We start from the raw sequence: 72089 nt of genomic DNA, 5'->3' as shown, positions 1-72089 counted from the left end.
CTCTCTCTCTCTCTCTCTCTCTCTCTCTCCCCCTCTCTCTCTCTCTCTCTCACATAGGGAAAACATGGCAGGGACACGAACTCGGGGTGACAAACACAAGAGGACAATCGCAGCTGGAACAAACTCAGAAGATGGAGTGGAACAGGAAGACTGGATGAAGGGAGTAATCCAGCAAATGCAGGATCAATTCAGTGAAGGACTGAGGGTAATGAAGGAGACAGTAGCCAACCTGCAGGATGAACTAAGGGCAGCAAAGGAGGAGATAAGATGCCTAAAGGCAATTCCTCCGCAATACCAGACACAAACCATACCTCAGGGAGATGGGAATGATATTGTGGAGGGGACCTCCACAACTCAGCTCTCATTTGCTGAAATGCATAAAAAGATCCCTGAAGCTAGGTCTGCAGTTAGGGAAGTTGCCATGGAAGTGACTTCCTCTCAGGAAGCAGCTAGATGTACTAGCCGGCTGATAGAGAGAAAAAGAGCAGTAGTAGTAGCAGGCATTAAAGAGCAAACAGAGACCAGCCCAAAGGAGGAGAGAGACAAGGACAAAAACGTAGTTACCGAGATCCTTATACAGGTAAGGATGGAGGGAACTGACCAAAATGTTGAAAAGGTTTTCAGGGTTGGAAAGTACAACAAGGACAGAGACTGAATGATAAAGGGTGGTATTCACGAGCGAAATCACAAAAGAGGAACTGTTAGCAAGGAAGAGCCGTCTAGCAAATGTACAAAAGTTAAAAAAAGTACTCCTGCAGAGGGATATGACAAGGGAAGAGAGAAAGCAGGCAGCAGATGCGAGGAAGGAGCGCAGGGAGAGAGAAAGGAATCTGAGTACCACAACCACGAACCCTACATTCCCAGAGGGGAGTAGGGAACCCTCCTCAAACAGTGCAACAGCCACAGGGAGTGGGGCACCACCCCCACCTTCTACCCAACAGACACCCAACCTGCCCCATCCCCTGTCAGCCCCCACTAAGTACCCACCTAGGGCACCCTTCCCCCACCCACCCCTCCTCCCACTCACACCCCTCCTCCCATTCACCCCTCTCCCCAGGACCTCCCTTCTCCCCGACTCCCCAAGCCCTCCCTTCTCCCACATGCTCTCCCGTCCCTCCCACTCCCAAGCCGTCCGTTCTCTCCCCGCCCCCCTAAGCCCCCACTCTCCCCCACCTCACCTAAGTTTTCCCCTCTCCACCACTCCCCTTAACCCTCCCCTCTTCCTCACCCACCTCAGCCTTCCTTTTCCCCCCACCGCCCCCTTAGCCCTCCCCCCTTTTCTGCCCTCAAGCCCTCCCAATCTCTCCCATCCCCCAAAGTCTCCCCCCCCCATGCTCCCCAACCCTCCCCCTCTAACCCCCCGAACCCTCCCTCTCTCACTCTTCCCCCTAACCCTGCCCCTCTCACTCTCCCCCCTACCCTCCCTCTCTCACCCACCCCCTACCCTTCCCCACTCCCCCACCCCCACCAAGCCCTTCCTCCTCCTCCAGTCTCCCTGTACCAGATCCTCCCAGCTCCCACTCACCCCAGATCCCACAGGTCCCCCCCAGAGGAGACACAGAAGAGAGTCCATTTCAGGATGATGTACTCGAACATAAATGGGATCACAAGCAAGACAAGTGAACCAAGGGAAACAGCACAAGAAGTGAACACAGATGTAATCGAACTCACTGAAACAAACCTCTCTGGAATCATAACGAATGCCGGGTTTCCCCAGGAGTACACAGTAATAAGGAAAGAGAGGGAAGGTAGGGGAGGAGGTGGAGTGCCCCTACTCATGAGAAATGAATGGAGTTTTAAGGAGATGGCTATCCCGGGCTGTGAGGGGTTTCAGAGACTACATAGCAGGCACCATGACAATGGGAGGACCAAGAATAGTAGTAGCAGTAATATACAACCCTCCATCAAATGACAGAAGAACCAGTCAAGAGCAGGAAAACAACAACATGGCAGTTAACACTATAATTGAGAGGGCAGCCTCTGCTGCCTGTAGAAATAGATCCCACCTGCTAATCATGGGGGACTTCAATCACGGAAGGATTGACTGGGAGAACAAGGAACCGCATGGAGGCGAGGATACGTGGAGAGCCAAACTATTGGAGGTGGTGACTAGAAACTATTTAACCCAGCTATGTCAGAGAACCCACAAGGATGAGAGGAAATGACGAACCAGCTAGACTCGACCTAGTCATCACTCTGAACGACTCCGACATAAGAGAAATCGGTTTTGAGGACCCAGTAGGAATGAGCGACCACAGTGTACTGGTGTTTGTGTATCTGATTGAAGAAGGGTTAATTGAACTCGAGGAGGGATACCGAAACTAAAAGATTAGCCTACCGAAAGGGAAACTATGAGGAGATAAGAAAATTCCTAAAAGATATAACATGGGAAACAGAGCTCAGGGGAAAAACGGCACAAGATATGATGGACTACATCACGCAGAAGTGCAAGGACGCAGCAAACAAGTTTGTCCCAGTTCAAAAGGAAAACAGTGAAATGAAGATGAGAAACCCATGGTTTAATCAGAGATGTAGGCTAGCTAAGCAGCAAAGTAAAAGGGCATGGAGAAACTATTGGAATAACAGGACACTTGAGAGCAGAGAACGATACCAAAATGCCAGGAATGAATATGTCAAGTTGAGAAGAGAGGTAGAAAGATAATACGAAAAATGGCATTGCAAGCAAGGCAAAGACTCAGCCTAAATTGCTGCATAGACAACATCAGGAGAAAAACAACAGTAAAGGAACAGGTTATGAAATTAAGGAGATGGGCAGAAGGATTCACTTCAAAGGACAAGGATGTGTGTGAGGAACTGAATAAGAAATTCCAGGAGGTCTTCGCCTTAGAACAAGGAGAAATTCCAGAGATAAGAGAGTGAATAGCTAACCAGGATCCCTTGGAAGTGTTTGAGATTATCAGTGGGGAAGTAAGGAAGTGTTTACTAGAGTTGGATGTGGCAAAGGCTGTAGGCCCAGATGGAATCTTCCCTTGGATACTAAAGGAAGGAGCAGAAGAACTGTGCCTACCACTCTCCATTGTGTATAACAAATCACGGGCAAAAGGGGAACTGCCAGATATTTGGAAAGCAGCTAACGTAGTCCCGATATACAAGAAAGGGGATAGACAGGAGGCACTGAACTTCCACTGAACTAGGCCAGTGTCCCTAACCTGCATACCATGCAAGCTGATGGAGAAGATTGTGCGAAGAAAGCTAGTGGAGCATTTGGAGTGAAAGAACTTTGTACCACAGCATCAACATGGGTTCAGGGATAGCAGGTCCTGCCTCACAGGGTTACTTGAATTCTACGACTAGGCAACAAAAATAAGACAAGAAAGAGAAGGGTTGGCAGAGTGCATATTTTTGGATTGTCAAAAAGCCTTTGATACAGTACCACACAAGAGGCTAGTGAAAAAGTGGAGATGCAGGCTGGAGTGAAAGGGAAGGTACTCCATTGGATAAAGGTGTACCTAAGCAACAGGAGACAAAGAGTCAGTGTGAAGGGTGAGGTCTCAGATTGGCGAGACGTTTCAAGTGGAGTCCCCGCAGAGGTCAGTCCTTGGACTTATACTGTGTCTGATACATGTAAATGATCTCCCAGAAGGTATAGAATAGTTTCTCTCAATGTTTGCCGATGATGCAAAAATCATGAGGAGGATTGAAACAGAGGATGATAGTAGGAGGCTACAAGATGACCTAGACAGACTGAGTGAATGGTCCAACAAACGGCTGTTGAAGTTCAACTCGAGTAAATGCAAAAGTAATGAAACTAGGCAGTGGAAACAGGAGGCCAGACACAGGATACCGAATAGGAGATGAAGTACTTAATGAAACGGACTAGAGAGAAAGATCTAGGAGTTGATATCACACCAAACCTGTCTCCTGAAGCCCACATAAAAAGAATAACGTCAGCGGCATATGCGAGGCTGGCTAACATCAGAACAGCGTTCAGGAACCTGTGTAAGGATTCATTCAGAATCTTGTACACCACATATGTACACGACCACCACATCCTGGAGTATACGGCCCCTGTATGGAGCCCGTACCTTGTCAAACATAAGAAGAAGGTGGAAAAAGTATAAAGGTATGCCATTAGACTATTCCCAGAACTAAAAGGCATGAGTAACGAGGAAAGGCTGCGGGAAATGCACCTTACGACACTGGAAGACAGAAGAGTAAGGGAAGATATGATCACAACCTACAAAATCCTCAGGGGAATCGACCGGGTAAACAAGGATAAACTATTCAACACTGGTGGGACGCGAACAAGGGTACACAGGTGGAAACTGAGTACCCACATGAGCCACAGAGACGTTAGAAGGAACTTTTTCAGTGTCAGAGTAGTTAACGAATGGAATGCATTAGGCAGTGATGTGGTGGAGACTGATTCCATACACAGTTTTAAATGTAGATATGATAGAGCCCAGTAGGCTCAGGAATCAGTACACCAGTAGATTGACAAGTTGAGAGGCGGTACAAGCAAGTAGATGTATAAGCAAGTAGATGGGGGTCGCCATGGGTTCTCCCCTAGGTGTCCTATTTGCGAACTTCTACATGGGTACCATCGAGCAAAAAGTCTTAGTCGACATGAACTTGAAACCGGCCATATACTGCAGGTATGTTGACGACATTTTTACACAGGTACCTGATGTCAGACATCTGCAGGAGCTGATGGAGGCATTTGAGCAGAATTCTGTGTTGCGTTTCACTTACGAGATGGAGAAGAATGGGAAGCTGCCCTTGCTAGATGTAACAGTCATGGAAAAGAGCGGAGGTTTCCACACTGCAGTCTACACTAAGGAAACAAACATAGGAATGTGCCTAAATGCCAACAGTGACTGCTCAGAGAGGTACAAGAGGAGTGTTGTTAACGCTTATGTCGACCGTGCTCTCAGCCACAGCTCAGAATGGAAGCAAGTCGACGAAGAACTCTGTAGGGTAAGGACAGGTACCTAGTCAACAACGGCTACTCCAATAATTTCGTCGAAGACATCATAAGAAGGAAAGTGAAAGGCCATGCAACCTCTGAAGAGACAACTAACACAACACCTATACCCCCTATTAGACTATTTTACAGGATCTTCTTTTCCAAAGCTCATAAAACAGAGGAAAGGGTCCTGAAAGATATTGTTAATAGAAACGTTATCCCTACAGACAAAAATCAGAAGATACAACTGACGATTTACTATAAAACCAAAAAAATGGCCAGCCTACTCAAGAGAAATTCTCCAGACACAAAGCAGAACGCTTTAAAAGAGACCAACATCGTCTATGCCTTCAAATGCCCTCTTGGGGACTGTAAGCCTCAAAAAACTCAGTATATAGGCAAGACAACAACATCTCTTTCCAGGCGATTAACGATGCATACGCAACAGGGTTCCATTAAGGAACATATAATCTCTTCCCACAACCAAACCATCACCAGAGAAATCTTAGCAAACAACACAGAAATCATCGATAGATATAGCGATAGCAGGCGGCTTGACATCTGCGAGGCACTACACATCAAGAAGTCAACACCAGCAATCAACAGCCAATTAATGCACAACTATATTCTACCCACTTCAAGACTCCGCTCCAATATAGAAACATCAAGAAATATAGGCCAATAGGCCCTCTGCAATTACTTCCATTCTTACGTTCAATACCCATTGTTTCGTGTTCTATCCTGTGTTGAAAGTTTTGTTCACCTCATCCAAAACTGTTGTAACATATCACCTCACCCAAAATGCGTGTATAAAATGAAAAATGAAAGCTGTTTAAATCATAGCATAAGTAAGAACTCTGTTTAGTGTTTGCAGGTAATAGTTGTGTCTGTATAAACTAAAAGTCTTTGAAAATGTAATAAATGTTATTACGAAACGCGTTCAAGTGTCGCGTCAGACTAGAAATAAAATTGAATTTCGGAGAATTGATTTTTCAATTACCATCAACAGTGAAAAGAAACATAAGCAAGATCGAGAAAATTCGTGTTAGAATTATCAATCTTACTTTTTCGGTCATATTTTAGGCAAATCGGGCCTTGCATAGTAGGCCAAAAAGTGCGTTCTGGCTACTAGGTACGACATATATATATATATATATATATATATATATATATATATATATATATATATATATATATATATATATATATATATATATATATATATATATATATATATATATATATATATATTTATAAATATATATATATATATATATATATATATATATATATATATATATATATAAATATATATATATATATATAAATATATATATAAATATATATATATATATATATATATATATATATATATATATATATATATATATATATATATATATATATATTGTGACGATAATCTCCTTCAAGAGATTGAGCCTGCTCTTCCCTCCAAAAGACGTCGATATAAACATCTATATAAAACAAGTATGGAAGAAATATCCAACAACGACAACAACATCTCCAAGGTTTGCCAGAGAGCAAAACGTATGCAGCCAGGAACACCTGCTCCACCTCATACCGCCAAACTACCTGTCTTGTCGCCTGCTCATCGCTGATTGGCTACGGGTCCAGCTGCAACTGCACTCCACCCACCATACTACTTGATGTCTGGGGCTGCCACGACCTCAGTCTTCAGAATATCCCGTGCTTTCGACAAGTTAACACGTCTCGTTGGTAGACTAAGCCCCAGGCTTACGTGTACTAAGAGAAGTGATAGCTTGAAGCCAATATTCCGTCACCTATTTACTTTGTTTGCCATAAACTTGTTATTTGCTCACTTGTCTTAACGTAACTTTTCATTTTGCCATTTGATTATTATTATTACTTTGATTGATTTTATTATACGAATTTGTATGTCCATTTTATTCATGTTTTGCTTTCTTTAACGTAATTAAAATTTCATTGTTAAAATTTACTTGTGTTTTGTGTGTCTTCTCCTTACCTTACCACAGACGAAGTTCCAGATTTTCTATTTTTTTTTGTTTCTATGTGACGAGGCCATACCCCTAGCTTTTGAACAGCCGAACACCAACGCATTACCGTCACATATTATATGGGGGCCTGTCCTAGGAGCTTCACTCAGGTACTAGTGCCAAGTGGTAATTTATGGTAAGCGTATTTAACTTTGTTAACGTAGCTTTTACTATTTTTCATATTCAATTTCATTTTTTATATGGTGCGGTGTATTGTGCATTACGAGAGTAGCATATGGTGAAGGTGAGACAACTTTGGATTACGTGGTGACTGTAGGCCGCAGTCATACTCTTAATTGGTCATCTCTCCCTCCGTGTTATTACTCGTGTTTACCATCTTTGTCCCTTGGATATTTCTCATTTTTGACAGATCATCATATTGGTACCCTGGTACTGTGGTCTGCCCGGGGTCAAGTGCACCCAATCTTCTGCAATCTGACTGTAGGAGGACAAAGAGGGCCATAGTTCCTCTAGCTCGAACTTTAGTTGCTGAATTGGGACCTCAGCAGCAGTTCTCGTCACCAGTTGACACCTCGCACCCCTACACGTCAGTCAGAGATGATGATACATACAACGGTAGGGAATTAGCTTACTTTTTCAGAGCACAAAAGTTCGCTAATTCTGTAAGTATCATACTAATTCAGTAGGAAAAACTTGCTTTATGTCCTATAGAGACTTGGCAAGGTATGCCTACATCCTTGGACTACCAATTTTACTTTTGAGGCAATTAACTGTTTCATTTGTTTTCGAAACTCTGTTTCATTTGTTAGTAGGATTTTCTTGCCCTTATCCTCTTACATGAGTACCGGGTACAAGATTTCCTGCGCCCTTGATTTAAATTAATCATTTAACATCTTTTACTTATCTTTAATTGTTAAAGATCCCACAGGATAGGTATCAGTTGCCACGTTGTCCTGTTTCTGACATTCACTATAACTGAATATTCGTGTATATTTATTTGCTAATTTCACCATGTTTCGTCTCCAAGCTTTCCGTGCAAATCCAGCAGGTGAAATAGGGACTTTAAGTCGTGCCAAGAGGACTGAATTACAAACTCTTGCACATGAGTATCAACTAGAAGTTCCCTACCAAGCCAACAAAAATGACCTACACAACTTGTTGCTGGATCACTACTTAGAGCAAGGTAAGATAGACTCTGAAACTCATGAAACTTACTATATTGCAGATAAAACTGATTTGGCGACGATGAAACTCAAACTAGAGCTGGCCAAGATTGAACGTGAGCAGCAAAGAGAAGCAGCTGCCATAAGAAAGGAAGAACAAGAACGTGAAACTGCTTTGAGGAGAGAAGAACAAGAACGCGTAGCTGCCTTGAGGAGAGAAGAACACGAACGTGAGGTCGCATTACTCCGTGAACGTGAACGAGTACAGCTTGAAACCAAACAACGCGAGTTGGAGATGCAACGCGAACATGACAAGCAATAAGCGACTCTGGCTCTAGAGTGTCGTCAACGCGAAATCGCCTTGGAAACTTCACCCTTCACTCAACGCCAGCAAGCTACTGCCAATCTTCCCGTCAGTTTTAATATATCACATGCAAGTAAGTTAATGCCATCCTTTGTAGAAGCAGAAGTTGATGTGTTTTTCACCACCTTTGAAACCCTTGCTAATCAACTCAGTTGGCCTGTCGACCAATGGGCCACCCTTCTCAGAGTCCATCTTACAGGTAGAGCTGCAGTCACACTCAGTACTCTGGCGTCTGAGAATGACTACCAGACTCTGAAACAAGCAGTGTTGGACGCCTACCTCCTTTCCACAGAAAGTTATAGAAGGAAATTCCGTGACCACCTGAAGGCAAGTACCACTACCTTCCTAGAGTTTGCTAACACAAAACGGAGATATTTCATGAAATGGCTGGAAGCAGCACATGTCTCTACTTTTACAGAACTCGTCAACCTGATGCTTGTTGAAGAATTCTTGAGGCGTGTGCCGCCTCCTGTCCGTCTCTACTTAGCAGATAAAGAAGAAACCGACTACCTGAAGTGTGCTAAGTCGGCTGACACTTACAGCCTCATCCACCGGCTGACACCCGAACCATCCTCCAGTAAGAAGTCGTGGTACAGTTACGAGAAAGTGAGCACCGATCAAACTGGCTCGCAATTGTACTGCAAGTATTGTAGACTCTATGGACATACCATAGACAAGTGTGGTAAGTCTCAATACAAGGGAACCACTGACCCACAGAAACCCAAACCAACTCCTCCTAAGTCCGGTAAGCCTGTGATGAATGTTGGTGTTAATGTTAATGATCTTTCTCTTTTCAGTAACCACCTGTATACTGGAACTGTCTCTGCCAACGGTTCAAATCCGGAGGGACGTTTCAAATTGAAGATCTTGAGGGACACAGCGGCTCTTCAATCGATTATCTTGAAGTCGGCTGTGCCCAACATCGTCTACACCGGAGAAACTGTCTTCATCACTGACCTCACTGCTACCACTCCATACCCTCTCGCCAGAGTCCACCTGGATTGTCCCTACGTGAACGGAGAAGTCCAAGTCGCCGTCAGGGAAAAGCCTTTTCCCATGCCTGGAGTGCAACTTCTCCTAGGCAACGACTTGGCAGAAGACCTGCAACCGACCAACCTGATCGTCATGGACAAACCCCAGGTGTGTAACTCTGTGCCAATAAACCCTATTCTAGTGTATGTTCCAGCAGAGGTTCAAGAGAGTGATGAAGTTTCTCCTCCGGTTCTCGTGACCACCCGTGCACAAGCCGCACGTCCACAGCCAGCTGACTCTACTGCTACCGCTGTCCCTCAAGACCCTCAGAAACTACCCCCGCATCTGACCAAGTTGGAGTTCCGTAAGTTGCAGAGGGAAGATCTTACTTTAACACCATTGTTTTTCCAGGCTGAGACTCAACCCGACAGTATTCCTGGGTTCTTCCTAGAGAACGACTTGCTCTACCGCAGATATAGACCCAGTAAACTGAAGGAGGAGGACGATTGGGCCAACATCGAACAACTTGTGATTCCTACCAGCCTGTGGCCCACTATTCTACACCTGGCCCACGGAGCACTCTCCCACTACGGCTTCAACAAGACTTACCATGGAATTCGTCAAGACTACTACTGGCCAGGTATGGTAAATAGCGTCAAACAGTACGTAAAACAGTGTCATACATGTCAGATGGCAGGCAAACCGAACATCTCCATTCCCAGAGCGCCACTGATTCCCATACAGGTGCCTGCGGAACCTTTCCACAGACTCATAATAGACTGTGTTGGTCCTTTACCTCGGACCAGTTCAGGTAACGCCTATATCTTAACCATCCTGTGTCCTACCACCAGATTTCCCATAGCAGGTCCAGTGAAGAACATCACGGCTGCTACGGTTGTAAAACATGTATTGAAGATCTTCACTCAATACGGATTTCCCAGGGAGATTCAGAGCGATTGTGGTACCAACTTCACCAGTGATCTCTTCAAAAGGACACTGGAGGAGTTCAACATCAAACAGGTATTGTCCAGCCCCCTATCATCCTGCTTCACAGGGTTCTCTTGAACGTAGTCATCAGACAATCAAAGCACTCTTGAAAAAGTTTTGTAGTGAAACCTCTAAGGATTGGGATAAGCAAATCGACCTTATAATGTGTATTTACAGAAGTCTTCCCAATGAGTCCCTAGGAGTATCTCCTTATGAGATGCTCTACGGCCGTAAGTGCCGTACTCCCCTTAAGGCTTTCAAAGACTCTCTCCGAGATGCCACCTTCAGTGAGCATCAGAATTTGCCCCAGTTTCTTCAAAACCTTCAACACATTCTAGAGAGAGTCCACCGCTTTGCCCATGATAATCTATTGAAAGCCCAGGAGAGGATGAAGACTCATTACGACCAGACCAGCAAAGTAAGAAAATTCAAGCCGGGAGACTTCGTCCTAGCATACTTCCCTATCCCAGGTTCACCTTTACAAAACAGGTTTTCAGGACCCTACCGCGTCAAAGAGTGCAGAAATAACAACAACTACGTTATAGAGACTCCAGATAGGCGGCGGAAAACCCAGCTGTGCCACGTCAACCTCCTGAAGCAATATAATGGTACTCCTCCCACTGTCCTGATTAACTGTTCTACCTTCACAGAACCCTACATCCACAGTGAGACCTTCCCAGCTTCTCCTCCCGAAAGCACTGACAAGGAGTCAGCGCTTTCTAATTCCGAAATCTTTAATGATCTTCCCAAATACTTTCAGGATAATAATAGTGCTCCTTTGCCATATTCTAATTCCACTCTCACCTCATCAGATAAGCCCTTCATCCTCCATGTCGACGCCAGTGGTACCGACGGTGGTGGTGTCGTGATGCAGCAACGAGGCGAGGAGAATACACCTGTCAGCGACTACTGCTACAAGGAACTACGGAACAATTGGCAAGGAGCTACTCTTCATCATCCTGAAGCTCCAGCACTTCACTCCACACCTGCAAAGTGCTTGGTCTACCATCAACACGGACCACACCACCCTACACCTCCTGCAGCACGCCCACTTCTCATCTCAACGTCTTCTACTATGGGCTTGATAACTGCAGAAATTCCACCTGGAGACACGCTATACCAAGATTCCAACAACATCTTAGCCAATGATCTCTCCAGAGTTTATGAAGTAGAAGCGACTCCATCTATTACTCCACCACATAACGACGTACTTCTTCCAGAACCGCAGGCTTCGGGGGAGAGTTGTGACGATAATCTCCTTCAAGAGATTGAGCCTGCTCATCCCTCCAAAAGACGTCGATATAAACATCTATATAAAACAAGTATGGAAGAAATATCCAACAACGACAACAACATCTCCAAGGTTTGCCAGAGAGCAAAACGTATGCAGCCAGGAACACCTGCTCCACCTCAAACCGCCAAACTACCTGTCTTGTCGCCTGCTCATCGCTGATTGGCTACGGGTCCAGCTGCAACTGCACTCCACCCACCATACTACTTGATGTCTGGGGCCGCCACGACCTCAGTCTTCAAAATATCCCGTGCTTTCGACAAGTTAACACGTCTCGTTGGTAGACTAAGCCCCAGGCTTACGTGTACTAAGAGAAGTGATAGCTTGAAGCCAATATTCCGGCACCTATTTACTTTGTTTGCCATAAACTTGTTATTTGCTCACTTGTCTTAACGTAACTTTTCATTTTGCCATTTGATTATTATTATTACTTTGATTGATTTTATTATACGAATTTGTATGTCCATTTTATTCATGTTTTGCTTTCTTTAACGTAATTCAAATTTCATTGTTAAAATTTACTTGTGTTTTGTGTGTCTTCTCCTTACCTTACCACAGACGAAGTTCCAGATTTTCTATTTTTTTTGTTTCTATGTGACGAGGCCATACCCCTAGCTTTTGAACAGCCGAACACCAACGCGTTACCGTCACAATATATATATATATATATATATATATATATATATATATATATATATATATATATATATATATATATATATATATATATATATATATATATATATATATATATATATATATATATATATATATATATATAAAGGAAAAAAAGGGGGGGAAGGGGGTGGTAGGAGTAAAGCACACAGAAACTGTATTGGAGGGGACCTATATTCCCTGCAATGCGTTATGTGTGGTTTCCTCCGAGGCTATGGGTCCCCCTTCTTCCAGCCAGAGGTTGTATATATATATATATATATATATATATATATATATATATATATATATATATATATGTATATATATATATATATATATATATATATATATATATATATATATATATATATATATATATATATATATATATATATATATATATATATATGTCGTACCTAGTAGCCAGAACGCACTTTTCAGCCTACTGTGCAAGGCCCGATTTGCCTAATAAGCTAATTTTCATGAATTAATGTTTTTTCGACTACCTAACCTAACCTAACCTAACTTTTTCGGCTACCTAACCTAACCTATAAAGATAGGTTAGGTTAGGTTAGGTAGGGTTGGTTAGGTTCGGTCATATATCTACGTTAATTTTAACTCCAATAAAAAAAATTGACCTCATACATAATGAAATGGGTAGCTTTATCATTTCATAAGAAAAAAAAATTGAGAAAATATATTAATTCATGAAAACTTGGCTTATTAGGCAAGTCGGGCCTTGCATAGTAGGCTGAGAAGTGCGTTCTGGCTACTAGGTACGACATATATATATATATATATATATATATATATATATATATATATATATATATATATATATATATATATATATATATATATATATATATATATATATATATATATATATATATATATATTTTAGGCTAGATGATGTGACAACATAGTTTTAAGAGTAGGAACAGCTTTAGCTCTCACAAACTCTGTCTGCATAAAAAGGGTTACAACTTACACCATTGAGATGAAATATAAAAATATGTAGGGCAGCAAACGAGGAAGTAGCTTTTTTAATATGCTTTAAATATTGCGATGAGAATTCCACACAAAACCTGCAGCTCTAACAAGGAGAAATCTGTGGCATGCTGAAGAAATTATGTAATTCAGTGCAAATATTGACACGACCTCAAATATAACAAAATTATTAAGGATGGTAACAGAGTCCATTTCATGTGGTCTCCATCTCATGTTGGCCCAGGAATGCATGATACAGCTGATAAGTTAGCCAAAGAATCTGCCTTTAAAGGAGATGTTGAGTGTAACCTTGGATTGTCAATGAGCAATCTGAGAGCAGCAGTGCACCGAGAATTTCAACAAGTTCTTGTAGATCTGAGGCAAAGTGAAATTGACACCAGTAATTCCATCTATCATCATACTATTATGGAAGAGGAGCCACGCATCTATGGTTTATCCAATAATATCAGCAGACTTCTAGATGTTACTACTGCTCGGCTTAGACTCGGTTACAAGTATCTCTGGGAATTCTCATTATCTGCCGATGTAGACCTGACCAAATGTAAACTGTGTCAACAAAATTGTTCGCTTACCCTCCGTCACTATGTGATGGAGTGCGAAAAGATACGTGAATTCAGAGACAATTCTATAATCAATGTACCAACGATGTGTCAATATTTCATTCAAAATGATCTGCTACCAGAAATTTTAGCCAAATATCCCCAGTTTGCAACTGTAGGTAGTAACTAAGAGTGACTGTAACCTATCCACCGCTGCCCACTGGATGGGGGGCGGTGTGCAGGCCCAAACATATCAATTCGTGACACTAGCTCTCCACATATGTCAGTTGCTTAATTTAGAAACTGTACTTGTGGTCGATCTCGAACCCACTTGTTGATGTGACGAGTTATACTGATTCTTGTAATTAGCTCATCAAGATTGTAACTTGCTTAGCTAAATGAATTGTGGGGTTCAGTCCCTGAGCCCATTATGTGCCTTTGTAACCCTTTCCACTACCGCCCATAAGATGGGTATGGGGTGCATAATAAATGAACTAAACTAAAAAAATATAACTAACCTCTAATATACAGACTTAGCCTAAGACCTGAAGCCCCACTTCCACAAGAGTGAAGATTCTCCCTATAGCGATTAGAACAGGTGGAACAACATGACTGCAGGTTGCCAGCACCAACAGCCTACACTGACAATATTAGTCTACAAACCTAAAATGTGAACGGGTTCTCTCCAACAAAGGTACCTCGCCCTTTATATGCAAAAGCAACATTTCCCAGTAAACGAATTCGTGACACCAACTCTCGCCTCGGGAATACGTCCTATTGTTTACACGGAGCTGAGAAAATTGGGCAATTTATTATATCACGGATATTCTCTGGGGAGGGAATATATTTCGCTGCGAGGTCAGGTAATGCCATGATCAGCGCGGGCGGTTTACAACCGAAAGGTATTACAGTCTTGTCCTCGAGCAGGACGAAAACATTTGGGTACGCTTACTCTCAACTGATGCCTCTGTTCACCCAGTAAGGTAAATAGATACCTGGGAGTTACACAACTGTTGTGGGTTGCTTCCTGGTGAGTCAGTCCTTGCCTCAGGGTCTTTGATAAGCCTAACAGGCTTCCTGTCTCCGAATAATGAGAATCTAAACTATATGATCAATTCAAATCGGTTTGTTTTTATTATTTTACTGATTTCCATTTTACTTATAGCATAATTAAAAATTTAGATTTAGTTCATATTTCCAACTTTAAAATCTATATCACATGCATTTCTTTAATTTATAATTACCAAACTTTTTCTAACACTTGCAACCTGCGTGTAAAGTTTCATTTATGTATTTCTTTCCTGTTCAGTTGGGTATATGTATTTATTTCCTGTTTAGTTTCGTATATCGTATATATATATATATATATATATATATATATATTATTAAATATGACCGAAAAAGTAAGATTAATAATTCTAACACGAATTTTCTCAATCTTTCGTACATTATGCTTCACTGTTGGAGGTAAATCAAAAATCACTTGTCCAAAATTCATTTTTATTTCTAGTCTGACGCGACACGGGCGCGTTTCGTAAAACTTATTACATTTTCAAAGACTTCACAAATACACAACTGATTAGAACTTGCGTTTCCCTGATTTTATATCTACATTTGAGTGAGGTGGGAAGGGTGATGTGGCATTACATTTGAGTGAGGTGGGAAGGATGATGTGGCATTAACACAAGACAGAACACTAGAGGATATTAATAGGGTATTAAAAGTATCAACACAAGACAGAACAGAAACAATGGGTATTGAATAGAAGTGTTTGTAGAAAAGCCTATTGGTCCATATTTCTTGATGCTTCTATATTGGAGCGGAGTCTTGAGGTGGGTAGAATATAGTTGTGCAATAATTGGCTGTTGATTGCTGGTGTTGACTTCTTGATGTGTAGTGCCTCGCAAACGTCAAGCCGCCTGCTATCGCTGTATCTATCGATGATTTCTGTGTTGTTTACTAGGATTTCTCTGGCGATGGTTTGGTTATGGGAAGAGATTATATGTTCCTTAATGGAGCCCTGTTGTTTATGCATCGTTAAACGCCTAGAAAGAGATGTTGTTGTCTTGCCTATATACTGGGTTTTTTGGAGCTTACAGTCCCCAAGTGGGCATTTGAAGGCATAGACGACGTTAGTCTCTTTTAAAGCGTTCTGTTTCGTGTCTGGAGAGTTTCTCATGAGTAGGCTGGCCGTTTTTCTGGTTTTATAGTAAATCGTCAGTTGTATCCTCTGATTTTTGTCTGTAGGGATAACGTTTCTATTAACAATATCTTTCAGGACCCTTTCCTCTGTTTTATGAGCTGTGGAAAAGAAGTTCCTGTAAAATAGTCTAATAGGGGGTATAGGTGTTGTGTTAGTTGTCTCATATTTAATAATATATGTCTACAGGAAAGACTGCTACCAAAATATACTAATATATATATATATATATATATATATATATATATATATATATATATATATATATATATATATATATATATATACAACTTTAGAACACTTTCCCACCAGGAGACTCGAACCCTAGCCAGCACAGAAGCCTTCCAGCAACTGGCATAACAGGTACGCCTTAACCCTCTCCACCACCTGCTCAGACCCTTAAAAGAGATGGTAATTTCGGAGTATTTAAATACCACAAAGATCACCACCTCCCAAGAGTACTAGAGCAAGTGAGGGGTCATTTAGACGTTAATTTCATCAAGTCCCTGTTAATATGGGAAGACACAGTGTTTATGCTTAAGGCACAACTCTCCTAAACACGAGAGTCAAGTATACAACTTTAGAACACTTTCCCACCAGGAGACTCGAACCCTAGCCAGCACAGAAGCCTTCCAGCAACTGGCATAACAGGTACGCCTTAACCCTCTCCACCACCTGCTCAGACCCTTAAAAGAGATGGTAATTTCGGAGTCTCCTGGTGGGAAAGTGTTCTAAAGTTGTATACTTGACTCTCGTGTTTAGGAGAGTTGTGCCTTAAGCATAGACACTGTGTCTTCCCATATTAACAGGGACTTGATGAAATTAACGTCTAAATGACCCCTCACTTGCTCTAGTGCTCTTGGGAGGTGGTGATCTTTGTGGTATTTAAATACTCCGAAATTACCATCTCTTTTAAGGGTCTGAGCAGGTGGTGGAGAGGGTTAAGGCGTACCTGTTATGCCAGTTGCTGGAAGGCTTCTGTGCTGGCTAGGGTTCGAGTCTCCTGGTGGGAAAGTGTTCTAAAGTTGTATACTTGACTCTCGTGTTTAGGAGAGTTGTGCCTTAAGCATAGACACTGTGTCTTCCCATATTAACAGGGACTTGATGAAATTAACGTCTAAATGACCCCTCACTTGCTCTAGTGCTCTTGGGAGGTGGTGATCTTTGTGGTATTTAAATACTCCGAAATTACCATCTCTTTTAAGGGTCTGAGCAGGTGGTGGAGAGGGTTAAGGCGTACCTGTTATGCCAGTTGCTGGAAGGCTTCTGTGCTGGCTAGGGTTCGAGTCTCCTGGTGGGAAAGTGTTCTAAAGTTGTATACTTGACTCTCGTGTTTAGGAGAGTTGTGCCTTAAGCATAGACACTGTGTCTTCCCATATTAACAGGGACTTGATGAAATTAACGTCTAAATGACCCCTCACTTGCTCTAGTGCTCTTGGGAGGTGGTGATCTTTGTGGTATTTAAATACTCCGAAATTACCATCTCTTTTAAGGGTCTGAGCAGGTGGTGGAGAGGGTTAAGGCGTACCTGTTATGCCAGTTGCTGGAAGGCTTCTGTGCTGGCTAGGGTTCGAGTCTCCTGGTGGGAAAGTGTTCTAAAGTTGTATACTTGACTCTCGTGTTTAGGAGAGTTGTGCCTTAAGCATAGACACTGTGTCTTCCCATATTAACAGGGACTTGATGAAATTAACGTCTAAATGACTCCTCACTTGCTCTAGTGCTCTTGGGAGGTGGTGATCTTTGTGGTATTTAAATACTCCGAAATTACCATCTCTTTTAAGGGTCTGAGCAGGTGGTGGAGAGGGTTAAGGCGTACCTGTTATGCCAGTTGCTGGAAGGCTTCTGTGCTGGCTAGGGTTCGAGTCTCCTGGTGGACAAGTGTTCTAAAGTTGTATACTTGACTCTCGTGTTTAGGAGAGTTGTGCCTTAAGCATAGACACTGTGTCTTCCCATATTAACAGGGACTTGATGAAATTAACGTCTAAATGACCCCTCACTTGCTCTAGTGCTCTTGGGAGGTGGTGATCTTTGTGGTATTTAAATACTCCGAAATTACCATCTCTTTTAAGGGTCTGAGCAGGTGGTGGAGAGGGTTAAGGCGTACCTGTTATGCCAGTTGCTGGAAGGCTTCTGTGCTGGCTAGGGTTCGAGTCTCCTGGTGGGAAAGTGTTCTAAAGTTGTATACTTGACTCTCGTGTTTAGGAGAGTTGTGCCTTAAGCATAGACACTGTGTCTTCCCATATTAACAGGGACTTGATGAAATTAACGTCTAAATGACCCCTCACTTGCTCTAGTGCTCTTGGGAGGTGGTGATCTTTGTGGTATTTAAATACTCCGAAATTACCATCTCTTTTAAGGGTCTGAGCAGGTGGTGGAGAGGGTTAAGGCGTACCTGTTATGCCAGTTGCTGGAAGGCTTCTGTGCTGGCTAGGGTTCGAGTCTCCTGGTGGACAAGTGTTCTAAAGTTGTATACTTGACTCTCGTGTTTAGGAGAGTTGTGCCTTAAGCATAGACACTGTGTCTTCCCATATTAACAGGGACTTGATGAAATTAACGTCTAAATGACCCCTCACTTGCTCTAGTGCTCTTGGGAGGTGGTGATCTTTGTGGTATTTAAATACTCCGAAATTACCATCTCTTTTAAGGGTCTGAGCAGGTGGTGGAGAGGGTTAAGGCGTACCTGTTATGCCAGTTGCTGGAAGGCTTCTGTGCTGGCTAGGGTTCGAGTCTCCTGGTGGGAAAGTGTTCTAAAGTTGTATACTTGACTCTCGTGTTTAGGAGAGTTGTGCCTTAAGCATAGACACTGTGTCTTCCCATATTAACAGGGACTTGATGAAATTAACGTCTAAATGACCCCTCACTTGCTCTAGTGCTCTTGGGAGGTGGTGATCTTTGTGGTATTTAAATACTCCGAAATTACCATCTCTTTTAAGGGTCTGAGCAGGTGGTGGAGAGGGTTAAGGCGTACCTGTTATGCCAGTTGCTGGAAGGCTTCTGTGCTGGCTAGGGTTCGAGTCTCCTGGTGGGAAAGTGTTCTAAAGTTGTATACTTGACTCTCGTGTTTAGGAGAGTTGTGCCTTAAGCATAGACACTGTGTCTTCCCATATTAACAGGGACTTGATGAAATTAACGTCTAAATGACCCCTCACTTGCTCTAGTGCTCTTGGGAGGTGGTGATCTTTGTGGTATTTAAATACTCCGAAATTACCATCTCTTTTAAGGGTCTGAGCAGGTGGTGGAGAGGGTTAAGGCGTACCTGTTATGCCAGTTGCTGGAAGGCTTCTGTGCTGGCTAGGGTTCGAGTCTCCTGGTGGGAAAGTGTTCTAAAGTTGTATACTTGACTCTCGTGTTTAGGAGAGTTGTGCCTTAAGCATAGACACTGTGTCTTCCCATATTAACAGGGACTTGATGAAATTAACGTCTAAATGACCCCTCACTTGCTCTAGTGCTCTTGGGAGGTGGTGATCTTTGTGGTATTTAAATACTCCGAAATTACCATCTCTTTTAAGGGTCTGAGCAGGTGGTGGAGAGGGTTAAGGCGTACCTGTTATGCCAGTTGCTGGAAGGCTTCTGTGCTGGCTAGGGTTCGAGTCTCCTGGTGGGAAAGTGTTCTAAAGTTGTATACTTGACTCTCGTGTTTAGGAGAGTTGTGCCTTAAGCATAGACACTGTGTCTTCCCATATTAACAGGGACTTGATGAAATTAACGTCTAAATGACTCCTCACTTGCTCTAGTGCTCTTGGGAGGTGGTGATCTTTGTGGTATTTAAATACTCCGAAATTACCATCTCTTTTAAGGGTCTGAGCAGGTGGTGGAGAGGGTTAAGGCGTACCTGTTATGCCAGTTGCTGGAAGGCTTCTGTGCTGGCTAGGGTTCGAGTCTCCTGGTGGACAAGTGTTCTAAAGTTGTATACTTGACTCTCGTGTTTAGGAGAGTTGTGCCTTAAGCATAGACACTGTGTCTTCCCATATTAACAGGGACTTGATGAAATTAACGTCTAAATGACCCCTCACTTGCTCTAGTGCTCTTGGGAGGTGGTGATCTTTGTGGTATTTAAATACTCCGAAATTACCATCTCTTTTAAGGGTCTGAGCAGGTGGTGGAGAGGGTTAAGGCGTACCTGTTATGCCAGTTGCTGGAAGGCTTCTGTGCTGGCTAGGGTTCGAGTCTCCTGGTGGGAAAGTGTTCTAAAGTTGTATACTTGACTCTCGTGTTTAGGAGAGTTGTGCCTTAAGCATAGACACTGTGTCTTCCCATATTAACAGGGACTTGATGAAATTAACGTCTAAATGACCCCTCACTTGCTCTAGTGCTCTTGGGAGGTGGTGATCTTTGTGGTATTTAAATACTCCGAAATTACCATCTCTTTTAAGGGTCTGAGCAGGTGGTGGAGAGGGTTAAGGCGTACCTGTTATGCCAGTTGCTGGAAGGCTTCTGTGCTGGCTAGGGTTCGAGTCTCCTGGTGGACAAGTGTTCTAAAGTTGTATACTTGACTCTCGTGTTTAGGAGAGTTGTGCCTTAAGCATAGACACTGTGTCTTCCCATATTAACAGGGACTTGATGAAATTAACGTCTAAATGACCCCTCACTTGCTCTAGTGCTCTTGGGAGGTGGTGATCTTTGTGGTATTTAAATACTCCGAAATTACCATCTCTTTTAAGGGTCTGAGCAGGTGGTGGAGAGGGTTAAGGCGTACCTGTTATGCCAGTTGCTGGAAGGCTTCTGTGCTGGCTAGGGTTCGAGTCTCCTGGTGGGAAAGTGTTCTAAAGTTGTATACTTGACTCTCGTGTTTAGGAGAGTTGTGCCTTAAGCATAGACACTGTGTCTTCCCATATTAACAGGGACTTGATGAAATTAACGTCTAAATGACCCCTCACTTGCTCTAGTGCTCTTGGGAGGTGGTGATCTTTGTGGTATTTAAATACTCCGAAATTACCATCTCTTTTAAGGGTCTGAGCAGGTGGTGGAGAGGGTTAAGGCGTACCTGTTATGCCAGTTGCTGGAAGGCTTCTGTGCTGGCTAGGGTTCGAGTCTCCTGGTGGGAAAGTGTTCTAAAGTTGTATACTTGACTCTCGTGTTTAGGAGAGTTGTGCCTTAAGCATAGACACTGTGTCTTCCCATATTAACAGGGACTTGATGAAATTAACGTCTAAATGACCCCTCACTTGCTCTAGTGCTCTTGGGAGGTGGTGATCTTTGTGGTATTTAAATACTCCGAAATTACCATCTCTTTTAAGGGTCTGAGCAGGTGGTGGAGAGGGTTAAGGCGTACCTGTTATGCCAGTTGCTGGAAGGCTTCTGTGCTGGCTAGGGTTCGAGTCTCCTGGTGGGAAAGTGTTCTAAAGTTGTATACTTGACTCTCGTGTTTAGGGGAGTTGTGCCTTAAGCATAGACACTGTGTCTTCCCATATTAACAGGGACTTGATGAAATTAACGTCTAAATGACCCCTCACTTGCTCTAGTGCTCTTGGGAGGTGGTGATCTTTGTGGTATTTAAATACTCCGAAATTACCATCTCTTTTAAGGGTCTGAGCAGGTGGTGGAGAGGGTTAAGGCGTACCTGTTATGCCAGTTGCTGGAAGGCTTCTGTGCTGGCTAGGGTTCGAGTCTCCTGGTGGGAAAGTGTTCTAAAGTTGTATACTTGACTCTCGTGTTTAGGAGAGTTGTGCCTTAAGCATAGACACTGTGTCTTCCCATATTAACAGGGACTTGATGAAATTAACGTCTAAATGACCCCTCACTTGCTCTAGTGCTCTTGGGAGGTGGTGATCTTTGTGGTATTTAAATACTCCGAAATTACCATCTCTTTTAAGGGTCTGAGCAGGTGGTGGAGAGGGTTAAGGCGTACCTGTTATGCCAGTTGCTGGAAGGCTTCTGTGCTGGCTAGGGTTCGAGTCTCCTGGTGGGAAAGTGTTCTAAAGTTGTATACTTGACTCTCGTGTTTAGGAGAGTTGTGCCTTATATATATATATATATATATATATATATATATATATATATATATATATATATATATATATATATATATATATATATATATATATATATTTATATATATTCCTTTGCTGTTTAGTTTGGTATAATGTATTTCTTTCCTGTGTTTGGTATATATACATTTGATATCTTCTCATATAATGAGGAATATTTTTACGTTCATATTTTTGGAGTTGTCAGACATTTTCCCCACACAAGTTGTCGGTGTTCCACATCATTACTGATAATTTATGGCTGCCTGGAGCTCGGGAAGAAGAAATAAGAACCAGATTTAATCGTGAATTAGAAACAATGAAATAATAAAGGCATAACTTTGACAGGATATTTCCCTTCTCTAGCGATACAGTCGCTTTACGACACAGTACACGGTAGCTATAGATGGTATGTTTAGCTATACGGTACACGGTAGCTATAGATGGTATGTTTAGCTATACGGTACACGGTAGCAATAGATGGTATGCTTTAGCTATACGGTACACGGTAACTATAGATGGTATGTTTAGCTATACGGTACACGGTAACTATAGATGGTATGTTTAGCTATACGGTAACTATAGATGGTATGTTTAGCTATACGGTACACGGTAACTATAGATGGTATGTTTAGCTATACGGTACACGGTAACTATAGATGGTATGTTTAGCTATACGGTACACGGTAACTATAGATGGTATGTTTAGCTATACGGTACACGGTAACTATAGATGGTATGTTTAGCTATACGGTACACGGTAACTATAGATGGTATGTTTAGCTATACGGTACACGGTAACTATAGATGGTATGTTTTAGAAACCATGGTGCTTTTTGCACCCTGGTTTTTTAATTTGGGTTTTATAACCTGGTTTTTGTACTCTGATTTTTATACCTTGGCTTTGGTTCCCAGGTTTTTGTAATTTGTATTTGTGTCCAGGTTTTTATTCCTTGGGTTTTTGTACCCAGGTTTTTGTACCTTGGATTCTATTCCCCTTCTTTTTTGTACCTTGGTTTTGTACCCTGGATTATGTACCCTGTTTTTTGTACCTTGGTTTTTGTACCTTTTTTTTTGTACCCAGGTTTTTGTTCCGTGATTTTTGTACCCAGGTTTTTGTTCCGTGATTTTTGTACCCAGGTTTTTGTACCCAAGATTTTGTACCCTGGTTTTTATACCATGGTTTTTGTACCTAGTATTTTCTACCCAGGTTACGGGGAAATTGACAGTTCATAAAATTGAGTTAGTCTTCCTTGTCTCAGCGTAGGAAAAGGAGCGCAAGCCGGACCTCACCACTACCCAAGCCGGACCTCGCCGCTTCCCAAGCCGGACCTCGCCACTACCCAAGCCGGACCTCGCCACTACCCAAGCCGGACCTCGCCACTACCCAAGCCGGACCTCACCACTACCCAAGCCGGACCTCGCCGCTTCCCAAGCCGGACCTCGCCACAACCCAAGCGGACCTCGCCGCTTCCCAAGCCGGACCTCGCCACTACCCAAGCGGACCTCGCCGCTTCCCAAGCCGGACCTCGCCACTACCCAAGCCGGACCTCGCCGCTTCCCAAGCCGGACCTCGCCACTACCCAAGCCGGACCTCGCCACTACCCAAGCCGGACCTCGCCACTACCCAAGCGGACCTCGCCGCTTCCCAAGCCGGACCTCGCCACTACCCAAGCCGGACCTCGCCGCTTCCCAAGCCGGACCTCGCCACTACCCAAGCCGGACCTCGCCACTACCCAAGCCGGACCTCACCACTACCCAAGCCGGACCTCGCCGCTTCCCAAGCCGGACCTCGCCACAACCCAAGCGGACCTCGCCGCTTCCCAAGCCGGACCTCGCCACTACCCAAGCGGACCTCGCCGCTTCCCAAGCCGGACCTCGCCACTACCCAAGCCGGACCTCGCCGCTTCCCAAGCCGGACCTCGCCACTACCCAAGCCGGACCTCGCCACTACCCAAGCCGGACCTCGCCACTACCCAAGCGGACCTCGCCGCTTCCCAAGCCGGACCTCGCCACTACCCAAGCCGGACCTCGCCGCTACCCAAGCCGGACCTCGCCACTACCCAAGCGGACCTCGCCGCTTCCCAAGCCGGACCTCGCCACTACCCAAGCCGGACCTCGCCGCTTCCCAAGCCGGAACTCGCCACTACCCAAGCCGGACCTCGCCGCTTCCCAAGCCGGACCGCGCCACTACACAAGCCGGACCTCGCCACTACCCAAGCCGGACCTCGCTACTACCCAAGCCGGACCTCAACGTTACCCAACCCGGACCTCGCAGCTTCCTAAGCCGGACCTCGCCGTTATCCAAGCCGGACCTCGCCACTACCCAAGCCGGACCTCGCCACAACCCAAGCCGGACCGCGCCACTACACAAGCCGGACCTCGCCACTACCCAAGCCGGACCTCGCCACTACCCAAGCCGGACCTCAACGTTACCCAACCCGGACCTCGCAGCTTCCTAAGCCGGACCTCGCCGTTATCCAAGCCGGACCTCGCCACTACCCAAGCCGGACCTCGCCACTACCCAAGCCGGACCGCGCCACTACACAAGCCGGACCTCGCCACTACCCAAGCCGGACCTCGCCACTACCCAAGCCGGACCTCAACGTTACCCAACCCGGACCTCGCAGCTTCCTAAGCCGGACCTCGCCGTTATCCAAGCCGGACCTCGCTACTACCCAAGCCGGACCTCGCCACTACCCAAGCCGGACCTCGCCGCTACACAAGCCGGACCTCGCCACTACCCAAGCCGGACCTCGCCGTTACCCAAGCCGGACCTCGCCTTTACCCAAGCCGGACCTCGCCACTACCCAAGCCGGACCACGCCACTACCCAAGCCGGACCTCGCCGCTACCCAAGCCGGACCTCGCCGCTACCCAAGCCGGACCTCGCCACTACCCAAGCCGGACCTCGCCGCTACCCAAGCCGGACCTCGCCGCTACCCAAGCCGGACCTCGGCACTACCCAAGCCGGACCTCGCCGCTACCCAAGCCGGACCTCGCCGCTACCCAAGCCGGACCTCGCCGCTACCCAAGCCGGACCTCGCTATTACACAAGTACACCTCGCTACTACCCAAGTATACCTTGATACTACACAAGTATACCTCACCACTACCCAAGTATACCTCACCACTACCCAAGTATACCTCGCCACTACCCAAGTTTACCTCGCCACTACCCAAGTATACCTCGCCACTACCCAAGTATACCTCGCCATTCCCCAAGTATACCTCGTCACTACCCAAGTTTACCTCGCCACTACCCAAGTATACCTCGCCATTCCCCAAGTATACCTCGCCACTACCCAAGCCGGACCTCGCCGCTTCCCAAGCCGGACCTCGCCACTACCCAAGCCGGACCTCGCCACTACCCAAGCCGGACCTCGCCACTACCCAAGCCGGACCTCGCCACTACCCAAGCCGGACCGCGCCACTACCCAAGCCGGACCTCGCCACTACCCAAGCCGGACCGCGCCACCACCCAAGCCGGACCTCGCAGCTTCCCAAGCCGGACCTCTCAGCTTCTCAAACCGAACCCCGCCACTACCCAAGCCGGACCTCGCAGCTTCCCAAGCCGGACCTCTCAGCTTCCCAAGCCGAACCCCGCCACTACCCAAGCCGGACCTCGAAGCTTCCCAAGCCGGACCTCGCAGCTACCCAAGCCGGACCTCGCCGCTACCCAAGCCGGACATCGCCACTACCCAAGCCGGACCTCGCCGTCACACAAGCCGGACCTCGCCACTACCCAAGCCGGACCTCGCCGTTACCCAAGCCGGACCTCGCCGCTACCCAAGCCGGACCTCAACGTTACCCAACCCGGACCTCGCAGCTTCCTAAGCCGGACCTCGCCGTTATCCAAGCCGGACCTCGCCACTACCCAAGCCGGACCTCGCCGTTATCCAAGCCGGACCTCGCCACTACCCAAGCCGGACCTCGCCACTACCCAAGCCGGACCTCGCCGCTACACAAGCCGGACCTCGCCACTACCCAAGCCGGACCTCGCCGTTACCCAAGCCGGACCTCGCCGCTACACAAGCCGGACCTCGCCACTACCCAAGTCGGACCTCGCAGCTTCCCAAGCCGGACCTCGCCTTTACCCAAGCCGGACCTCGCCACTACCCAAGCCGGACCACGCCACTACCCAAGCCGGACCTCGCCGCTACCCAAGCCGGACCACGCCACTACCCAAGCCGGACCTCGCCGCTACCCAAGCCGGACCTCGCCACTACCCAAGCCGGACCTCGCCACTACCCAAGCTGGACCTCGCCGCTACCCAAGCCGGACCTCGCTGTTACCCAAGCCGGACCTCGCCGCTACACAAGCCGGACCTCGCCACTACCCAAGTCCGACCTCGCAGCTTCCCAAGCCGGACCTCGCCTTTACCCAAGCCGGACCTCGCCACTACCCAAGCCGGACCACGCCACTACCCAAGCCGGACCTCGCCGCTACCCAAGCCGGACCTCGCCACTACCCTAGCCGGACCTCGCCGCTACCCAAGCCGGACCTCGCCGCTACCCAAGCCGGACCTCGCTATTACACAAGTATACCTCGCTACTACCCAAGTATACCTTGATACTACACAAGTATACCTCACCACTACCCAAGTATACCTCACCACTACCCAAGTATACCTCACCACTACCCAAGTATACCTCACCATTTCCCAAGTATACCTCACCACTACCCAAGTATACCTCATTACTACCCAAGTATACCTCATTACTACCCAAGTATACCTCGCCACTACCCAAGTTTACCTCGCCACTACCCAAGTATACCTCGCCACTACCCAAGTATACCTCGCCATTCCCCAAGTATACCTCGCCACTACCCAAGTTTACCTCGCCACTACCCAAGTATACCTCGCCATTCCCCAAGTATACCTCGCCACTACCCAAGCCAGACCTCGCCACTACCCAAGCCGGACCTCGCCGCTTCCCAAGCCGGACCTCGCCACTACCCAAGCCGGACCTCGCCACTACCCAAGCCGGACCTTGCCACTACCCAAGCCGGACCTCGCCACTACCCAAGCCAGACCGCGCCACTACCCAAGCCGGACCTCGTCACTACCCAAGTCGGACCTCGCAGCTTCCCAAGCCGGACCTCTCAGCTTCTCACACCGAACCCCGCCACTACCCAAGCCGGACCTTGCAGCTTCCCAAGCCGGACCTCTCAGCTTCCCAAGCCGAACCCCGACACTACTAAGCCGGACCTCGAAGCTTCCCAAGCCGGACCTCGCAGCTACCCAAGCCGGACCTCGCCGCTACCCAAACCAGACCTCGCCACTACCCAAGCCGGCCCTCGCCGTTACACAAGCCGGACCTCGCCACTACCCAAGCCGGACCTCGCCGTTACCCAAGCCGGACCTCGCCGCTACCCAAGCCGGACCTCAACGTTACCCAAGCCGGACCTCGCAGCTTCCCAAGCCGGACCTTGCCGTTATCCAAGCCGGACCTCGCCACTACCCAAGCCGGACCTCGCCACTATCCAAGCCGGACCTCGCCGCTACACAAGCCGGACCTCGCCACTACCCAAGCCGGACCTCGCCGTTACCCAAGCCGGACCTCGCCGCTACACAAGCCGGACCTCGCCACTACCCAAGCCGGACCTCGCAGCTTCCCAAGCCGGACCTCGCCTTTACCCAAGCCGGACCTCGCCACTACCCAAGCCGGACCACGCCACTTCCCAAGCCGGACCTCGCCGCTACCCAAGCCGGACCTCGCCACTACCCAAGCCGGACCTCGCCACTATCCAAGCCAGACCTCGCCGCTACCCAAGCCGGACCTCGCAGCTTCCCAAGCCGGACCTCGCCTTTACCCAAGCCGGACCTCGCCACTACCCAAGCCGGACCACGCCACTACCCAAGCCGGACCTCGCCGCTACCCAAGCCGGACCTCGCCACTACCCAAGCCGGACCTCGCCACTACCCAAGCCGGACCTCGCCGCTACCCAAGCCGGACCTCGCCGCTACCCAAGCCGGACCTCGGCACTACCCAAGCCGGACCCCGCCGCTACCCAAGCCGGACCTCGCCGCTACCCAAGCCGGACCTCGCTATTACACAAGTATACCTCGCTACTACCCAAGTATACCTTGATACTACACAAGTATACCTCACCACTACCCAAGTATACCTCACCACTACCCAAGTATACCTCACCACTACCCAAGTATACCTCACCACTACCCAAGTATACCTCACCACTACCCAGGTATACCTCATTACTACCCAAGTATACCTCGCCACTACCCAAGTTTACCTCGCCACTACCCAAGTATACCTCGCCACTACCCAAGTATACCTCGCCATTCCCCAAGTATACCTCGCCACTACCCAAGTTTACCTCGCCACTACCCAAGTATACCTCGCCATTCCCCAAGTATACCTCGCCACTACCCAAGCCGGACCTCGCCACTACCCAAGCTGGACCTCGCCGCTTCCCAAGCCGGACCTCGCCGCTACCCAAGCCGGACCTCGCCACTACCCAAGCCGGATCTCGCCACTACCCAAGCCGGACCTCGCCACTACCCAAGCCGGACCTCGCCACTACCCAAGCCGGACCTCGCAGCTTCCCAAGCCGGACCTCTCAGCTTCTCAAACCGAACCCCGCCACTACCCAAGCCGGACCTCGAAGCTTCCCAAGCCGGACCTCGCAGCTACCCAAGCCGGACCTCGCCGCTACCCAAGCCAGACCTCGCCACTACCCAAGCCGGACCTCGCCGTTACACAAGCCGGACCTCGCCACTACCCAAGCCTGACCTCGTTGTTACCCAAGCCGGACCTCGCCGCTACCCAAGCCGGACCTCAACGTTACCCAAGCCGGACCTCGCAGCTTCCCAAGCCGGAACTCGCCGTTATCCAAGCCGGACCTCGCCACTACCCAAGCCGGACCTCGCCACTACCCAAGCCGGACCTCGCCGCTACACAAGCCGGACCTCGCCACTACCCAAGCCGGACCTCGCCGTTACCCAAGCCGGACCTCGCCGCTACACAAGCCGGACCTCGCCACTACCCAAGCCGGACCTCGCAGCTTCCCAAGCCGGACCTCGCCTTTACCCAAGCCGGACCTCGCCACTACCCAAGCCGGACCACGCTACTACCCAAGCCGGACCTCGCCGCTACCCAAGCCGGACCTCGCCACTACCCAAGCCGGACCTCGCCACTACCCAAGCCGGACCTCGCCGCTACCCAAGCCGGACCTCGCCGCTACCCAAGCCGGACCTCGGCACTACCCAAGCCGGACCTCGCCGCTACCCAAGCCGGACCTCGCCGCTACCCAAGTCGGACCTCGCTATTACACAAGTATACCTCGCTACTACCCAAGTATACCTTGATACTACACAAGTATACCTCACCACTACCCAAGTATACCTCACCACTACCCACGTATACCTCACCACTACCCAAGTATACCTCACCACTACCCAAGTATACCTCATTACTACCCAAGTATACCTCGCCACTACCCAAGTTTACCTCGCCACTACCCAAGTATACCTCGCCACTACCCAAGTATACCTCGCCATTCCCCAAGTATACCTCGCCACTACCCAAGTTTACCTCGCCACTACCCAAGTATATCTCGCCACTACCCAAGTATACCTCGCCATTCCCCAAGTATACCTCGCCACTACCCAAGTTTACCTCGCCACTACCCAAGTATACCTCGCCATTCCCCAAGTATGCCTCGCCACTACCCAAGTATACCTCGCCACTACCAAGTATACCTCGCCACTACCCAAGTATACCTCGCCACTACCAAGTATACCTCGCCACTATCCAAGTATACCTCGCCACTACCCAAGTTTACCTCACCAATACCCAAGTATACCTCGCCACTACCCAAGTATACCTCGCCACTACCCAAGTATACCTCGCCACTACCCAAGTATACCTCGCCACTACCCAAGTATACCTCGCCACTACCCAAGTATAACTCACCACTACTCAAGTATACCTCGCCACTACTCAAGTATACCTCGCCACTACACGAGTATACTTCGCCACTACTCAAGTATACCTCGCCACTACCCAAGTATACCTCGCCACTACCCAAGTATACCTCGCCACTACTCAAGTATACCTCGCCACTACCCAAGTATACCTCGCCACTACACGAGTATACTTCGCCACTACTCAAGTATACCTCGCCACTACCCAAGTATACCTCGCCACTACCCAAGTATACCTCGCCACTACTCAAGTATACCTCGCCACTACCCAAGTATACCTCGCCACTACCCAAGTATACCTCGCCACTACCCAAGTATACTTCGCCACTACCGACGTTTACCTCGCCACTACCCAAGTATACCTCGCCACTAGCCAAGTATACCTCGCCACTACCCAAGTATACCTCGCCACTACCAAGTATACCTCGCCACTACCCAAGTATACCTCGCCACTACCCAAGTATACCTCGCCACTACTCAAGTATACCTCTCCACTACCCAAGTATACCTCGCCACTACACGAGTATACCTCGCCACTACTCAAGTATACCTCGCCACTACCCAAGTATACCTCGCCACTACCCAAGTATACCTCGCCACTATTCAAGTATACCTCGCCACTACCCAAGTATACCTCGCCACTACCCAAGTATACCTCGCCACTACCCAAGTATACCTCGCCACTACCCAAGTATACCTCGCCACTACTCAAGTATACCTCGCCACTACTCAAGTATACCTCACCACTACTCAAGTATACCTCGCCACTACCCAAGTATACCTCGCCACTACTCAAGTATACCTCGCCACTACTCAAGTATACCTCGCCACTACCCAAGTATACCTCGCCACTACTCAAGTATACCTCGCCACTACTCAAGTATACCTCGCCACTACTCAAGTATACCTCGCCACTACTCAAGTATACCTCGCCACTACTCAAGTATACCTCGCCACTACTCAAGTATACCTCGCCACTACTCAAGTATACCTCGCCACTACCCAAGTATACCTCGCCACTACTCAAGTATACCTCGCCACTACTCAAGTATACCTCGCCACTACTCAAGTATACCTCGCCACTACCCAAGTATACCTCGCCACTACTCAAGTATACCTCGCCACTACTCAAGTATACCTCGCCACTACCCAAGTATACCTCGCCACTACCCAAGTATACCTCGCCACTACCCAAGTATACCTCGCCACTACACAAGTATACCTCGCCACTACTCAAGTATACCTCGCCACTACTCAAGTATACCTCGCCACTACCCAAGTATACCTCGCCACTACCCAAGTATACCTCGCCACTACACAAGTATACCTCGCCACTACTCAAGTATACCTCGCCACTACTCAAGTATACCTCGCCACTACCCAAGTATACCTCGCCACTACCCAAGTATACCTCGCCACTACCCAAGTATACCTCGCCACTACCCAAGTATACCTCGCCACTACTCAAGTATACCTCGCCACTACCCAAGTATACCTCGCCACTATTCAAGTATACCTCACCGTTAACACAAACGATGAAAGGTTTACCGTAAGTAGGCTGTGTTTTTCACATATTTTAAAACTTATTCAGATGCAGCATCCAGAAAGTAATTACTAAAGTTTTGACCGATAAAAATGAAAAAGCTGCAATCTGAACTTGAGTTCTGCAATATTTCATCTTGCTCCATTATGCAAATGAGCCTCTTGTTTCTACCTTAAATGTTGATACACTTTCTCTTACGAGAAATATTTGTGAAAATTATATTTGACAGTTTATTATATTATTAATTAAATAAGTATATATATATTTATATATTTATATAATATTCAAGAAGTACTATAATAATATATAGTATAATATAATATTCAAGAAGTAAAATATATATATATATATATATATATATATACATATATATATATATATATATATATATATATATATATATATATATATATATATATATATATATATATATATATATATATAACTGACTTGTTTGCATTTATATATATATATATATATATATATATATATATATATATATATATATATATATATATATATATATATATATATATATATATATATATATATATATTGGTGTATACTGGCAGCAGGTTTTCTTTCAAACATGTTTCATTGAATATGACCGCATATTCTGTATTAATTATTTTCTGGTTTAGGGCTTCTATCCCTCTAACTATTTTCTTAGCATCAGGGCTTAATTGAAATAGGAGTTCTCCAAAACTCATTTTCGTACTTTTAAGGTGAAGAAAAGAAGTGATTTACTATAGAGTGTATTACACTTATTTGTATAATTTGCACGACGTACAAATTATACGTCGTGCAAATTATACAAATATATATATATATATATATATATATATATATATATATATATATATATATATATATATATATATATATATATATATATATATATATATATATAGGGGGGTACCACCACTGGTGTAATTATAGGGACCCACAGCCTCAGAGAAGGGAACACAGAGCACTCAGGGAAAAACTTGACATTTAACTCTGAATACGAAAGAGTGTTCACTTCTCCTACCACCCCCTTTTTTTTTATTATGATGTACACTTTATTATGCAAGGTTATACAGTTACATATCTGATTTTATACAAAAAATGAACATTAAGAGGACACAAGAAAAAGTTCGCTTCCTAGAGGCTGTAGATTTCCTCGAACTCCTCCGACGCCGGGCAGGAACCGAGGATGCAGCGGGCATTTCCCCTCTGGATCGCGACACTGAGGCGCTGAAAGAGAAAACTTGCTGCTCTAGGGTCTCTTGTGGTGTCAATGAGCTTGGAACCAAGATCCTTAAGAAACCTTCTTGCACTCTCACCCCATGGGCCTAGGGTCTCAGACCCTATTGGAACGAAATTGTACCTTTGATCTAATTGCCTGTACTTGACTGACTTTTGTTTTTCTCTGTGTGTCGCTGCGGCTCCTGCCGTGCCGGCAGAGAGGGTGATGTATGTCGTTGCCAGGGTGGATACGCAAGTATAGTCCCATGCTAACTGCCTGCCACCCTTCCACGGACGCAGTGTGATTCCGTCTGGTCGGCCGGCAAAGCTAACAGAGTCACGGTTCAGTAGGTGTATATATATATATATATATATATATATATATATATATATATATATATATATATATATATATATATATATATATATATATATATATATATATATATATATATATATATATATATATATATATATATATATATATATATATATATATTAGTATATTTTGGTAGCAGTCTTTCCTGTAGACATATATTATTAAATATGACCGAAAAAGTAAGATTAATAATTCTAACACGAATTTTCTCGATCTTTCTTATGTTTCTTTTCACTGTTGATGGTAATTCAAAGATCAATTCTCCAAAATTCATTTTTATTTCTAGTCTGACGCGACACTTGAGCGCGTTTCGTAAAACTTATTACATTTTCAAAGACTTTAGTTTACAAACACACAACTGAAACTGAATAGAGCTTACATATCTTCGAGGTTTATATCTACATTTGGGTGAGGTTAAAAACTAACTTTCAACAATGGGTATTCAATGGGTATTAAATTCAAACACAAGACAGAACACGAAACAATGGATATTTGAATGGAAGTAATTGTAGAAAGCCTATTGGTCCATATTTCTTGATGCTTCTATATTGGAGCGGAGTCTTGAAGTGGGTAGAATATAGTTGTGCATTAATTGGCTGTTGATTGCTGGTGTCGACTTCTTAATGTGTAGTGCCTCGCAGATATCTAGCCGCCTGCTATCGCTGTATCTATCGATGATTTCTGTGTTTTTTGTTAAGACTTCTCTGGTGATAGTTTGGTTGTGGGAAGAATATAATCTCTTCCTACGTCACGTAAAGTCACGTAAGTGACGGTAAAAAATATGATTTTTGAAAAACTGTTTTTCATGTGATTTTCATGTGAGGGAAATCTCTGAAACCTCTTGGCCGATTTTACGGTAAATTTTTACTTTACCGGAACACACTTGTTCCCCTGCACACAGAAGTGTGAACACACTTGTTCCCCTGCACACAGAAGTGTGAACACACTTGTTCCCTGCACACAGAAGTGTGAACACACTTGTTCCCTGCACACAGAAGTGTGAACACACTTGTTCCCTGCACACAGAAGTGTGAGCACACTTGTTCCCTGCACACAGAAGTGTGAACACACTTGTTCCCTGCACACAGAAGTGTGAACACACTTGTTCCCTGCACACAGAAGTGTGAACACACTTGTTCCCCTGCACACAGAAGTGTGAGCACACTAGTTCCCTGCACACAGAAGTGTGAACACACTTGTTCCCTGCACACAGAAGTGTGAGCACACTAGTTCCCTGCACACAGAAGTGTGAACACACTTGTTCCCTGCACACAGAAGTGTGAGCACACTAGTTCCCTGCACACAGAAGTGTGAACATACTTGTTCCCTGCACACAGAAGTGTGAACACACTTGTTCCCTGCACACAGAAGTGTGAACACACTTGTTCCCCTGCACACAGAAGTGTGAGCACACTAGTTCCCTGCACACAGAAGTGTGAACACACTTGTTCCCTGCACACAGAAGTGTGAACACACTTGTTCCCTGCACACAGAAGTGTGAACACACTTGTTCCCTGCACACAGAAGTGTGAACACACTTGTTCCCTGCACACAGAAGTGTGAACACACTTGTTCCCTGCACACAGAAGTGTGAACACACTTGTTCCCTGCACACAGAAGTGTGAACACACTTGTTCCCTGCACACAGAAGTGTGAACACACTTGTTCCCTGCACACAAAAGTGTGAACACACTTGTCCCCTGCACACAGAAGTGTGAACACACTTGTTCCCTGCACACAGAAGTGTGAACACACTTGTTCCCTGCACACAGAAGTGTGAACACACTTGTTCCCTGCACACAGAAGTGTGAACACACTTGTTCCCTGCACACAAAAGTGTGAACACACTTGTCCCCTGCACACAGAAGTGTGAACACACTTGTTCCCTGCACACAGAAGTGTGAACACACTTGTTCCCTGCACACAGAAGTGTGAACACACTTGTTCCCTGCACACAGAAGTGTGAACACACTTGTTCCCTGCACACAAAAGTGTGAACACACTTGTCCCCTGCACACAGAAGTGTGAACACACTTGTTCCCCTGCACACAGAAGTGTGAACACACTTGTCCCCTGCACACAGAAGTGTGAACACACTTGTTCCCCTGCACACAGAAGTGTGAACACACTTGTTCCCTGCACACAGAAGTGTGAGCACACTTGTTCCCTGCACATTTAAGTGTGAGCACACTAGTTCCCTGCACATTTAAGTGTGAGCACACTAGTTCCCTGCACATTTAAGTGTGAGCACACTAGTTCCCTGCACATTTAAGTGTGAGCACACTAGTTCCCTGCACATTTAAGTGTGAGCACACTTGTTCCCTGCACATTTAAGTGTGAGCACACTAGTTCCCTGCACATTTAAGTGTGAGCACACTAGTTCCCTGCACATTTAAGTGTGAGCACACTTGTTCCCTGCACATTTAAGTGTGAGCACACTAGTTCCCTGCACATTTAAGTGTGAGCACACTAGTTCCCTGCACATTTAAGTGTGAGCACACTAGTTCCCTGCACATTTAAGTGTGAGCACACTAGTTCCCTGCACATTTAAGTGTGAGCACACTTGTTCCCTGCACATTTAAGTGTGAGCACACTTGTTCCCTGCACATTTAAGTGTGAGCACACTAGTTCCCTGCACATTTAAGTGTGAGCACACTTGCTCCCTGCACTTGGAGGTGTAAACACACTTGTTCCCTGCACTTACAGGTGTGAACAAACTTGTTCCCTGCACATAGAGGTGTGAGCACACTTGCCTCTACCGCCGAGGTTCTCCTCACAACTTAACAGGTGAAGTGCGACAGTGACATGTTCACTCATCACCCTTAAGTGAGGCATCTCTTACAGGACTCAAGTGTCCCTTATACCCGAACGCAGAGATAGTCTGTGTTAGAGGAGCTGTGATATCTTGATGCGGTATACTTTGTTGGGCTTCGTTATAACTTGCTGTGGTCTGCTGTGTTGGGTTTCGTTATAACTTGCTGTGGTCTGCTGTGTTGGGCTTCGTTATAACTTGCTGTGGTCTGCTGTGTTGGGCTTCGTTATAACTTGTTGTGGTCTGCTGTGTTGGGCTTCGTTATAACTTGTTGTGGTCTGCTGTGTTGGGCTTCGTTATAACTTGTTGTGGTCTGCTGTGTTGGGCTTCGTTATAACTTGTTGTGGTCTGCTGTGTTGGGCTTCGTTATAACTTGTTGTGGTCTGCTGTGTTGGGCTTCGTTATAACTTGTTGTGGTCTGCTGTGTTGGGCTTGATCACACATGAGCCCAAGCCACTCAGCCACACATGAGCCCAAGCCACTCAGCCACACATGAGCCCAAGCCACTCAGCCACACATGAGCCCAAGCCACTCAGCCACACATGAGCCCAAGCCACTCAGCCACACATGAGCCCAAGCCACTCAGCCACACATGAGCCCAAGCCACTCAGCCACACATGAGCCCAAGCCACTCAGCCACACATGAGCCCAAGCCACTCAGCCACACATGAGACCAAGTCACTCAGCCACACATGAGCCCAAGTCACTCATCCACACATGAGCCCAAGCCACTCAGCCACACATGAGCCCAAGCCACTCAGCCACACATGAGCCCATGCCACTCAGCCACACATGAGCCCAAGCCACTCAGCCACACATGAGCCCAAGCCACTCAGCCACACATGAGCCCATGCCACTCAGCCTCACATGAGCCCAAGCCACTCAGCCACACATGAGCCCATGCCACTCAGCCACACATGAACCCAAGCCACTCAGCCACACATGAGTCCAAGCCACTCAGCCACACATGAGCCCATGCCACTCAGCCACACATGAGCCCAAGCCACTCAGCCACACATGAGCCCAAGCCACTCAGCCACACATGAGCCCATGCCACTCAGCCACACATGAGCCCAAGCCACTCAGCCACACATGAGCCCATGCCACTCAGCCACACATGAACCCAAGCCACTCAGCCACACATGAGTCCAAGCCACTCAGCCACACATGAGCCCATGCCACTCAGCCACACATGAGACCAAGTCACTCAGCCACACATGAGCCCAAGTCACTCAGCCACACATGAGCCCAAGCCACTCAGCCACACATGAGCCCAAACCACTCAGCCACACATGAGCCCAAGCCACTCAGCCACACATGAACCCATGCCACTCAGCCACACATGAGCCCATGCCACTCAGCCACACATGAACCCAAGCCACTCAGCCACACATGAGCCCATGCCAATCAGCCACACATGAGCCCATGCCACTCAGCCACACATGAGACCAAGTCACTCAGCCACACATGAGCCCAAGTCACTCAGCCACACATGAGCCCAAGCCACTCAGCCACACATGAGCCCAAACCACTCAGCCACACATGAGCCCAAGCCACTCAGCCACACATGAACCCATGCCACTCAGCCACACATGAGCCCATGCCACTCAGCCACACATGAACCCAAGCCACTCAGCCACACATGAGCCCATGCCAATCAGCCACACATGAGCCCATGCCACTCAGCCACACATGAGCCCATGCCACTTAGCCACACATGAGCCCATGCCACTCAGCCACACATGAGCCCATGCCACTCAGCCACACATGAGCCCATGCCACTTAGCCACACATGAGCCCAAGCCACTCAGCCACACATGAACCCATGCCACTCAGCCACACATGAGCCCATGCCACTCAGCCACACATGAACCCAAGCCACTCAGCCACACATGAGCCCATGCCAATCAGCCACACATGAACCCATGCCACTCAGCCACACATGAGCCCATGCCACTCAGCCACACATGAACCCAAGCCACTCAGCCACACATGAGCCCAAGCCACTCAGCCACACATGAGCCCATGCCACTCAGCCACACATGAGCCCAAGCCACTCAGCCACACATGAGTCCAAGCCACTCAGCCACACATGAGCCCATGCCACTCAGCCACACATGAGCCCAAGCCACTCAGCCACACATGAGTCCAAGCCACTCAGCCACACATGAGCCCATGCCACTCAGCCACACATGAGCCCAAGCCACTCAGCCACACATGAGCCCAAGCCACTCAGCCACACATGAGCCCAAACCACTCAGCCACACATGAGCCCATGCCACTTAGCCACACATGAGCCCAAACCACTCAGCCACACATGAGCCCATGCCACTTAGCCACACATGAGCCCATGCCAATCAGCTCGCTCCTTGCGTTGATGTGTGCCAAGAGTGGATAAACGTCCTAATTCTTACGTTTTCATTCAAACGTTTTTATTCTTATATACACATTTTGGTAGAACAATATTAAATGAATGATACAAAATGTATATTAAATCCAGTAATATTTATTCATGCAAGCAGTTTTTAAACTGATAATTTGTATTAGTTAAGTAATCTCAAAGACACAAATACATGACCGGAGTAAACCAACAAAATTTGAGATATTTTAATTAGATTTACACCTCACAAAATTAGAATTATTGTATTTATCTTTTTATGACAAAAATACAATGCTACATATATCAAGATATTAAAGACGTAACTGACTGCTAGTAGTGGGCGTGCAGGCTTCATATTGACTGCTAGTAGTGGGCGTGCAGGCTTCATATTGACTGCTAGTAGTGGGCGTGCATACTTCATATTGACTGCTAGTAGTGGGCGTGCAGGCTTCATATTGACTGCTAGTAGTGGGCGTGCATACTTCATATTGACTGCTAGTAGTGGGCGTGCATGCTTCATATTGACTGCTAGTAGTGGGCGTGCAGGCTTCATATTGACTGCTAGTAGTGGGCGTGCAGGCTTCATATTGACTGCTAGTAGTGGGCGTGCAGGCTTCATATTGACTGCTAGTAGTGGGCGTGCATGCTTCATATTGACTGCTAGTAGTGGGCGTGCAGACTTCATATTGACTGCTAGTAGTGGGCGTGCAGGCTTCATATTGACTGCTAGTAGTGGGCGTGCAGGCTTCATATTGACTGCTAGTAGTGGGCGTGCAGGCTTCATATTGACTGCTGGTAGTGGTGGTGTGGGTCTCCATATTGACAGCTAGTAGTGGTGGTGTGTGTGTCTCCATATTGATTGCTGGTAGTGGTTGTGTGGGTCTCCATATTGACTGCTAGTAGTGGTGGTGTGTGTGTCTCCATATTGACTGCTGGTAGTGGTGGTGTGGGTCTCCATATTGACTGCTAGTAGTGGTGGTGTGGGTCTCCATATTGACTGCTGGTAGTGGTGGTGTGGGTCTCCATATTGACTGCTGGTAGTGGTGGTGTGGGTCTCCATATTGACTGCTGGTAGTGGTGGTGTGGGTCTCCATATTGACTGCTAGTAGTGGTGGTGTGGGTCTCCATATTGACTGCTGGTAGTGGTGGTGTGGGTCTCCATATTGACTGCTGGTAGTGGTGGTGTGGGTCTCCATATTAACAGCTAGTAGTGGTGGTGTGGGTCTCCATATTGACTGCTGGTAGTGGTGGTGTGGGTCTCCATATTGACTGCTAGTAGTGGTGGTGTGGGTCTCCATATTGACAGCTAGTAGTGATGGTGTGGGTCTCCATATTGACAGCTAGTAGTGGTGGTGTGGGTCTCCATATTGTCAGCTAGTAGTGGTGGTGTGGGTCTCCATATTGACAGCTAGTAGTGGTGGTGTGGGTCTCCATATTGACAGTAAGGTGTTTTACAACCTGGCTGAAATGTTGAGGGAGCTGCCCGAGGCTTGTACCTCACATGCTTCATGGCAGTTCAGTGATTCAGAACAGTAAGTTGTGTCGAAAATTGTGATGAGTCGCACACGAGTTTTCCTTAGTTCTGGTTATTTTTCTTTCGGGAACTTGTTTCCACAACTCAAATTTTGTAGACTTGAAATTTATGGATCATCTTTAGATCCGAGTCCTCCTGTAGTTCCTCTTGTTCTATTTCGTCAGCAGATGATTCCGTAAGCAGAGGGTCGGCAATTGGACAGCCATCATTAATCACATCAACCATGAAGGGATTTACAAGAATGGCACATCAGGGCTTCAACTTTCAAAATTTCGTAGCCAGGTCATCAAACCTGGCTAGGCTATTATAAAGCGTTTTATATATTGTTTATTTAGTATATATTGTATAATATATTGTTATTTAGCTGAATTTGTAATTTGTATTTTTTTCAAAATTAGGAAATGTATTTACTCTCTTACTGAGACCTGAGAAGTGTCTGATGTTTCTTGACAACATTTTCTGAATTTTGTTTATTTTATTCTGAACGTCGACAATTGTTTAAGATCAGTCATGATCTTATCTGTCCCCTGGAGCGGCAAGTTGAGAGTCTGTAGATGATTCATGACATCAGTAAGGAACATCAGATCTTGCATCTATTCATCGTTTTCCAGTTGAGGATTGCATCTTTTATTTTCTTTAAGAAGCGCAATAATAGTCTCCAACAGATCCACGAACCTACTCAAGACGTTGCTGGCTGACCGCCGCCTCACAATGGAGTAGAAAGAGTTTATCCACACGCTCCAAGTCTTCAATAACATTTCTGAACCGTCGGTGGGTCTTCCCATTTGTGCGTACGAAATTGACAATTTCAAGGACAGCTTTCATAACATCTTCCTTCTTGAAGAGTATCTGGCTGCCAGGTGTTCAAGATGAATAGTGCAATGTTCGGGGAGAAGCTCAGGTAAGCTGGGATCACTTTTCATAAGTGCAATTAATCCTACATTTTCCCCACCATTACAGATGCTCCATCTGTTACAACGCTGACGAGTTTATTCAGTGGAACATCAGCATTTCTTAAGGTTCTGTCAAGCGCATTTTTAATGTCTCTACCACGAGTTGTTTCTTTTAATGCCACTAATTGCAACATCTCTTCTTTCACATCAGAGGAAACATAACGTACACAAATTGGCAGTTGTGGGCTGTCCTGTTGACTCGTCAAAGAGCTAACTAAATACAAGAGATTTTTTTAATCATTTTGCATTTTGTGTGCAACCTGAGCAGGGATCTGAGAGATACGCCACTCTGCAGTGAGGCGTGAAGCTGGTGTTGGGGATTCGTGTTCATATAATCGTCATCAGAATATGGGTGTTTATCACGAACAATATTTCATGATAGAACACAACTGGCTTCAGTCGTTGTATCGGCTGCCTTACTGAACACTGTCAACAGTGCCTGATGACTGTTTATTGATGATCTGAACTCATTTAACGTATTTTTCCTCAAGTCTGATTAAGGTGGGTAATAATACGAAACATTTTAGTGATTCGTTTCATAGTGGCGTTTCAAGTTACTGGCTTTGTAAATGAGTGGCACTTGGCAGATAAGGGCTAAAGTTTACCTCCTTTAACTGTGGCTGGAAACTCTTCCTCCCACACTAGCTGATAAATTAGTTTCCTTCTTTGTATTTTCCTTTCTGACAATTTGTTGAAGGCATCTTCCTTTACAAAAGTTTTCACACTAAATAAGATCAATATATGCAGTGTACCAGCGAGGTCTGCACAGTTCCACGTATGCACTTACACTGACCTCCCTTCCCTAGGTGTCGCAACTCTTTATACAGCCGCACGTTTCTTGCTCTAGATTCGTGTCGGAATTTCTTTCTAGAATATTCAAATTTCTAGAAATTTTCACGGGCCTCGGTTTGGCTGTCTATGTATGTACAACGCTGTACGTAGCCACTAAAGCGTTGTACAATGCCGCCAGAACGCTGTACAATATCGCCTGTGCTGTACAGTGTCTCCACAGGTTATCTTGAGATGATTTCGGGGCTTAGTGTCCCCGCGGCCCGGTCCTCGACCAGGCCTCCTTTTTGTTACACCCCCCCCCCCAGGAAACAGCCCGCAGCAGCTGTCTAACTCCCGGGTAGCTATTTACTGTTTGCTAGGTAACAGAGGCATCAGTATGAAAGAAACATTTTGCCCATTTGTCTCTGCCTCCACCGGGGATCGAACCCGAGACCTCTGGGGCCAGATTCACGAAGGTACTTACGAATGTTTTTCTTCTTAGCGCCTTCGTGGCGGCTATGTCGGTATTCAGTTAGCTACACTAAGAAGAAAAACCTTTGTAAGTTTGGTCCGCCATCTAAATGTGCTGTCGACCACTCGTAGCTTTACGTAAACTGGATATAACTAATTTATTTATTTATTTATTTATTTTTTTTTTTGAGATATATACAAGAGTTGTTACATTCTTGTACAGCCACTAGTACGCATAGCGTTTCGGGCAGGTCCCTGGAATACGATCCCCTGCCGCGAAGAATCGTTTTTTCATCCAAGTACACATTTTACTGTTGCGTTAAACAGACGCTACAGATAAGGAATTGCGCCCAGTAAATCCTCCCCGGCCAGGATACGAACCCATGACATAGCGCTCGCGGAACGCCAGGCGAGTGTCTTACCACTACACCACGGAGACTGACTGTTTTCTCTACTACATAACAATGGGATCGATTTTAAGATTTTGGAACATAAACAAAAGATTATAGCTGGTGAATCTCGTAAAGAGGAGTCCTTCGTGTTAGTTATATATGCATTCTCTGCTTGAAACTTAAAGTAAATATGTCTTTTATGATATTATAATTAGTTTTATAATAGCAAGATATTATACCAATAGTTATTAAGTAAATGAACACTGGTGAACATGAAATATGAGAGAAGGTGATGAGCCCTGCCTGATGGGATCATTTACTATCACTAAATGCCCCTGTTCACCTAGTAGTAAGGGTGTACCTTAGCTATGCATACCCATTTCTAATTTATTTAGTTTGGTTTTATTTTAAAATTAAATCTGGGTAGGACTTAAAATAAAAATATGCTGCACAAATGATGTTAGGTAAGGAGAAGGGTGATAACGTCAAAAACTTTATTCATTGCATACTTAAAGCTATAATTATGACTATATGGACTATTAAAAAAGAGAGAGGGAAGTAGGGGTCCAAGACCTCTTCCTGTTACTCAATTTGGCTGTGTGTAACCAAACTAGAAGTGCTCTACAAATCAAGGGACCCAGAATGTGGAATGACCTCCCGAATCCTGTCAAAGGCTGTACCTCTCTCAACCAGTTTAAGAGTAAAACCAAGTACTACCTAATTAACTCCATGTAACCTACCTTACCCCCTAAATGTCAACCCATGTCTTGCTATTTTTTAAACAATGCTGTTTGTTCACTAACGTGTACAATTGCTGATTTCTGCTATGTTACCCCTCGTTTTTTTTTTTTATTCCTTCTTTCAACACAATTTATACCTAATGCTGATTACAATTAAGTTTAAGTTAAAGTGTTTTTCCCCCACACCTTATCCGAAATGCTATGAGTATTAGTGGCTTTAGGTATTGTATGTACAGTACTAGCTCTGTCTATAAATCCAACATTATGTTTGCAAATCAACTGTATGTTATTTTCCTGAATAAAATTTATTTATTATTATTTATTTATTAATCAGTAAGTATTAAAAGAAGGCACCAAGCTGGGAAGGCTATGTAGCACCATTGTGTGTAACAATAAACTATTTTTTTTTTTAACAAATAATGCACCTCTTTGGTAAAACAAATCTTGTCAGCTCTAAAAATATTGATGCTGTTATTTATATAAAAAATATAATGAAAAGATATGACTGGTTTATTTTTATCCTATCTTTTTGTACTGTACAGTATATCCAAGGAAGTGAAGAATTGAGACATATGCACAATTTAATGAATGATTTAAAAATGATTAGCATGGATTAGCAGTTCAAAAGAAATATGACAATTACATATCAACATGAGATCTTAATGATCCATGGTTAACATGATTTAATAAGGATAATTCAGTACTTGTTATAATACAAACTATAATTTAAAATCTTTATTACTGATGTACTATTTTATTATTAAGAAGCTTAGGTATACACAGCAATGTGCTGCTACCCTACTCTATATGGAATATTACACAGTGTAGATAAAAAACTAGCTATAAGTTTATCTAATACTCCCATCTCACAGGATGGTTAGACATATATGGAGTAAAGGTAGAAAATACCAGCCTCAGTACAAAAAACAAGTCAACTCTGACTAAACAACACTTCGCGATTTTCACAAGAGGTAAGCACTAAATCATGTAAACATTATATTATAATTACCCTTACCAGTTTCTACAAGACTCCTCTCAAACAATATATTTTTTAACATGTTTAGGTATACGCAGCAATGTGCTGCTTCCCTATGGACCACACAGTGTAGATCAAAAACTAGCTACAAGCTCATCCATCATCCTCACCTCACAGGATGGCCAGTCATACATGGAATTAGGAGAAAACAAAATACTTAATGCTGATCTATTAGCCTCCACTGGCAAAATCTGGGTGCAGCACAAGAATATCTTCCAATATTCCTGAGTGTATGAAGTAATTACAGAGCTCAAAGTACCTCATACCATTTGGTATGAAGCCACTGATAACAGGGCAATCACAGATATAGTGTTGGAGAGTATGTTCTCTCAAGTAGAGCTGAAAACAGTTTTTTTCTACCAAGAGGGTTATAAACCCATAGAACCACCTACCCGCTGAAGTCGTAAATGTCAAATTCCAGCTAAAAAATATAATTAAGATAATTGGCGGGCCCTTTAACAAGCCGCCGGATTTCTGTCCTCTTCGAGGTCACTAGATAGTTAGTGGCCTTGGGTAAATTCAGCAAATATATACAATAATTGTCAGCGCATCTTCCGAGCAACAAGGACAGCTACACAGTATCTCTTAGAATTACGTAGGTAAACAACAAATGTAACATATTTGTTTACTGTAATGTCGGTGCTGGCTGTAGAAGTTGAAAAAACAAAGTTTTACTTCGAAATATACTAATTTTATAAGAAAATCCGACGTAAATAGGAGGCAGTAGAGCTCCGATAAGCCAGCGCTAAATCTTCAATATGAAGAATGTTGCTGCTCTCTGATTGGCCAAACGAAACACAGTAGTGACCTCTATCGACACGCAGGTGAACCAGACCCAAAACCCAAATATCTTCCTAAGTGGACCTACCTGAATTGCATCTAAGCATCTTCTTATAGCATACTTAGGAACCTTCGTAGCAAACCTACTTACGAAGAAATACATGGAGCTTCGTGAATCTAGGTCCAGGATTACGAATCCGAAGCGCTGTCCACCTAGCTGTCAGGCGCCCCTGACCTAGAGCGCTATAATGACCACACACAGTCACACGAGACCTCCAGAGTGACTGTTCGCTATTGTTGCAACCTAAACAGTATATCAAGAGTGCAAGATCGTTCCAGTGAAGGTAAGAAAGTCTTATCCAAGCATTTACAAATATCAAAGACTGTTCATTACCTGTGGTACCGAGACCTGGTGCAGCCTCTTGAGGATAAAACCAAGAATGGAGTTTCTCAGAGCGTGAACGCATTGAAGAAAGCCTACAATCTTCATACACGGAAGTTGTTAGTGGATTTCTGGGAACAATTGAGATTATACGAATATCACAAAGATTGTTTTGTGTTTTAAGATTGTTCTACGCGCTGTTGAGGGCGATAAGTAAGAGAAAGATTTGGCTACTGGGTTTGAAATAACAATTTTAGAAACATTACATATAACATTTTTTATATAATATTCCAAGTGCAATTCGTTAGATATGGATCTGATATTTGTTATAGATAGATCATATCTATCACTAATGCAAACTCACTTTTGAAATATGTACGGAAATATTTGGAAAGCAAAATGTTATGAGAACAATGGTGGCTAAAGTTATTTACTTCAATCTTCTTATCTGACTGAGCTTTATGATATCTCAGTGTTAAAACATCTCCCCGTTTAAGGTGAGAAATGTTGGGAATAACAGGAATACGAAGAACATATACGGCACGCATAGACACGATGAAACATATTTCTGGGTCGTCTCAAACCGCTCAGACTGTGGTGCTCTCGTGACAGGAGACGATAAAGGGTGATCACGACGGAACATTCTTCCTGAGGTTATCTTGAGATGATATCGGGGCTTAGCGTCCCCGCAGCCCGGTCCTCGACCAGGCCTTCTTTTTGTTACACATCCCCATGAAGCAGCTCGTAGCAGCTGTCTAACTCCCAGGTACCTATTTACTGCTAGGTAACAGGGGCATCAGGTTGAAAGAAACATTTTGCCCATTTGTCTCCGCCTCCACCGGGGATCGAACCCGGAACCTCAGGACTACGAATCCTAAGCGCTGTCCACCCAGCTGTCAGGCGCCCATATACTCAAAGAGTATAACATACTCTTTATATAACTCATACTCATACTCAGTATATACTGAAAAGTCAGGTCTCACATATGCACAATAAAATAACATCTATACCATAGCGATGAATTTGGTAGGAAATCCAGAGCAGACCTAATAGCGAGTAGAGGCTATGGGCATATGAAGGTTAGAAGCCTGCGTCAGTAAGAGGCTCCTAAACTCGACCGATTTTCAACGTCATTCCAAAAGCCACAGAAGTCGAGACTGTCCTAATCAAAGCTTCACCTACAGTTTTACAAAACATATTTCATGCCAGCACAATGTCTAAGTGGAGAGCACGATTGTAACATTCAAAATGACTACCACCGAAGTCAAAACAGCCGCCAGTAATGTTTCCAGAGCCCAGTGCGCAGGGAAACTGCATTATCCTGCTAGCTCGCTGTAATTAATACCACTCCATCTACTAGTTGGGATCACGAACGCATTGACTAGACCTAATCCACAGTGAGAGAGAGCACTAAAGATTCACACACACAGACACCACATACTGAGAAACAAGGTCACTCTGTTAATAAACAACAATAAAACACTAATAAATTACAAAACGAAGACGAGGAGGCCTGCGCCACACTTAAGTAGAGACACACAATACATAACATACAGCAGTTTGTGTCATATGATGGTCACATCCCCTCTCCATAACCTGCACTCTCTACACCCCTCTGCACTAGGCTTCCAGCGCTCTCTACACCCCTCTGCACTAGGCTTCCAGCGCTCTCTACACCCCTCTGCACTAGGCTTCCAGCGCTCTCTACACCCCTCTGCACTAGGCTTCCAGCGCTCTCTACACCCCTCTGCACTAGGCTTCCAGCGCTCTCTACACCCCTCTGCACTAGGCTTCCAGCGCTCTCTACACCCCTCTGCACTAGGCTTCCAGCGCTCTCTACACCCCTCTGCACTAGGCTTCCAGCGCTCTCTACACCCCTCTGCACTAGGCTTCCAGCGCTCTCTACACCCCTCTGCACTAGGCTTCCAGCGCTCTCTACACCCCTCTGCACTAGGCTTCCAGCGCTCTCTACACCCCTCTGCACTAGGCTTCCAGCGCTCTCTACACCCCTCTGCACTAGGCTTCCAGCGCTCTCTACACCCCTCTGCACTAGGCTTCCAGCGCTCTCTACACCCCTCTGCACTAGGCTTCCAGCGCTCTCTACACCCCTCTGCACTAGGCTTCCAGCGCTCTCTACACCCCTCTGCACTAGGCTTCCAGCGCTCTCTACACCCCTCTGCACTAGGCTTCCAGCGCTCTCTACACCCCTCTGCACTAGGCTTCCAGCGCTCTCTACACCCCTCTGCACTAGGCTTCCAGCGCTCTCTACACCCCTCTGCACTAGGCTTCCAGCGCTCTCTACACCCCTCTGCACTAGGCTTCCAGCGCTCTCTACACCCCTCTGCACTAGGCTTCCAGCGCTCTCTACACCCCTCTGCACTAGGCTTCCAGCGCTCTCTACACCCCTCTGCAATAGGCTTCCAGCGCTCTCTACACCCCTCTGCACTAGGCTTCCAGCGCTCTCTACACCCCTCTGCACTGGGCTTCCAGCGCTCTCTAACCCCTCTGCACTAAGCTTCCAGTAATCTAACACAATCACAAATGGTGTGATTTATCTCGCTAGAAAATTAAGAGCTATTAACTAAATCACCGATAGTTGCGTGCTAGCCTTGTCTGCTGTCGGCCCAGCACATGAGCTCTGTCTGCTGTACGGTGAGTTATGTCTGCGTCCCGGAGAGTGTGATGGATCCAGCCTGCAGTAACTTCATATAACGCCAGTTATCACTGCCACCTTCTGCTTATACATTAATATGTGTATACCATATATTATTATAAATGACGCAGTGATGCCAGGTAATTATGGAGGCAAAATGTATTTCATCCTCACTGCCGGTGATGTTATTCTTGACAGCTGCACGTGACAGCATCTGCACGTAACAACAGCTGCACTTGACAACACACATGTACGTGAGAGCAACTGCACCTAACAGCAGCTGCACGTGGCAACACCTGCACGTGGCAGCAGCTGCACGTGGCAACACCTGCACGTGGCAGCACCTGCACTCGACAACAGATGCACGTGGGAGCACCTGCACGTGACAGCAGCTGCACGTGGCAGCAGCTGCACTCGACAACAGTTGCATGTGACAGCAGCTCCATTTAACAGCAACTAGATGAGAAATTATAGCTCCGTTCGCAAGTTAGTGTTGAATAATGGCTTTGACTATTGTTGCAAAAGCCGCAGCAACAATACAGCATTGGCCGCAGGATTCAGTGTTGCAATATGCGACTATGGTGACTACAATAATTACAAGATTAAATAGAATGTGGTAGAATTTTAATTATCATATCTAAATGCACAAAAAAATCCCTACACATTTGAACAAACAGGTAATTAAAACTAACTTATCAACTAGCAATGAGCAACGTAAACATTTCAACAGAAGCAACGAAGAACAGACTAAGATTATTCAAGGGAATCAACAGAGCATCCATTCATCACCACAAAGTGTTTTCATCTACTCATCGAGGACAAAAAGCCTTCAAATCGACCCCCATATAAAGAACAGCTAGCAGAGAGAGAAACTATTTTTTCCCAAAATAGATAAAAAAAAGTAAATAAAATACCTTACGCATTAGTGTTTGCATATTTCTACAATTTATGTTGTCATTCATTAGTTAAGTTCCATTAGTAAAATGTGATGAAGATTAATTTATTAATCATAATTGTTGTTGTTGGTCAACACAGACACTCGCATAACAATGGTTCAGCTGTTTGTTTCTTAATTCTTAATACAGCGTTAAATACAACTGTGCCACAGAGCAAACAATGGTATTATTATTAAATAATCTGTGCTAGAGAGCAAACAATGGTACTTTATTAAATAATACTGAGCCACAGTGCAATCAATACTAACATGAATGTGCTGTGCCAGAATGCAAACAATGGCAATATTCACAAGTAATACAAACAAAGCATAGAGAGTAAAGTTGCAATATATCACGAGGCGGTGAAGGCCACAGCAAGATGCGTAAGGTTGCAGGCGGCCAAACTTGGAGGCATAGAGCCTGTTAATGCACCCATACAAGCAGCCCCAAAGGCAAGTTATCTTGAATAATACACGCTGCAGGAGAGGTCATTTGCAAGACCACGTTGATGGTGTATGAGACAATGTGCTTATCTGAAATGACCCCGATAACATCTTAATTAACTCTTTCTCGCTCGCTGGCTCTTTTTCTCTCTTTCTTTTGCTCTCTGTCTCTCTCTTTCTCTCAAACACGGACACAGAGGAGCCGGGGTGAGTTAGGCTGCGGCCTGGCGATCATCTCGAGGCTCACACTGAGTGGATCCGTGTGTTCCCCAACGTTATAAAACGTTCCCGAGAACATCATAACTTTCCCAGATTACATTCTCAATACCGGGCCAAACCTTCGAGAGACAACTGTGCCACATAAAGAACAAACAAGGGAGATAACGACCGATTTAAACACCCCATTTCGAGTCCGGGAAAGATTTTGTTGTCGGTAAATTTGGCGGTGTTTTCAGCGCTACGCGGATTTTTCGCGGAAACATTATTGGCTTGGTTTATTTTTTCATTTAAATTTAACTGAAAGAGGATTACAGATAACAGGAAATTTATATAGTCTATTCTCTCTTTTTGACTGTCTTTTCTTTAATTATATATATATATATATTTTTTGCATGGTCGAACAATTCTCAGGATTCTCAGTGATGTAATTTTAAGATTTTTTCGAATAACTACAGGAGACACCTATAAATTAAGTGTGGAAAGTTTGGAATGACATTAAATTTGGGCAAAATATTTAGTTGTTTGACGTGTAATATTCCCGGCGACAGTGTTGCCAACAGTCCGCCCACCCTCCAGTACTGCCAAGGTTCCAATACGTTGTTTAGATGTTCATTAATCGTTAATCACCACTTTATACCTGACTCATAACTACCTTAAAACACCACTCGAACAATACTACACTTAATGCATATGTCCAAAGCGAGCCTTTCTAATTAGCCTCATAAGTCAGTTGGTCTTCATAAACATTGGCAGAATGCTCGTGGAGCCCCCCCCCCCCCTTCCCAACCACAAAAACACCTTTTTTTATAAATAAAACAAATATAAGAACACACAAAACACAAAAACACAAAAGAAATCCGTATACATACACAAAATAACAATGAAGAACAGTAAACAGGAACAGTAAACAGCATCAGGAACAGTTAAAAAAAACAAAAAACATACATAAGCGACACATAAAAAAAATATAACACAATACAGGGCACAACCCTGATACCCTGACACGGACATCATAAAAAAACTAATCTAAACTGAACATAGATACGTAATAACATAGAACACAAAAAACACATAAAATAAATAACATAAAGAACATAAAACACACTCTCAACCAAAAACAGAAAACAGACACATAACAGACGTGGAGAGATGACCACGCACACAGCGCCAACCACACTACACACTGAAAACCATAAACTCGCACACGAAACACGCACGCAAACAACAAGCAAAACACACACACAACCACCCACACCACAACCGCTCAAATACAGGGAGCACAGGCCAAGGCGGACCAGGGCCAAAAAAAAAAAGAAAAACAGAAAAAACTCGGGCCCACGCAGGAGCCGAAAACAGCCCCCAAACCAACATCCCACACGCGGACCGACACACTCGGTGCACGGAGGCACTGAAATACACCACACACGCACAGGAGCAGCACCACCACAAGGAAGACACACAACCACACGCAACCCTCGCCAAGGAGGCCCAAAGTAACGGGGAAGGGAACACACAGCTAAAGCAACCCCCCTGACACCTCCCCAACCCCCCAAACCCACAATAACCCCCCAAACCCTCAACCCCACCCTTGACCAATCACCGCCCCCCAACCACCGATGCACCCACGCACCCAAAAGCATCCCCACTAGCTTAGGCATCTGTAAACCATTGACCAAACTACGCAGGAAAAGCGCGCTGCAACCATCACCACGTAAACAGCATGCACCCTCACAAAAAAAACGCAAGTGACCCCATAACCCTCCCGCCTCCCAACCCACACACAAAACACATAATCTGCAACCAAAACACACAACGTATTGCGCACCCTCAGCAAACAATCAGGAAAATGCAAGAACAAAAACTGCAAAACACTACCCCAACACACCGGTCCACAAAACACCTCCAGGACATCCTGAAACCAGGCAACCAACCCCTGCAACCGGACAAAAATAAAAGACATGCACCTGCGATTCACTAAAGCCACAGTGCACACACGATGCAGAATCACGCAAGCCAAGCAAATACAACTGCTCATTCGTTGCCTGTGACAAATGCAGAAACCGAAACATCAACTCTCGCTGCTGAGGCGCCAAAAACCTCCACCCCAAAGACGACCAGATGCCACCCCAATCCCAACACGGGGAACAAGTCCTTCACTCTAGGCCGCATCCGAGGCAACAACAACCCCATATACAGCCTTACACGAAAAGGACAAAAAAACAGGATGACGGCAGAGCGCCCAAAGAACCTCGACGTCCCAAGAATTAGCAGGAGGGGTAAACAAAGCTACCTCCCTACAAACCCCCAAATCAACCAAGTAACTGAACCGAATGGAGCAGAAAAAAAACAACGCATTCAACCCCCCTCCCAGAACCAGCCTCTGACGCAGCGAGACCCAGAAGAGGGCCCTAGCCCTAGTAAGGAGGTTAGGAATACCATCACCACTCTCCCTCACCCTTAACACCAGCGTCGAACGACGTACCTGCTGATAACAACCACAACACACATACCGGTACACCAGCCTCTCCAGATCCAAGGCCTTCCGGCGATCCAAAGGAAAGCACGGAGCCATAGATCACACTCGTGACAGAACATTACGCGCATCAACCAATGCCCACTGGTAGATCTTCAACGGACGATTCGACAATAACCCAACCGCAATTCCAACCGAACGAGAGACAGCTCCCCAATTCCACTCCAAGGAGCGGTTATAAGAGGCAAACCAGGTAACTCCAAGAACCCAAAGCAACGAGAACACTGGAAACCACAACAAACCCGACTTCGCACAATTAAGGACAGCCCCCGTGGCGGACTCAAACTGTAGGATAATGTCCTGAATAGCACCTACCGAACCCACCGAAGCCACAAACAAAATGGTATCATCAGCATACCCGCAAGTGGGCAGCCAAAGACAGGAAGGCAGAACAGGAGGCACAATTAAGGAACAAGCCTTGACCGCCCGAAAGAGAGGTTCCCGAAACATCACATATAAGAGCATAGACATGGGGCACCAACGCACAGAACGGCGAATCAGAAAAAAGGAACTAAAAAACCTATTCACACAAACGCGACTGCGACACCTGGCGTACAACATGTGCACCCAATCCACAAACATCGACGGAAACCCAAACTGCTCCATTGCACGGAACACAAACGCCAACGACACCCGATCATAGGCCTTCGACCAGTCCAAGCTGATCATCGCCGCCGAAAGGCGATACTCGGACGCGTACAGAAACACGTCAGAAATCAAAGAATTGCAATTCACAAGGGCACGAACAGGAACACCACAAAACTGCTCCACAGAGACCACTGACGGGACAGCGATGTGCTAAAACTTTAGATAAAATCTTATAACCAACATTCAAGAGCGTAATCGGCCATCAATTTGAAAAAAAAAGGGCAAATCGCCCGGCTTCAGGATCAGCCGCACGATCCCGTCACAGTATTAGTTAGGCAGGGCACCCACCCGCAGACAAGCCTGCACTACCTCCAAAAGGACCTCCCTCAACACATCCCAAAAGGTAATATAGAACTCAACGGGAAGGCCATCCACACCGGGCACCTTCCCCAAACGAAACGACTGGACCATATCCAGGAGTTCCCCGACGAAACATCCCTCACCAACTGGGCACACTCCACCACCAACAAATCAGGGGTACACCCATCCAAAACACAATCCGCAAGCACACCATCCCCTTGCACTGCCCCACAGAGTGCCTCCAATTCCCGCCGCATGTAAAGCAGAACCCCCACCTTGTCAGAAAGAACAGAACCATCAGGCCGCCGAAAGCCCATAAGAAGAATGGAATCCCTCGCCGCCTTCTCCTGCCCTAAAAGAAAGGGGAAGAGCCTCTCCCCATCCACATGAGCACGCACCCAAACACCCTCAACTAACTCTGCACTCAACCAATAAATACGCTCCTTACACTCAGAAATCTCCCCAAAGCAGTCAACCCCAGCATTCAACAGCATAAACAAACTACATAGTCGTGCCTGAAGCAACTGCAGCAGGCCAAACCGCCCGGCCGCCTCCCGCTTAGCAACAACGCTAAAAAACCTTCGACACTCTACCTTACACCACTCCCACCAAACGAAGAGAGAAGAGAAGGCAGCCCTCCAGGCAAGGATCCTAACCTACCAGACCTGAAACTGCACACAAATACGTGGACAACGTAACAACCGACAATTAAGTTTCCACCAACCCGGACCCACACGCACCTGACTCTGGACACCAACCCGGACCACCACCAAACAATGATCAGAGAAAGCCACTGAGACCGTGCAAAAGTCCAACACAGAACACTCCCCACCAGAAACATAGAACCTATCTAACCTAGAACACGCCCCACACGCAGCGAAGGTATACTCCAGTGGGCTGCCACACAAAACGGCAGCATCACGAAACCCACATGGATGCAAAACCTCATGCAAAGCGGCCGGAATCACAACCCCCAAAAACTCTACCCACACAAACAAGACCCACCAATCCTCATCCATTTCCGTGTGAAGCACAGAAATAGAAGCCCTCCGCAAAAAATAATATAAGCGTCTCCCCAAAGGACGTGCTCGGCGGGTTCAACACAATATGATAATCAGCACACAACCCTTGCATAACAGACACATCCTGAACATTGTGCTCCTGGATCAGAGCCACATCCACACGCTGCTCCCGAAGCATATCCACTAGGCCCAATTGGACTGCAAGCTCATTCAGACCACGTACATTCAAACACACGCAAACAGTAGCAGGTGCCAGCGAAACCCATCAAGGACCCCCTAACCCCACAGGCCCACAGCAGAGGCGGCGTCTGCAACGCAAGGGCCAACTGCCTGCGGCCCCACGGAGGAATCCACAGAAACTCCGGGCCTCGGATAATCCAGGAAGCGAACTGTGCCAGTATTACCCGGCGAAGCCTGCCGAGACCCCGCCGGCACCGTCCAGGTACCACTCATGGCCACCGTCGCCGAGGAAAGCTTGCCACCCTCAGGTACCACATCACCTCCAGAATCCTCAGCAGACACAGGAGAATTAGGAGGAGGGGGGAGGGTCACCATCTGAGGCCAAGCCACAAAAAGCCTCAACCCGCTTGCCAGGGGGCTCCCTACTGCGTGAGACCCCCCCCCCCCCCGAAGCGCGCTTCCGGCGAGGAGCAGGGGAGCACAATGCCCCCTCATGGAGCACACTGCCAGGAGGAGCAGGTGGACGTGCAACACAGTTATTAGGAATGCCGCCACCATCGAGGATAACTACCGGGGAGATGCCGACACCGCCATTCGCAAGAAGCACAGCCCCTCAATGGGAGGCACCGGTACTACACCGACACCACCACCCCCATCCACCGAAGAAGCACCAGGAACCGGATGCACCTCCACGGAAGCTTGCACAGGAAACGCCACAGGCACAGACGAAACAGCAGGCACATCCGCCGCAGGTACACCACCAGGCAAGTCCTCAGGATGAGGACCCTATGGGGAGGATGTCCGCACACCTAGGAGGGGGGGGGGGAATCCTCCTCCCGAAAAACAGAAGCAGCCTCCATGCGAGGAACATCACACCGGACCGTGTCCTGGCCTTCCTCCCCGAACCAGAAGCAAGTGCGGGCCTGACAATGATAGAAAACACGGAGATAAACACCACAAGATAAAACCTTGGAAGGGATGGACCCTGTGAGATGCATCTGCAGTGTACGAATACCCAGACGGAGACCCGCAACCTCCCGGCACTCAAAACGTTGTAACGAGGACGCAGCACCGTACCAAACCTCGCAAATACCGAGGGGAGCTCTTCTTCAGGAAAAGTCACAGGTACCCCGTGCCCACTCACAAAGGTCAGGGGGCCCCACGGATCAGAGACGGCCACCTAAAGAGCTGTACCAGGGAGGGGAACCGTTCACTTGTTCCAACGCTCCACAACCTGCACATAACCCGGTGACGTGGCAAACGTCACCACCACCCGAGTTGGGGAAAACTTCTCAAGGCCAAAGGGATCTGGAATATTAAAGTCGAATGCTTCCAAAAGCGCAACTGCCACATGCTCCCAATCCACTGTAGCAGAAAAATCCAATCGGACAGTATTTAAACAACGGATGTGGCCACCAACAGCCGGCGCCATAGTGATAACTGCTGCCCCGGCCAGCAGGCGCTTCACACAAACAGGCAAACACCACTAAGCAGCGACAAATAGCTACATGCAGCTAGAGCCCGACGTCCACACTCTCTCACAAAAACATCCCTTTAGTATATGAATAAGAAGCACTTTAAACACGAATTACAAGTGATTTCCCTTTAAACTTTTCTCTGACAGTGCTTCCCTCTGATATTTTGATCGCATCCAATTACGCCTCAAAATGCTTTAAATATATATATATATGTATATGTTGTGACGATAATCTCCTTCAAGAGATTGAGCCTGCTCTTCCCTCCACAATTACGTCGCAACAAATATATATAACTACTATGGAAGAAATGTCCAACAACGACAACAACATCTCCAAGGTTTGCCAGAGCGCAAAACGTATGCAGCCAGGGACACCTGTTCAGACTCAAACCGCCAAACTACCTGTTGATCGCTGCCGGCTCCTCGCTGATTGGTCGCCGGTCTGGCTGCAACTGCACTCGCCCCCCCCCCCATACTACTTGATGTCTGGGGTCGCCACGACCTCAGACCTCAGAATATTCAGTGCTTCCGCAGTTAACACTTCTCCCGGCTAGACGTTAGCGTGTACTGAGAGAGGTGGTAGCTTAAAGCCAATATTCCAGCACCTCACATTTATTTTTGTATTGCACTTCTTGTTATTTTGTCTTAACGTAACTTTTCATTGTGTCATTTAATTATTCTTATTATTTTGATTGATTGATTTTATTATACAAATTTGTTTGTCCATTTTTTCATGTTTTGATTTATTTAACGTAATTAAAATTTCATTGTTAAAATTTACTTGTGTTTTGTGTATCTTCTCCTTACCTTACCACAGACGAAGTTCCAGTTTTTTCTATTTTTTTTATAACTATGTGACGAGGCCATACCCCTAGCCTTAAACAGCCGAACACCAACGCGTTACCGTCACAAGTTATATGGGGGCCTGTCCTAGGAGCTTCACTCAGGTACTGGTGCCAAGTGGTAATTTATGGTAAGCGTATTTAACTTTGTTAACGTAGCTTTACTATTTTTCATATTCAATTTCATTTTTTATAAGGTGCGGTGTATTGTGCATTACGAGAGTAACATATGGTGAAGGTGAGACAACTTTGGATTACGTGGTGACTGTAGGCCGCAGTCATACTCTAAATTGGTCATCTCTCCCTCCGTGTTATTACTCGTGTTTACCATCTTTGTCCCTTGAATATTTCTCATTTTGAAAGATCATCATATTGGTACCCTGGTACTGTGGTCTGCCCCGGGTCAAGAGTACCCAATCTTCTGCAATCTGACTGTAGGAGGACAAAGAGGGCCATAGTTCCTCTAGCTCGAACTTTAGTTGCTGAATTGGGACCTCAGCAGCAGTTCTCGTCACCAGTTGACACCTCGCACCCCTACACGTCAGTCAGAGATGATGATACATACAACGGTAGGGAATTAGCTTACTTTTCAGAGCACAAAAGTTCGCTAATTCTGTAAGTATCATATTAAATTCAGTAGGAAAAACTTGCTTTATGTCCTATAGAGACTTGGCAAGGTATGCCTACATCCTTGGACTACCAATTTTACTTTTGAGACAATTTACTGTTTCATTTGTTTTCGAAACTCTGTTTCATTTGTTAGTAGGATTTTCTTGCCCTTATCCTCTTACATGAGTACCGGGTACAAGATTTCCTGCGCCCTTGATTTAATTTAATCATTTAACATCTTTTACTTAACTTTAATTGTTAAAGATCCCACAGGATAGGTACCAGTTGCCACGTTGTCCTGTTTCTGACATTCACTATTGAATATTCGTGTACCTTTATTTGCTAATTTCACCATGTTTCGTCTCCAAGCTTTCCGTACAAATCCAGCAGGTGAAATAGGGACTTTAAGTCGTGCCAAGAAGACTGAATTACAAACTCTTGCACATGAGTATCAACTAGAAGTTCCCTACCAAGCCAACAAAAATGACCTACACAACCTGTTGCTGGATTACTATTTAGAGCAAGGTAAGATAGACTCTGAAACTCATGAAACTTACTATATTGCAGATAAACCTGACTTGGCAACGCTGAAACTCAAACTAGAGCTGGCCAAGATTGAACGCGAACAGCAAAGGGAAGCCCTCGAACAACAAGAACGAACAGCTGCCATACGAAGGGAAGAACAAGAACGAGAAATCACCCTCAGAGAACGCGAAGCTGCCTTGAAGAGAGACGAACAAGAACGCGAGGCTGCTTTGAGGAGAAACGAACAAGAACGCGAGGCCGCTTTGAGGAGAGAAGAACACGAACGTGAGGTCGCATTACTCCGTGAACGTGAACGAGTACAGCTTGAAACCAAACAACGCGAGTTGGAAATACAACGCGAACATGACAAGCAACAAGCGACTCTGGCTCTAGAGTGTCGTCAACGTGAAATCGCCTTGGAAACTTCACACTTCACTCAACGCCAACAAGCTACTGCCAATCTTCCCGTCAGTTTTAATATATCACATGCAAGTAAGTTAATGCCATCCTTTGTAGAAGCAGAAGTTGATGTGTTTTTCACCACCTTTGAAACCCTTGCTAATCAACTCAGTTGGCCTGTCGACCAATGGGCCACACTTCTCAGAGTCCATCTTACAGGTAGAGCTGCAGTCACACTCAGTACTTTGGCGTCTGAGAATGACTACCACACTCTGAAACAAGCAGTGTTGGACGCCTACCTACTTTCCACCGAAAGTTATAGAAGGAAATTCCGTGACCACCTGAAGGCAAGTACCACTACCTTCCTTGAATTTGCTAACACGAAACGGAGGTATTTCATGAAATGGCTGGAAGCAGCACATGTCTCTACTTTTACAGAACTCGTCAACCTGATGCTTGTTGAAGAATTCTTGAGACGTGTGCCGCCTCCTGTCCGCCTCTACTTAGCAGATAAAGAAGAAACCGACTACCTGAAGTGTGCTAAGTCGGCTGACACTTACAGCCTCATCCACCGGCTGACACCCGAACCATCCTCCAGTAAGAAGTCGTGGTACAGTTACGAGAAGGTGAGCCCCGATCAAGCTGGTTCACAACTGTACTGCAAGTATTGTAGACTCTATGGACATACCATAGACAAGTGTGGTAAGTCTCAATACAAGGGAATCACTGACCAACAAAGAGCCAAACCCACTCCTCCTAAGTCCGGTAAGCCTGTGATGAATGTTGGTGTTGAGGTTAATGATCTTTCTCTTTTCAGTAACCACCTGTATACTGGAACTGTCTCTGCCAACGGTTCAAATCCGGAGGGACGTTTCAAATTGAAGATCTTGAGGACACAGCGGCTCTACAATCGATCATCTTGAAGTCGGCTGTGCCCAACATCACCTACACCGGAGAAACTGTCTTCATCACTGACCTCACTGCTACCACTCCATACCCTCTCGCCAGAGTCCACCTGGATTGTCCCTACGTGAACGGGGAAGTCCAAGTCGCCGTCAGGGAAAAGCCTTTTCCCATGCCTGGAGTGCAACTTCTCCTAGGCAACGACTTGGCAGAAGACCTGCAACCGACCAACCTGATCGTCATGGACAAACCCCAGGTGTGTAACTCTGTGCCACTAAACCCTATTCTAGAGTATGTTCGAGCAGAGGTTCAAGAGAGTGATGAAGTTTCTCCTCCGGTTCTCGTGACCACCCGTGCACAAGCCGCACGTCCACAGCCAGCTGACTCTACTGCTACCGCTGTCCCTCAAGACCCTCAGAAACTCCCCCCGCATCTGACCAAGTTGGAGTTCCGTAAGTTGCAGAGGGAAGATCTTACTTTAACACCATTGTTTTTCCAGGCTGAGACTCAACCCGACAGTATTCCTGGGTTCTTCCTAGAGAACGACTTACTCTACCGCAGATATAGACCCAGTAAACTGAAGGAGGAGGACGATTGGGCCAACATCGAACAACTTGTGATTCCTACCAGCCTGCGGCCCACTATTCTACACCTGGCCCACGGAGCATTCTCCCACTACGGCTTCAACAAGACTTACCATGGGATTCGTCAAGACTACTACTGGCCAGGTATGGTAAATAACGTCAAACAGTACGTAAAACAGTGTCATACATGTCAGATGGCAGGCAAACCGAACATCTCCATTCCCAGAGCGCCACTGATTCCCATACAGGTGGCTGCGGAACCTTTCCACAGACTCATAATAGACTGTGTTGGTCCTTTACCTCGGACCAGTTCAGGTAACGCCTACATCCTAACCATCCTGTGTCCTACCACCAGATTTCCCATAGCAGTTCCAGTGAAGAACATCACGGCTGCTACGGTTATAAAACATCTATTGAAGATCTTCACTCAATACGGATTTCCCAGGGAGATTCAAAGTGACTGTGGTACCAACTTCACCAGTGATCTCTTCAAAAGGACACTGGAGGAGTTCAACATCAAACAGGTATTGTCCAGCCCCTATCATCCTGCTTCACAGAGTTCTCTTGAACGTAGTCATCAGACCATCAAAGCACTCTTGAAAAAGTTTTGTAGTGAAACCTCGAAGGATTGGGATAAGCAGATTGACCTTATAATGTGTATTTTCAGAAGTCTCCCCAATGAGTCCCTAGGAGTATCTCCTTATGAGATGCTCTACGGCCGTAAGTGCCGTACTCCCCTTAAGGCTTTCAAAGACTCTCTCAGAGATGCCACCTTCAGTGAGCATCAGAATGTGCCCCAGTTTCTTCAAAACCTTCAACACATTCTAGAGAGAGTCCACCGCTTTGCCCATGATAATCTATTGAAAGCCCAGGAGAGAATGAAGACTCATTACAACCAGACCAGCAAAGTACGAAAATTTAAGCCGGGAGACTTCGTCCTTGCATACTTCCCTATCCCAGGTTCACCTTTACAAAACAGATTTTCAGGACCCTACCGAGTCAAAGAGTGCAGGAATAATAACAACTACGTAATAGAGACTCCAGATAGGCGGCGGAAGACCCAGCTGTGCCACGTCAACCTCCTGAAGCAATATAATGGTACTCCTCCCACTGTCCTAATTAACTATTCCACCTTCACAGAACCCTACATCCACAGTGAGACCTTCCCAGCTTCTCCTCCCGAGAGCACTGACAAGGAGTCAGCGCTTTCTAATTCCGAAATCCTTAATGATCTTCCCAAATACTTTCAGGATAATCATAGTGCACCTCTTGTCAAGATCTTCAGAGGACATCAAGAGTTGTTCCGAGATGATCCCCAAGAGTGTAATGTTACCCAGCACGACATCCAACTGCTCCCCGACACCCGGCCGATTCGTCAACCCTTCTACCGAATCAGCCTGAGCAAGAAGGAAGTCATGCGTGCTGAGGTGCAGTACCTCTTGGATCATGGACTGGCTACACCTTGTGAGTCCCCCTGGGCCTCACCTTGTATCTTGGTGCCCAAACCCCAAGGTAAGGTGCGGTTATGTACTGACTATCGTAAACTGAACAATGTCACTGTCAAGGATGCTTACCCCTTGCCAAGGATAGATGACATCCTTGATGCCATTGGTATTGCCCAGTACTTGTCCCAAGTGGACTTGCTTAAGGGGTACTATCAAGTGTGTCTAACGGAGCGCGCTAAAGAGATATCTGCCTTCATCACTCCTATCCTCCTTCCGGGAATATTCAATTTCATTTTTATAAGGTGCGGTGTATTGTGCATTACGAGAGTAACATATGGTGAAGGTGAGACAACTTTGGATTACGTGGTGACTGTAGGCCGCAGTCATACTCTTAATTGGTCATCTCTCCCTCCGTGTTATTACTCGTGTTTACCATCTTTGTCCCTTGAATATTTCTCATTTTTGACAGATCATCATATTGGTACCCTGGTACTGTGGTCTGCCCCGGGTCAAGAGTACCCAATCTTCTGCAATCTGACTGTAGGAGGACAAAGAGGGCCATAGTTCCTCTAGCTCGAACTTTAGTTGCTGAATTGGGACCTCAGCAGCGGTTCTCGTCACCAGTTGACACCTCGCACCCCTACACGTCAGTCAGAGATGATGATACATACAACGGTAGGGAATTAGCTTACTTTTTCAGAGCACAAAAGTTCGCTAATTCTGTAAGTATCATATTAAATTCAGTAGGAAAAACTTGCTTTATGTCCTATAGAGACTTGGCAAGGTATGCCTACATCCTTGGACTACCAATTTTACTTTTGAAGCATTTAACTGTTTCATTTGTTTTCGAAACTCTGTTTCATTTGTTAAAAGGATTTTCTTGCCCTTATCCTCTTACATGTGTACCGGGTACAAGATTTCCTGCGCCCTTGATTTAATTTAATCATTTAACATCTTTTACTTAACTTTAATTGTTAAAGATCCCACAGGATAGGTACCAGTTGCCACGTTGTCCTGTTTCTGACATTCACTATTGAATATTCGTGTACCTTTATTTGCTAATTTCACCATGTTTCGTCTCCAAGCTTTCTGTACAAATCCAGCAGGTGAAATAGGGACTTTAAGTCGTGCCAAGAAGACTGAATTACAAACTCTTGCACATGAGTATCAACTAGAAGTTCCCTACCAAGCCAACAAAAATGACCTACACAACCTGTTGCTGGATTACTATTTAGAGCAAGGTAAGATCGACTCTGAAACTCATGAAACTTACTATATTGCAGATAAACCTGACTTGGCAACGCTGAAACTCAAACTAGAGCTGGCCAAGATTGAACGTGAGCAGCAAAGAGAAGCAGCTGCCATACGTAGGGAAGAACAAGAACGAGAAATCACCCTCAGAGAACGTGAAACTACTTTGAGGAGAGACGAACAAGAACGCGAGGCCGCTTTGAGGAGAGAAGAACACGAACGTGAGGTCGCATTACTCCGTGAACGTGAACGAGTACAGCTTGAAACCAAACAACGCGAGTTGGAGATGCAACGCAAACATGACAAGCAACAAGCGACTCTGGCTCTAGAGTGTCGTCAACGTGAAATCGCCTTGGAAACTTCGCACTTCACTCAACGCCAACAAGCTACTGCCAATCTTCCCGTCAGTTTTAATATATCACATGCAAGTAAGTTAATGCCATCCTTTGTAGAAGCAGAAGTTGATGTGTTTTTCACCACCTTTGAAACTCTTGCTACTCAACTCAGTTGGCCTGTCGACCAATGGGCCACACTTCTCAGAGTCCATCTTACAGGTAGAGCTGCAGTCACACTCAGTACTTTGGCGTCTGAGAATGACTACCACACTCTGAAACAAGCAGTGTTGGACGCCTACCTACTTTCCACCGAAAGTTATAGAAGGAAATTCCGTGACCACCTGAAGGCAAGTACCACTACCTTCCTTGAGTTTGCTAACACGAAACGGAGGTATTTCATGAAATGGCTGGAAGCAGCACATGTCTCTACTTTTGCAGAACTCGTCAACCTGATGCTTGTTGAAGAATTCTTGAGACGTGTGCCGCCTCCTGTCCGCCTCAACTTAGCAGATAAAGAAGAAACCGACTACCTGAAGTGTGCTAAGTCGGCTGACACTTACAGCCTCATCCAGCGGCTGACACCCGAACCATCCTCCAGTAAGAAGTCGTGGTACAGTTACGAGAAGGTGAGCCCCGATCAAGCTGGTTCACAACTGTACTGCAAGTATTGTAGACTCTATGGACATACCATAGACAAGTGTGGTAAGTCTCAATACAAGGGAATCACTGACCAACAAAGAGCCAAACCCACTCCTCCTAAGTCCGGTAAGCCTGTGATGAATATTGGTGTTGATGTTAATGATCTTTCTCTTTTCAGTAACCACCTGTATACTGGAACTGTCTCTGCCAACGGTTCAAATCCAGAGGGACGTTTCAAATTGAAGATCTTGAGGGACACAGCGGCTCTTCAATCGATCATCTTGAAGTCGGCTGTGCCCAACATCACCTACACCGGAGAAACTGTCTTCATCACTGACCTCACTGCTACCACTCCATACCCTCTCGCCAGAGTCCACCTGGATTGTCCCTACGTGAACGGGGAAGTCCAAGTCGCCGTCAGGGAAAAGCCTTTTCCCATGCCTGGAGTGCAACTTCTCCTAGGCAACGACTTGGCAGAAGACCTGCAACCGACCAACCTCATCGTCATGGACAAACCCCAGGTGTGTAACTCTGTGCCAATAAACGCTATTCTAGAGTATGTTCCAGCAGAGGTTCAAGAGAGTGATGAAGTTTCTCCTCCGGTTCTCGTGACCACCCGTGCACAAGCCGCACGTCCACAGCCAGCTGATTCTACTGCTACCGCTGTCCCTCAAGACCCTCAGAAACTCCCCCCGCATCTGACCAAGTTGGAGTTCCGTAAGTTGCAGAGGGAAGATCTTACTTTAACACCATTGTTTTTCCAGGCTGAGACTCAACCCGACAGGATTCCTGGGTTCTTCCTAGAGAACGACTTACTCTACCGCAGATATAGACCCAGTAAACTGAAGGAGGAGGACGATTGGGCCAACATCGAACAACTTGTGATTCCCACCAGCCTGTGGCCCACTATTCTACACCTGGCCCACGGAGCATTCTCCCACTACGGCTTCAACAAGACTTACCATGGGATTCGTCAAGACTACTACTGGCCAGGTATGGTAAATAACGTCAAACAGTACGTAAAACAGTGTCATACATGTCAGATAGCAGGCAAACCGAACATCTCCATTCCCAGAGCGCCACTGATTCCCATACAGGTGCCTGCGGAACCTTTCCACAGACTCATAATAGACTGTGTTGGTCCTTTACCTCGGACCAGTTCAGGTAACGCCTACATCCTAACCATCCTGTGTCCTACCACCAGATTTCCCATAGCAGTTCCAGTGAAGAACATCACGGCTGCTACGGTTATAAAACATCTATTGAAGATCTTCACTCAATACGGATTTCCCAGGGAGATTCAAAGTGACTGTGGTACCAACTTCACCAGTGATCTCTTCAAAAGGACACTGGAGGAGTTCAACATCAAACAGGTATTGTCCAGCCCCTATCATCCTGCTTCACAGGGTTCTCTTGAACGTAGTCATCAGACAATCAAAGCACTCTTGACAAAGTTTTGTAGTGAAACCTCGAAGGATTGGGATAAGCAGATTGACCTTATAATGTGTATTTACAGAAGTCTCCCCAATGAGTCCCTAGGAGTAGCTCCTTATGAGATGCTCTACGGCCGTAAGTGCCGTACTCCCCTTAAGGCTTTCAAAGACTCTCTCAGAGATGCCACCTTCAGTGAGCATCAGAATGTGCCCCAGTTTCTTCAAAACCTTCAACACATTCTAGAGACAGTCCACCGTTTTGCCCATGATAATCTATTGAAAGCCCAGGAGAGAATGAAAACTCATTACAACCAGACCAGCAAAGTACGAAAATTTAAGCCGGGAGACTTCGTCCTTGTATACTTCCCTATCCCAGGTTCACCTTTACAAAACAGATTTTCAGGACCCTACCACGTCAAAGAGTGCAGGAATAATAACAACTACGTAATAGAGACTCCAGATAGGCGGCGGAAGACCCAGCTGTGCCACGTCAACCTCCTGAAGCAATATAATGGTACTCCTCCCACTGTCCTAACTAACTATTCCACCTTCACAGAACCCTACATTCACAGTGAGACCATCCCAGCTTCTCCTCCCGAAAGCACTGACAACAAGTCAGCGCTTTCTAATTCCGAAATCCTTAATGATCTTCCCAAATGCTTTCAGGATAATAATCGTGCTCCTTTGCCCTCTTCTAATTCCACTCTCACCTCGTCAGATAAGCCCTTCATCCTCCATGTCGACGCCAATGGTACCGACGTTGGTGGTGTCGTGATGCAGCAACGAGGCGAGAAGAATACACCTGTCAGCGACTACTGCTACAAGGAACTACGGAACAATTGGCAAGGAGCTACTCTTCCTCATCCTGAAGCTTCAGCACTTCACTCCACACCTGAAAAGTGCTCGGTCCACCATCAACACGGACCACACCACCCTACATCTCCTGCAGCACGCCCACTTCTCATCTCAACGTCTTCTACTATGGGCTTGCTACCTGCAGAAATTCAACCTGGAGACACGCTATACCAAGAGTCTGACAACATCTTAGCCCATGATCTCTCCAGAGTTTATGAAGTAGAAGCAACTCCATCCATTACTCCACCACATAACGACGTACTTCTTCCAGAACCGCAGGCTTCGGGGGAGAGTTGTGACGATAATCTCCTTCAAGAGATTGAGCCTGCTCTTCCCTCCACAAATACGTCGCAACAAACTATATAAAACTACTAGGGAAGAAATGTCCAACAACGACAACAACATCTCCAAGGTTTGCCAGAGCGCAAAACGTATGCAGCCAGGGACACCTGTTCAGACTCAAACCGCCAAACTACCTGTTGATCGCTACCGGCTCCGCTGATTGGTCGCCGGTCTGGCTGCAACTGCACTCGCCCCCCCCCCCATACTACTTGATGTCTGGGGTCGCCACGACCTCAGACCTCAGAATATTCAGTGCTTCCACAGTTAACACTTCTCCCGGCTAGACGTTAGCGTATACTGAGAGAGGTGGTAGCTTAAAGCCAATATTCCAGCACCTTCCCTTTATTTTTGTATTGCACTTCTTGTTATTTTGTCTTAACGTAACTTTTCATTGTGTCATTTAATTATTCTTATTATTTTGATTGATTGATTTTATTATACAAATTTGTTTGTCCCTTTTATTTATGTTTTGATTTATTTAACGTAATTAAAATTTCATTGTTAAATTTTACTTGTGTTTTGTGTGTCTTCTCCTTACCTTACCACAGACGAAGTTCCAGTTTTCTATTTTTTTTTTATAACTATGTGACGAGGCCATACCCCTAGCCTTAAACAGCCGAACATCAACGCGTTACCATCACAAGTTATATGGGAGTTATATGGAGAATATAACTTGTGACGGTAACGCGTTGGTGTTCGGCTGTTTAAGGCTAGGGGTATGGCCTCGTCACATAGTTATAAAAAAAAACAGAGAAAACTGGAACTTCGTCTGTGGTAAGGTAAGGAGAAGACACACAACACACAAGTAAATTTTAACAATGAAATTTTAATTACGTTAAATAAATCAAAACATGAATAAAATGCACAAACAAATTCGTATAATAAAATCAATCAATCAAAATAATAAGAATAATTAAATGACACAATGAAAAGTTACGTTAAGACAAAATAACAAGTGCAATACAAAAATAAAGGTCAGGTGCTGGAATATTGGCTTTAAGCTACCACTTCTCTCAGTACACGCTTACGTCTAGCCGGGAGAAGTGTTAACTGTGGAAGCACTGAATATTCTGAGGTCTGAGGTCGTGGCGACCCCAGACATCAAGTTTTATATAGTTTGTTGCGACATATTTGTAGAGGGAAGAGCAGGCTCAATCTCTTGAAGGAGATTATTGTCACAACTCTCCCCCGAAGCCTGCGGTTCTGGAAGAAGTACGTCGTTATGTGGTGGAGTAATGGATGGAGTCGCTTCTACTTCATAAACTCTGGAGAGATCATGGGCTAAGATGTTGTCAGACTCTTGGTATAGCGTGTCTCCAGGTTGAATTTCTGCAGTTAGCAAGCCCATAGTAGAAGACGTTGAGATGAGAAGTGGGCGTGCTGCAGGAGGTGTAGGGTGGTGTGGTCCATATTGATGGTGGACAGAGCACTTTTCAGGTGTGGAGTGAAGTGCTGAAGCTTCAGGATGAGGAAGAGTAGCTCCTTGCCAATTGTTCCGTAGTTCCTTGTAGCAGTAGTCGCTGACAGGTGTATTCTTCTCGCCTCGTTGCTGCATCACGACACCATCAACGTCGGTACCATTGGCGTCGACATGGAGGATGAAGGGCTTATCTGACGAGGTGAGAGTGGAATTAGAAGAGGGCAAAGGAGCACGATTATTATCCTGAAAGCATTTGGGAAGATCATTAAGGATTTTGGAATTAGAAAGCGCTGACTCCTTGTCAGTGCTTTCGGGAGGAGAAGCTGGGATGGTCTCACTGTGGATGTAGGGTTCTGTGAAGGTGGAATAATTAGTCAGGACAGTGGGAGGAGTACCATTATATTGCTTCAGGAGGTTGATGTGGCACAGCTGGGTCTTCCGCCGCCTATCTGGAGTCTCTATTACGTAGTTGTTATTATTCCTGCACTCTTTGACGCGGTAGGGTCCTGAAAACCTGTTTTGTAAAGGTGAACCTGGGATAGGGAAATATGCAAGGATGAAGTCTCCCGGACAGGCCCCCATATAACTTGTGACGGTAACGCGTTGGTGTTCGGCTGTTTAAGGCTAGGGGTATGGCCTCGTCACATAGTTATAAAAAAAATAGAAAAAACTGGAACTTCGTCTGTGGTAAGGTAAGGAGAAGACAGACAAAACACAAGTAAACTTTAACAATGAAATTTTAATTACGTTAAATAAATTAAAACATGAAAAAATGGACAAACAAATTCGTATAATAAAATCAATCAATCAAAATAATAAGAATAATTAAATGACACAATGAAAAGTTACGTTAAGACAAAATAACAAGAAGTGCAATACAAAAATAAAGGAAGGTGCTGGAATATTGACTTTAAGCTACCACCTCTCTCAGTATACGCTAACGTCTAGCCGGGAGAAGTGTTAACTGTGGAAGCACTAAATATTCTGAGGTCTGAGGTCGTGGCGACCCCAGACATCAAGTAGTATGGGGGGGCGAGTGCAGTTGCAGCCAGACCGGAGACCAATCAGCGAGGAGCCGGCAGCGATCAACAGGTAGTTTGGCGGTTTGAGTCTGAACAGGTGTCCCTAGCTGCATACGTTTTGCGCTCTGGCAAACCTTGGAGATGTTGTTGTCGTTGTTGGACATTTCTTCCCTAGTAGTTTTATATAGTTTGTTGCGACGTATTTGTAGAGGGAAGAGCAGGCTCAATCTCTTGAAGGAGATTATTGTCACAACTCTCCCCCGAAGCCTGCGGTTCTGGAAGAAGTACGTCGTTATGTGGTGGAGTAATGGATGGAGTCGCTTCTACTTCATAAACTCTGGAGAGATCATGGGCTAAGATGTTGTCAGACTCTTGGTATAGCGTGTCTCCAGGTTGAATTTCTGCAGTTAGCAAGCCCATAGTAGAAGACGTTGAGATGAGAAGTGGGCGTGCTGCAGGAGGTGTAGGGTGGTGTGGTCTGTATTGATGGTGGACCGAGCACTATTCAGGTGTGGAGTGAAGTGCTGAAGCTTCAGGATGAGGAAGAGTAGCTCCTTGCCAATTGTTCCGTAGTTCCTTGTAACGTAGTTGTTATTATTCCTGCACTCTTTGACGCGGTAGGGTCCTGAAAACCTGTTTTGTAATGGTGAACCTGGGATAGGGAAATAGGCAAGGATGAAGTCTCCCGGCTTGAATTTTCTTACTTTGCTGGTCTGGTCGTAATGAGTCTTCATTCTCACCTGGGCTTTCAATAGATTATTATGGGCAAAACGGTGGACTCTCTCTAGAATGTGTTGAAGGTTTTGAAGAAACTGGGGCACATTCTGATGCTCACTGAAGGTGGCATCTCTGAGAGAGTCTTTGAAAGCCTTAAGGGGAGTACGGCACTTACGGCCGTAGAGCATCTCATAAGGAGATACTCCTAGGGACTCATTGGGGAGACTTCTGAAAATACACACTATAAGGTCAATCTGCTTATCCCAATCCTTCGAGGTTTCACTACAAAACTTTTTCAAGAGTGCTTTGATGGTCTGATGACTACGTCCAAGAGAACCCTGTGAAGCAGGATGATAGGGGCTGGACAATACCTGTTTGATGTTGAACTCCTCCAGTGTCCTTTTGAAGAGATCACTGGTGAAGTTGGTACCACAGTCACTTTGAATCTCCCTGGGAAATCCGTATTGAGTGAAGATCTTCAATAGATGTTTTATAACCGTAGCAGCCGTGATGTTCTTCACTGGAACTGCTATGGGAAATCTGGTGGTAGGACACAGGATGGTTAGGATGTAGGCGTTACCTGAACTGGTCCGAGGTAAAGGACCAACACAGTCTATTATGAGTCTGTGGAAAGGTTCCGCAGGCACCTGTATGGGAATCAGTGGCGCTCTGGGAATGGAGATGTTCGGTTTGCCTGCCATCTGACATGTATGACACTGTTTTACGTACTGTTTGACGTTATTTACCATACCTGGCCAGTAGTAGTCTTGACGAATTCCATGGTAATTCTTGTTGAAGCCGTAGTGGGAGAATGCTCCGTGGGCCAGGTGTAGAATAGTGGGCCGCAGGCTGGTGGGAATCACAAGTTGTTCGATGTTGGCCCAATCGTCCTCCTCCTTCAGTTTACTGGGTCTATATTTGCGGTAGAGCAAGTCGGTCTCTAGGAAGAACCCAGGAATACTGTCGGGTTGAGTCTCAGCCTGGAAAAACAATGGTGTTAAAGTAAGATCTTCCCTCTGCAACTTACGGAACTCCAACTTGGTCAGATGCGGGGGGAGTTTCTGAGGGTCTTGAGGGACAGCGGTAGCAGTAGAGTCAGCTGGCTGTGGACGTGCGGCTTGTGCACGGGTGGTCACGAGAACCGGAGGAGAAACTTCATCACTCTCTTGAACCTCTGCTGGAACATACTCTAGAATAGCGTTTATTGGCACAGAGTTACACACCTGGGGTTTGTCCATGACGATCAGGTTGGTCGGTTGCAGGTCTTCTGCCAAGTCGTTGCCTAGGAGAAGTTGCACTCCAGGCATGGGAAAAGGCTTTTCCCTGACGGCGACTTGGACTTCCCCGTTCACGTAGGGACAATCCAGGTGGACTCTGGCGAGAGGGTATGGAGTGGTAGCAGTGAGGTCAGTGATGAAGACAGTTTCTCCGGTGTAGGTGATGTTGGGCACAGCCGACTTCAAGATGATCGATTGTAGAGCCGCTGTGTCCCTCAAGATCTTCAATTTGAAACGTCCCTCCGGATTTGAACCGTTGGCAGAGACAGTTCCAGTATACAGGTGGTTACTGAAAAGAGAAAGATCATTAACATTAACACCAACATTCATCACAGGCTTACCGGACTTAGGAGGAGTTGGTTTGGGTTTTTGTTGGTCAGTGATTCCCTTGTATTGAGACTTACCACACTTGTCTATGGTATGTCCATAGAGTCTACAATACTTGCAGTACAGTTGTGAACCAGCTTGATCGGGGCTCACCTTCTCGTAACTGTACCACGACTTCTTACTGGAGGATGGTTCGGGTGTCAGCCGGTGGATGAGGCTGTAAGTGTCAGCCGACTTAGCACACTTCAGGTAGTCGGTTTCTTCTTTATCTGCTAAGTAGAGGCGGACAGGAGGCTGCACACGTCTCAAGAATTCTTCAACAAGCATCAGGTTGACGAGTTCTGCAAAAGTAGAGACATGTGCTGCTTCCAGCCATTTCATGAAATACCTCCGTTTCGTGTTAGCAAACTCGAGGAAGGTAGTGGTACTTGCCTTCAGGTGGTCACGGAATTTCCTTCTATAACTTTCGGTGGAAAGTAGGTAGGCGTCCAACACTGCTTGTTTCAGAGTGTGGTAGTCATTCTCAGACGCCAAAGTACTGAGTGTGACTGCAGCTCTACCTGTAAGATGGACTCTGAGAAGTGTGGCCCATTGGTCGACAGGCCAACTGAGTTGATTAGCAAGAGTTTCAAAGGTGGTGAAAAACACATCAACTTCTGCTTCTACAAAGGATGGCATTAACTTACTTGCATGTGATATATTAAAACTGACGGGAAGATTGGCAGTAGCTTGCTGGCGTTGAGTGAAGTGTGAAGTTTCCAAGGCGATTTCGCGTTGACGACACTCTAGAGCCAGAGTCGCTTGTTGCTTGTCATGTTCGCGTTGTATTTCCAACTCGCGTTGTTTTGTTTCAAGCTGTACTCTCTCACGTTCATGGAGCAAGGCGACCTCACGTTCGTGAAGGGCGAGTCCACGTTCGTGTTCTTCTCTCCTCAAGGCGGTCTCGCGTTCTCTGAGGGTGATTTCTCGTTCTTGTTCTTCTCTCCTCAAGGCAGCTTCGCGTTCTTGTTCGTCTCACTTCAAGGCAGCTTCGCGTTCTTGTTCTTCCCTTCTTATGGCAGCTGCTTCCCTTTGCTGCTCACGCTCAATCTTGGCCAGCTCTAGTTTAAGTTTCATCGTTGCCAAGTCAGTTTTATCTGCAATATAGTAAGTTTCATGAGTTTCAGAGTCGATCTTACCTTGCTCTAAATAGTAATCCAGCAACAGGTTGTATAGGTCATTTTTGTTGGCTTGGTAGGGAACTTCTAGTTGATACTCATGTGCAAGAGTTTGTAATTCAGTCCTCTTGGCACGACTTAAAGTCCCTATTTCACCTGCTGGATTTGCACGG

General features: G+C 46.0%; 2 protein-coding genes across 2 annotated transcripts; one reads left to right on the top strand and one right to left on the bottom strand.

The window, feature by feature from the left end:
* Positions 1-13594: 13594 nt before the first annotated feature.
* LOC138351454 (mucin-2-like) lies at positions 13595-30397 on the top strand. Its single transcript, XM_069303279.1, has 5 exons — positions 13595-13831; positions 23342-24448; positions 24529-26635; positions 26805-28157; positions 28284-30397. Exons 1-5 carry the CDS (start codon positions 13595-13597, stop codon positions 30395-30397), a joined length of 6918 nt encoding a protein of 2305 aa, XP_069159380.1.
* An 8279-nt stretch (positions 30398-38676) lies between these two features.
* LOC123763337 (prestalk protein-like) lies at positions 38677-39183 on the bottom strand. Its single transcript, XM_045750490.2, has one exon. It carries the CDS (start codon positions 39181-39183, stop codon positions 38677-38679), a length of 507 nt encoding a protein of 168 aa, XP_045606446.2.
* Positions 39184-72089: the final 32906 nt, after the last annotated feature.

Source organism: Procambarus clarkii, chromosome 49 (genome assembly GCF_040958095.1).
Source record: "Procambarus clarkii isolate CNS0578487 chromosome 49, FALCON_Pclarkii_2.0, whole genome shotgun sequence".
NCBI lineage: Eukaryota > Metazoa > Arthropoda > Malacostraca > Decapoda > Cambaridae > Procambarus > Procambarus clarkii.
The sequence above is the reverse complement of the archived record's forward strand: the minus strand, read 5'-3'. Positions and strand labels throughout refer to the sequence as shown.

Bases quoted from the DNA above. Each gene is read 5' to 3' on its own strand.
- LOC123763337 (XM_045750490.2), bottom strand. From the start codon at position 39,183: ATGGAGACCCACACCACCACTACCAGCAGTCAATATGAAGCCTGCACG.
- LOC138351454 (XM_069303279.1), top strand. From the start codon at position 13,595: ATGCATGATACAGCTGATAAGTTAGCCAAAGAATCTGCCTTTAAAGGA. The intron at 13,832-23,341 runs GTTACTACTGCT...GTCTCAGCGTAG, and splicing joins ATATCAGCAGACTTCTAGAT to GAAAAGGAGCGCAAGCCGGA. The intron at 24,449-24,528 runs GCCGGACCTCGC...CGGACCTCGCAG, and splicing joins CGGACCGCGCCACTACACAA to CTTCCTAAGCCGGACCTCGC.